At 40.6% G+C, this 61854-nt stretch overlaps 1 protein-coding gene across 1 annotated transcript; it reads right to left on the reverse strand.

Moving 5' to 3' along the window:
* Positions 1–1214: 1214 nt before the first annotated feature.
* Positions 1215–27383, reverse strand: TGS1 (trimethylguanosine synthase 1). Its single transcript, XM_050892846.1, is given in 14 exon segments — positions 1215–1470; positions 10601–10679; positions 11785–11845; positions 11848–12000; positions 13320–13463; positions 14404–14577; positions 15490–15841; positions 17304–17475; positions 18572–18658; positions 19632–19749; positions 21172–22024; positions 24066–24238; positions 26111–26175; positions 27311–27383. Coding segments are annotated over 12 exon segments (2370 nt in total). The 5' UTR covers positions 24126–24238; positions 26111–26175; positions 27311–27383; the 3' UTR covers positions 1215–1353.
* Between the last annotated feature and the right edge of the window lie 34471 nt (positions 27384–61854).

Consider the following 61854-nt stretch of genomic DNA (forward strand, 5'->3'; position numbering starts at 1 on the left):
GTAAAGTTAGAAAAAAATGATGTCCCAAGTGCTATTTTACTGCACTGCAAACTTGCACTGAGTCAGGTTGCATACGTGTTTTTTAACATCCCATACACACACAAACACTTTGGTCTCCTAACTGATTTGAAGAGTTGGATTTTCATTCCTCACGGGGAAAAAAAAAAAAAAAAAAATCTTATTTGGTTATTCTACACAGTTATTCTATAGAATTTTGTTCGTCAGCACTAACGTATGGTTTAGTGCTTAGTCTCTGCTGCCTTCAGCGTTCTGCTGCAGTCCAAGCAGAGGAGAAGCAGCACTAGTTTATTGTCTTAGAAACTATAGTCCTACACTCTTACCTCAAAAACAGGCTCAAAATTGATCTTGGGTACTTACAGTGCATTTCAGTGAGAGCACCATATCCATGCCCTAGACACTTCTCACCTGCCTCCTTTTCTGCTCGGAGAAGTGCCCAAGCCACTCTTCCCCCGCAAGCCCCGCGTGGGAAGGGAGAGCCCTCACCAGGGAGAGCTGGGCTCCCTCTGCCCTCCCCGAAGCCTGTGCAAGGATCCAAAAGGCCTCAAAAAGAGGGGGGACACGTACCCCTCTGGTTACTGAGACAAACCTCCAGTCAGAAGGTCTCTTCAAAATATCTTTGTAACGAAGAGGGCCAGCAAGGAGGAAAAAAATAAGTAACAAAAACCAGAGGGTAGAGCCCTCCCGCCAGCCACAAACATGCCCCGTTCTCTCCCTGAGCTGCAACAAGCCGGAGTACTCACTGTAAGAAATGTGTGGACCTTCATCCTACAAAGAAAAGCTGAAATGGTTTCCCATTGAGCATGGAGCCAGAGAGGTGAACTGTGGTTAACCTCTGGTGGTGTACCTGACCTTCTAGTTCCACCTGATGTTCAGATGCTTTCGTTTCTCAAGCACAGACAGCAGTTCTTGACACACAGCAGCTTTGAGGCTATTCTTTGTGACCCACTGAATGCTCAAAACCAGAGCAAGTACAGAAGTAGCACATGTGAGAGTTGCAAAGAAATCCCGAACTCCCCTTCAACTGGTTGGACTTGAACCTTGCAAGAATGCATTTTATAAAGATCTTTTTTCTACATTCACAGCTCGACTTGAACCTTGCAAGAATGCATTTTATAAAGATCTTTTTTCCTACATTCACAGCTCCTCTACGTTTATAATTTTGTCAAAATTATTATAAAACATTTATTGACGGTAGCAATAAACAGAACAAATTTCTGTAAACAGAAATTAAAGTGGAAAATGGCTTTAAGTCATTTTTGACCAGCCAGCTGTACAAAAGCTTAAGCAAAGCAGCAGTCAGGGAGGCTGGGTTTGGAAGAATCCACACTGAGTTCAGGAGATGTCATGCCTTATTAGATCACCAAAATAAGCTGTTATTGTCTTCAGTTTGTTATTGAGAAAATTTTGTTCTATTTCAACTTTCCCTCCTGGCCCTGCTAAGGAAGCCACCTGAAAAACAAAGAACAAAAAGCAAATCAATCAGTGCACAGGAAAAGAGGCAAACCTCCAAACCTTTTATTCAGATGAAATATCACGTAAAACACATCTTCGGCTCTGTTAATACCGGTGACAATATTCCTTGTCACCTAATGCCTCTGGTCCTCTTTCAGTGTCTCCTTTTACTCACAGAAGTGGTTTGTGGCTTTCTTGTGACTGAAAAATCCCCCTCGCCCCAAGCCATGAAAATAAGAGGACTTCAGAACTAGAGATAAATAGTCATCACTTCATATGCTGTGCTGAGGCGAGAGATGCTAGACTCTGGTTTGCAGGGTACTTGGCCTTTGAGACACCCAGTTGCGGCAAAAAGCAAGCTGTAAACTGTGCTTTGAAGGTGTCAAAATCCCAAGTTTTGGAGGAAGAGTAAAACCAAATCCTGGAATTAGGAAGCGTAAAGGTTGCACTGAAGAGTGGGGACAGGGGTGGGGAACAACCCAAACAAAAACAATCCCAAAACCTCAAACAGGCAGAGAAGCTCACAAAAAACAGCTACAGTTTTTTGTTGTTGCTATTGCAACCAAAAGAAATGCTGTTGCGTGCATTGGAGTCTCAGGCAGTGTTGAGGGTAAGGCTGCGGGCAGCTGAGTAACTGCAGGCAGGGAGAGCCCGTCAGGCAGCGCTGGTCCCAGAGCTCTCGTGTTTACGATCACTGGAGTGAGAATTTCACCGTTCATGCTCTGTTGACTGAGCCCGGTGCACACCTTTAATGCTTAATGATTACAGACAGACAGTGTTTTGCAGCAGACTTTGCATTTTGGACTGGAGCACGCAATACTCTCTCTCTCCTCTCCTGTTCCTACTCATGATGCCTAGTACGACCCCTTTAAGGGACGACAGCCATACAGGCTACCGATTTCTCACCAGGACAGACTGCATAGACAGAAGGAAGAGAACAACACCAAAACTGAGCTTTGACTGCTTTTTTCCCCCGCACCGTGGGCCCCGAGGACCTGTGCTGCGGTGGGGGTCCCTGCTCCACAGCCAGTTCTGCTCCGTGCTGCTGTTTTCCCTGCTCGCTGCAGGAAAACTATTTCTATAGTTCCCTAGGCAGGGAAACTTCCCGGGAAGACATAAAAGTGATCAAGGCCTACAAGCCTGCAGTAGATTTTAACTGATCTTTAAACCAAGAAGTCCGTGATGTTAGCAGCTGAAACTTAAAGTTCAGGTTGCATTACTAACACTTCTAAACTCCTTTGAGACTTGACTCTGTAGCGCAGGTTTAAATATAAACATGCTGAACTTCCTCTATTTTACTGTAAGTAAAAAAACAGTCTATTATCAAGAGGAAATAACAGATTAATCTGAATTATACTTTGAACCTTTATTGACTTGCCCAGAAAGTTACCACACTTATCTAAATCAAGCATTTACTTTTCTGTTTTGGTTTTTTTTTCCTCCCTTTTCATTTTTTTGCTTCTGCAGACAAAAACAAAAGCGTAAGTGGTTTCTTCATCCTTCAATTGAATGGTAATAGGAAAAAAAATCTCCACGTTCTTGTCAAAGAGGAACCTGCCACTTAAGTAAAAAAGCAGAAGCTGGCTGACATAAATAGCACAAGAATCTGAAATTGGCAAGTGATCAGGAATGTTAATTTTACAACTTATCTTTTCTTACTTGAAATCCTAAAAGCAGTTAACATCGTGGAGTGATCCGTATTTTTTCCTAGGACGATGTTAAGTTTGTACTTTTAATTTATTATGAACAAAAGCTGGAATGTCCCTTCCAAAAAGCATTAGAGGCTTTGCACTTTATAGCTAATGTTGTGTAAGTATTCGAAAATATTAATGGGATTAGTCAACTTAATATAAGAATAATGAAATTACTGTCTCAGGGTTACATACTCCTGCTTTCAGGGCACAATTTATGTCACTAGCATATCTAAGTATGACTAATGCATTGATATTAAACACAAGTGTTTACTAAATATTTCTCTTAGAAGACCAAGCAAAGCAAAATACTTCATGGGTAACACAGGCAAATGCTGCTCCTCCACTGAGGGGTGGCGTCCACCGAAGGACACTCGAGAAGTTACATACACTGTGTCTAGTCTAAGTGTTAAATCCAGGATAACTAAGAGTAATTTCAAACGACTACTGAAAGCATTTGATAAACCCAAAGGTGACAAAAATCTAAATAAGCACATGGGTGTAAGCTCTGCAAGGACAGATCCAGCACCGCAAGCTCCTCAACCCTCCCTGATATTCAGGGGAGAGAAATGCAAATCCTCTACAACGACGCTTATTTGTAAATTGCTGGAGGTTGCAAATTTAATTACACAGGAGTTGCCAAGTTTTCCTCAGAAGGGCTCAGTCAACCCTGATGGCGTAACGAGAGAAAGCTGCCACACACCAAGCTTCAGAAAGGTGCCAGCTTGGCGGAGGGACCCCCTCTAAAAATAACAGCAGATTGAGGAACGATGCTTTGAGAAAAACAAAGGTGCTCACCTATTTTTAGAAGTACTGACACGCATCTCCTGTTTTTGCAGTGAACTACAACAGTGAGTACGGAAAGGCTTCTTCATTTCTTTTAAAAATTGGACTAGTCCAAAATTTGTTTATTTTGCATTTTCCTGTGCAAATACGATGATTCCCTGCTGGCAACTCTCCTCATCCTGGTTTGTTCTTTAGCCCAAACCCACGTACTCGGGCAGGTAGATATTGCCTCCTTTGCTGCGCTGGGTAATTCTGCACGTGCCACACGCCTCCTCGGGCAGAGGCAAAGGATGCAGCTTCAGATAACACCTCCCTGCATCCCTCTCCCCTGGATGCTTCATCCTTCAGTTCAGCGAGTGCTGATGGAAATAGTCCACAGCTACACACACAGCCACAGAGCATTAAAAAAAGTAGCCAGCAGGTTTGGTCTCAAGTTTAAAATAGGACACATCAGAAAAGAAATATGAAAAGGGAAATGAACATGGAAGATTACTTCAGGAGCACAAGCTGCTTAAGGTGCAAACTTGTTTTATATTGTTCAGGTGTATTTTTGAACTCAAAGGTTTTCCTGCTGGCCTTGCAGGGTTTTTTTTTAATCATACTGAAATTCTTTTAGTAAAGTAACTTCCTATCTGTTCCAGCCACCAACTAACGTTACTGTGGATCAAAGCTCTATCATCATTTTTTCCCCTCCTCCAAGAAACTTTTCTAGGGTATGAGAAATATCAGCTTTTTGGCTTAACAGGCAGTCACACAAGGATTCATTTCATTTTATAGAACACTAGTAAAAAGAGGAACCGCCCCCCCCCCCCCAACCTAAAGGCTAGGGGGAAAAAAAAAAATCCCAAACTACTCGGAAAAAAAAGGCAATGGTATTCTTTACACTGAATGTAATAAAAAAAAATGCTCTCAGGCAGCATTTTTCAAAAGGTACAGGTCTGCAGGTGAATTATGCCACTGCCACGGCAGTGCTGCCACCCTTTGACAGGCTAGAGATTTTTTTTAAATTTTTTTTTTAAAACTCAAGGTGGGCAAACTACAATTCAGTATTCAAGTGCTATGAGCTCTAGGAAGACTGAAGTCCAGAAGTGCCACTCTGGTTTGGTGTACGCTGGGGGTATCTCCTGGTGTTATCTTTTATCAAGGACAGAGAACAGATGCGAGTTTAAAGTAGGCTGCTTAAAAGCTGCCGTTATTAACGTGATAGTCACAGCTGAAGCGTACGCAATTACATTCACTCAGAAATGATCAGCCTGCAAAACACATCAACCCATAGCCTTTCATCTGCCAACTCCCCTAATACCCAAGCATCTTAAAAATACAATCAAATTAATCTGAGTTCATCTCCTGGCCTCTCACTCCCTGCTTTGCTCATTGTTATATTAACACTGGATTGTGAAGTACACTCAAATTTTGAAGAGGGGCTGCTTTTTCAGTCATTCCACTTTCGAAAAGTTCTTGACGCTTTTTTTTTTTAATGAAATCTTTTCTCATACCCCATACCACCAAGAAGCCTGCTAGTGCAAAAACTGTAGAGCAAGTTAATAAGGTCCATGATGTGACTTCACAACACGGTGGCTATAACCCTCTGAGCAGAGCCACAGTGCCGTATCCCTTCTAGGGATCTATATTTAAGCTTCAGCTCACCTACACAGACAGAAAGGCTTCTGGACACTGGCAAATCTTTATCAAATTGCATTGTTTTTTCTTTTGTCACAGGCTGGATCTTGGATAGACCAAAACTTTTCTAACTCAAAAAGATAGCTCTCAAGTTGAATAATAATCAGGCATTTTACCCTCAGAATCATCTTCAATTAGCAAAGTCACTCATATTCTGTCTTAAGAGTAGACCAATATTATTGTAATAGATTTGCTTACTCTGCTATAAGGGTCATAAAGATTGAAATGTTATCTGAAAATTTGCCTCAATTATCCTGCTGTTTTGATACACTAACACGTGACCCAAAATTAAAACTTGCACTACTGTGTGCTCGAGATGCTAAATATGCAACATTTCCAGCAGCTAAAAATCAGAAAGACTTAAAGATAATCCCATGGTAAACAGATATAAGATTGTCTTTTTGCTAAAAGAGAAAAATCTGTTTCTGAATTAAACCACCATCTGTAAATTTGTACAATATGACTGTCTTCAAAGAACGGTGAAGAAGTTTAGGTTAATCACTAAGGCACAATACAGTATCTGAGCAGTTAACCGTCCACGGTCAGGATAAGTAATAAACTCCCGATTCCTCAGCACCCTGTCCCAAACTTGGCTAGGCTGGTAAAGGTGCTGATGTGGTCATCTGCCTCACAACATACCAGGTCACCAACATTTTAGGCTCATCAGTTTATTGGGGGGAGCCATCATGCAGCCTGACTCCATTTTGACCACCACTGAGAGAACAATACCTCAATGGCAGCACTCACACAGCTTACAGGAAGAGTCAGGAGCATCGCTACGTTAGTATGGGAACACTTGGGAGGGTATGTTTTGGTATCTTACGTAGCTGAGTATGCCTTCTGCAACAAGGTGAAAAGAAGCTATCCCACCATTAGGAAGGTGGCCCTACAGCAACAAATCCCAGGTTCCTCCTCCTTTGCCGCAAATATTAAGATACAGAAGTATTATTTGGTACAGAAAACAGTCCCTGCAAGAGATGAGCTACTTGGGATGAGTCCTGGTCCCTGAGGTGAGTACACACTTCCCACTCTGCACAATGAGGCAGAGCACAGCTTGCTAAACACTTCATAAACAACATTTAATCATTCTGTCTCAACAAGCTTGCTTTTCAAGTCACTCATGGAGGTCTCTTACATTTTGCTGGACTATTAAGACCTAAATGTAGGATCTCCTGCAGATATCACCTTTCTTCCCCTTGATCTGGTGGAAATGAACCAGCCAAGAAGGGGAAGGATGCTGGGGAAGGTCGAGCGTTCCCTGACTGCAGCCTCCCTGATGCCAGTACAGTCAATCAACTGCAGAGCAAGGGGAGGTAATTTATTTTCATACAAATTTTGCCAAGGCATGCATATTCACTCTCTTTTTTTTATTTTAATAATATCAGCTTAAATTAGTACCATTAATTCTTCTCATAGAATGCAAGAACAGTTTTCAACTACCCAAGTATTTATCAAGTGTTTTCACTTCATTTTGCTGGGGTATAATTTTGATTTAAATATGCAAGCCTATTTGAAACAGTGATTTCTAATTCTTTCCTACTTTGTGGGAATTCTAAGTAGGTCAAACTTTTTGTTTTGCTTTTCAAAAACACCACTGGCAGCCAAATACAAGTTTAGCCCCCCAGAACTGAAGCAGTATTAATATACTTCTGACTGGTAGTTTCCACAACTCCCCCTCTTTCTTCTTTTTTTTTTTTTTTTAAGGGATGTGAAAAAAAACTTAAAGAAAGAAAACACTCGGATGTAAAGATGCTGCAAAGAGATGGTTAGCAACAAGAGTGTCACACATGAGCTACATAATAGGCACTATTAATAAAACAATATATTTTTATGTATGTACACACACACATATATAATAATTCCTGATTATTCCTTAACTAGAAAGAATATTTTGAAAAATTGATTCGACCTAAAAATGGAACTGTATACATTAGAAATTTTGTAATAAGTACATGCTTGTAAACAAGGAGATTTGATGCAATTAAGGGAAGTGTTTCACATTTCTTGTAAATGCACCAACCATATTCCACTGGTTCGCTGCTCCCTCTCGAGGCAGAAGTACAGAAGTTCGTTTCTCCTCTTCCACCTAAGCTCAATGAATTTTGTAAGGGAATTCAAAGAACCCCATCTCTCTCTACAAGACTAACTCTACACAGAAAAGGCCATGCCTGCAGACATAATAAGCACTGTTTTGCAATAAAATAATGTGGAACAAGGTTGGATGTCTTGTCTACCAATAAGGCAATGAACACCAAGTCCTCCGATACAGCTAGGTCAAGGTCAGCTACCACCTGCTTTCACACCAGCAGCAGAATCCCTATTCTATGTTAGCTATCTAACTGTAAAAAGAAGCACATATTTTCCACTAAATTTGCACCACCTTAACTAAAGGTTAAACAGTATTTTTATTCTAAAGTTGCTTCTAACTGCTGGGCATTTATTTCCATTTCTGCTTGAGATCCACTGACAGACAGGGAAACTTGCACTGATACACTGGCTTACAGTCAGTATAAACATCTTCATGGAGGTTTGCAATGGCAATTAAGTCAGCTTCTAAATCAACTTTAATTGACAAACCACACAAGCACACCTTGGTTGTAGATTCAAGCCAGTCAATGAGGGACAAGAGGCAGAGTAAAGTTTTAAAAACTGCCACCTTACATGTTAAGCATGTTAGACCACCTATTCTAGGAGCTAAGGGATCTCTGAAAGCCTTACATATGTGTATGAGCATACAGAGTTAATTTTTGAGGACACAGAAGAGGCAAATCTTACATGCCTGAGCAATGTTACCACAAATCAAACTCAGGTTTTTAAGCTTCCATTCAAATCTAAGGCATCAGATAATCTGTTCAGCAAATATTGCCTTATCCAAGTTATTCAGTTTTCAGGTATTCATCTCCTGCAAAAAATGTTTAAGATTTACTTCATCAAGCTTTTATAGGCCCCTAGAGTTTATGGACTACATTCACAAGCCAAGCTGCATCACTACACCCTAGCAGTGGTGTCCACAGGCCCTTGCCAAGGCAGTTGTTGCAGCAGAAGCCACCCTGTCTGGTCCATGAGAAAAGTAAGATGGATGAGAACTGTGGGCAAAACCACGAGCAAACTGAGAAGACAACTGTCTACACTAATCATTAAGGAACTTCAATGATAAATCTACTTTTTTTCTGGAGATTCACAGCCCTGGAAGTGTAGTGGCAGTAAATTATGAAACTTCATTCTTAAATACAGCCGGAGATGATGGCAGCCAAATCCATAACCAGTCTCCTATGCACCAGAGTATCCACTAAGGTCACGTTTGGGACGCTCATGTTTGACACACCTCTGTCCATACAGGATTAAGACTATATTTCCCTAAACAGTGGGCTAGATTCACGTTCTCTTTCCTCGCTCTCAGATCATCAATCTTTAGGTTTTTTTTCTTATACTGGCACAATCTCTAGAGAAAGGCACGAGGAGCTGATTTCTCTTCCTGAGAGTAGCCCATAGCCTGGATGACTGAACCGAACCCAGGCCTCCAGCCACATGCTTTTAACAACTAAGCTGTGACCACAAAGCCATGTTTTTGAGCAACAGCAGTTACTCTTCAGCCATTTGTGTAAAGGCAAACCCGTGAATGTACATCAAGGAACACTTAGAACATCAACAACATTCAGAGCCAATCAGACCAAGACATAGACGTGGCAAGACACCTAAACCCAACCACGTAGAGCTGCTGAGCTCTTCTGTAAGAATAGGTGCAGGCCTGCAGATAGTACTCTTAGATGCTTTTGTGGGAACACAAGTGAAATGTAGATGCCTTTGCCCATTTATAAATCCAGTAAAAAGCGCTCATGAGCAGAGCAGAAACCGGGTAAGGTCATTCTTCATCGTGGGAATGAAACATTTGATAAAATGCAGTGGTTAGAAGTTGAAACTAGAGAAACTCTGCCTAAAATTAAGGTTCAAAGATTCATAAGCCACTTGACATTTCACCAGTCTGAAATGCAAAACACAACCGAATCATCACCTGCCGTACAAGTGGTGCTGTGCATAGCACGGGCTCATAGCGTGCTAATACTCAGGCCATGTGAATTTCAGCCTGTTTCTCAAGCCAGCTGTTTGCCACCAATGATTCTGCAAGCCACCATGTGGCTTGAGACCTTGCCTGCTCTAAGTCAGACACAGCTTTTGGAAAGGTAGGAAATAATCCTGTTAAGTCCTGCAGCATGTTGCAGGTGGGGAGAACAAGTCACTGCTTCCTTCTTTGCAAAAAGCTACAAGACATAATTAACATAGAAAATACACAGAGGAAACTAAACCAGACACTCAGGGGAATTGTTACAGTCATCTAATTACTTTAAAAAAAAAATTCTAACAAAAATCTCTAATACAAAAAACCCCACACCAGTGAAACAAATTGTGTGTTTATCAAGTCAGTGATGCATCTAACTATCTAATCACTGCAATGCAAGCAGCCCATACGGAACCACACACTTGTGTGGACAGCATCAGTGCCACCTCCGGTGGCCTGACATTTGTCTCTGATCTACTAATCAGTGATAGCAGTGATTGCGGGCTGTACAGTGATTTCCTGCAATTCCTTCATAAACTGAAAGCCATGAAAGTTTAGGACTCAGCAACTTATCAGATAGTGAGAGCTGGTTAAAAACTTTTCCTTTTCTAATGATGTATCTGTCTAGCACTCAAGAAATCTACTGGCTTTGGATCTTCTATAAGAACCTCCAATCTGTTGCTTTATGAAGGAACAGCATCAAAATAATGGAAATAATCTACTACTCCCATTTCTAAATGTATCAGAAGTACTGCAAACACAGAAATCATTTAACATAAGGTTCAAACTTAAAAAAACCAAACCCCCACATTCAGCTGAACAGACTTAAAAGTCTTAAGTTTGTGCTTATAATACCTATGTTTTAAGCCAGCTGAGCTTTTTGTAATTACCAAGCCCTTATCCAGTAACACACCTGGTCAATGTCAGCATTTCGAGGTAGAAAATACACAATATTGTTGGTGATCTTCTTGGAGAGCCTGAAAATTTCAAATGTAGAAGCCAGTAAAGGAAAAAAAACAAGAATGGGGAACGAGAAGTTCCTTCATATTCATTAATTTTTAAAGTATGTCCCAAATTCAGTTATTATGCAATTAAATTATAGTTAGTCTTCGGGTGTGTGAGTTAACTCTTCTGAAATGCAGAAGTTAGTATTGTCTAAATGCAGAAACTCTATTTCACTGTTATTGCCCTAGAAAGTAGGGAAAAAAAACCCCAAACACCTCACTTTTAAAGAAAATTTAACTGAACTACAGAGAAGTATTTGAGAAATTTGAGTGTAGTTTATAGCTAGTATACTGGTTTGGTATTTGTTTTCTAATCCATTTCATGGAATCTCTCTCACACATGCATACAAAAATTTCCTTACTTTTACAAATGTGGCTACGTTTTAGCCAAAAAGGAAACAACTGAGATTATTCTGGGGGAAAAAAACCCACCACACTTCATATTTGATGAAACTATTATGCTAATACCTTCCCAGATGAATGAGTACTCAATACCACTGTTAATAAGTTAGTATGGAATTTTACACATTAATTAAAAGGGTTAATATCTTGCTTGTACTCTTCTGTGATTTCCCAAGTCATAGGCAGGTGCTATAATTGAGAATAGTTTGAGTAAGATATTTTAAATAAGATATTACCTTTTACAAATCAATTAAAAAGTGGAATTAATGACTAAGTCATAGCTCATGTAACTAATTATTACCTATATATACATACCATATGGTTATTTGATTACTTCAGGGTATTTTAATAAAATAATATAAAGGAGTTAAAACTGCTGAATTAATGCTTTAAATTAAGAAGCTACTACAATTCTCTAAAGGATTTTTTATTTTTAAGAATAACTCTTTATGACTTTTTTTTTTAAATAAAAAATTTTAATAAAAATATTTAATTTTAGGTGGTCAAAGTCATATAGCTGAGGTTGGGGGACTAAACAAATGCGGCACATCTGGGACTTCAGCTGCTGGTCATATCATCCCCAGTCAGCCAACTGGACATGCAAAGTGCATGTCAAGAGAGAGAGGAGAAGAAAGAGAGAAAACTGCTCGTAAACAACTGAAAATCACAACGCGTAACTTTGAAAGGATATCCGTCCGGGCAAATCATGGTTTGTATATCGAAGATTTCGGCAGTGGCGTAGTCAGGCCCCCCCAGGGCGGGCTGAGGAACACAACGTCTGCTTGCAGGTCGGCAGCCAGAACCATGAAGTCTCCGCACACGAATTCTATCTGATCCGCCACACCGTACACCTCAGCGTTGTTGCGTGCAAGACTGAGCTTCTCAGGATCAATATCAATAGCAATCACTGCAAATGAGAGAGAGAGCGTGAATTGTGAATGCCACCTGACCACCAAAAGGACGTTTCAGAAGGAAGGTATTCTTCTGCAGCCACCAGATACAAGTCCTATCTATAATCTACTGTTGTGCAGTGAGTGACTACTTCAGTTTTATAGGTCATGGTAGACATGAAGGTACAGTTCCTCAGAGGGGAAGGACCTGCCCTTGCGTGGCAGGAGCAGAGGTTCCACCAAGAGCAGAACCGCTGCATTTACAAACCAGCAAGGGAAGCCACGCAGCCAAGACCTGAAGGGCTCAGCTGCTGTTGCAAAGCTGGGAAGCTTTAGCTTTTGGCAGTCATACATCTACTACCATGACAATCCTCCATCTCAGCTCAAGTAGTGGACAGGTAAGGCTGTCTGCCTAAGAGAGGAAGTCCTCCTCGCTTCAATCTTGGCAGGAGCCTGAGATCTTAAACGGTGTCAATTAGAAACTTACTCTTCTCCTTTGTTAAACACTTATCTGTGGCTGATCACATTGTACTGAAAATTGAGTTTAAAAAAAAACACCCAACACAGCACAAGAGAGATGATACAAGGGCAGTACATAATCATAGAAATAAAAATTTAGCCAGGAAATACAAAAAGCTAAGTGAAATTTAGAAAGTATTTATAGAATGGATCATAGCCTACCAAACTTAATGCAGTAGAAACTACCATTTGTCTTGCTCAGAAATTACTCAGAAGCGTTAGATGAGCTGGTATTTTACTAGAGTGTTTGATGAGCAGAGGAATATCAAGTAGTCAATGTTTTTACAGAAAGCACTCTCAATGTTTCACTACAATTTCATTAGCTGGCAACAGGAACTTAGACTAATATTAAAATTATCATCGCTTTTCTGTATTTGGTTCTGCTGCACCTGCAGGTGATCCCATTCAAGTGGTTTAAGTACTATTTGCCCGTAACCTGCATTTGAGTACACAGACTTGGCGTAACCATTGGGAAAAGCAGCAGCTTTGTGGTGTCTCTGCAGGTCGGCACTGCAAAAAGAACTCAACCTTTATCAGCAATCTTCAGAGCATCCAACAGACTAGTTACTATGCCACGTAAAAATAACTTTGACTAGTACAACACAAATCCAACTCTGACTTAAAATAGAAAAGCAGTTTTATAGGTTCTTTTTAAAAACAGAAAGCTCATATTGTGAGTCTGATGAAGCAAAAAAGCTTCTGTTGCTACAGAAGCACTGAAAAAAAAAAAAAAATCAGTGAACAAAGTGCATACCCAAATTTTTAGGGAAAAAGACTGAAAAAACAAAATAATGCACTATATACAACACCCGCTTACCTCTTTTTGAGGTCAATGCAAACTGAATAGCGTTTCCTCCAACCCCACAGAATGCATCCACTATGATATCGCAGTTGAATGACTGACTAACGCGGACAGCAATATGCTCAGCTATTTTCTCAGGAGTAACAGAAAACCAACCCTCTGCAAAGGAAAGGGAAGAAGTGCATTTTTGCCTCTTATTTCAAGGTCACCTAAATTAAAACCAAACAACCCCCCCCACAACTGAAGGTTTAGCGTTAATCCCAGCAATTTTGGCTTAGCACATTCAACCAGGAAATACAGGCTTTGAAGATGATAAACTGGTCAGTCCAGCGATTTGCTAAGCAAACAAAGTCTCACTGAAGCAAACAGATATGGCCTGAATCTCGGTAAATGCTTTGTTGAACTTGGTGCTGAGGATTCTGGCTTACCAAGGACAAGTCCACTGAGACAGCTATGAAAAACTTTATACATCACAATTACACTGTAACAAATAAAACCAGAAATATATCCTCTCTTATCCGACATACTATTTTCTTTACAGCAATGTCTGGTCTGCCAAATAATCTACGTGTTTATGTGGGAGAGCATTAGAAGTGAAAGGCTTGCAAAACCAACAACCCCAAGATACAAAAAAGCAGTAATCCTAATTCCTCCTTTACCTATAAATTTATGATTTGGAAGTGGTTTCTATGTAAACGTGGAAAAAGTAACTTTGAAAGTGACTGCTGAAAGTCAGAACAAAACAGAACAAAACTAGATCCATCAGCATATTTGGAAGTTTCAAAAAATTATTTTATAAAATATAGAAATAGAAAAATGTCATCGAGTTTCTGAAAAAGTCCTGACCAAGCACAATTTGGGTACAGTATGATCTTCAGCAAACATCAGGATTAATGCAAACAGGGTCCCATGCTAGAAGCTCTACTGAAGTCCAAGACTTCTGTTCACCTGCCTGCTGGGGGATGGAATTTATCCAAAGGTGCAAACGCACACTCAGTAATGCTCCTCTTATAAGAAAATCAATCATAAACTGCAAGAAGGGCCACAGCTTTGGATACATCTTATACCACCAAGTCAGTGCACTTTGTACTCAACACACCTCTGTCTAGTTTAATTCCCTCGTCAAACCGAGAGAACAGCCGGTAGCGTTGTGCCCAGTACTTGGCCAGCTCCGGATCAGCAGCAATTTCAGCAGGTATCGCTCCCAGCGCAATTTTATTCCTTCTTCTCCTTTTTTTCTCCTTCTTCTTTGCAGTAATTTTTTCATCTACAGCTGGAAGACACTGCAAAAAGTTAACAATCACTGTTCTTGTAGGCTAGGAATGTAATCAGTAGCTAGATGAGAGTTAAGATATAAGATGCTCATGTTTAACAACACTGCTAAGTGTCCTTTATTACTGTTTGCCAGATTACGCAGATTAGTAGTTTAAGTTAAAAAAAGAGCATCCTGTATTTCAAGGGAATAGTGTTACCTGACAGGTATCAGTCAGTCCTAAAAATCATAACACTTCACCCGTTATTTAAGAGCCTTAACAGGCTAGCCATCATCTTCAACTGATGGCAATAAACTCTACAAAGTGAGCAAACAAGTGGATCAGAGACCAATTTAATGCCATTATATAAATAAGGAATAAGAACCAATTTTGACAAGAGTTTTACAGTAGAAATCTAACATAATTGAATTACTGTAGGAAGGATTAAACTATATGTAGAAACCTGAATAATCCTGTTTTCCTTTGTTTACAGTGTTAAACAGAAAAGTTCATAACATAGATTCCCCCCCCCCCCGAAAGTAATTTTAATGACACATGCTCCCCAAAGCTCAGCAATGTGCATCTGAGAACCCAAAACCTGACAGTCTGTGCATCTACCTGAAGTTAATCACCCTCGTCCTTACAGGGGAAAAAGGGTGTGAATTAGAGACTGTTAGATCACATCTAGGATCAACAATGACTGTTTATCTATAAAGAAATACTGCCAATATTAAAGACAAGACCTGGGATTCTGGCGCTCCAGGAATAAGCTACGTCCACTAGCACAGCTCTCAACCGGCCTCATTACCCCTTGGACCTAACGAGTCTCTTTGAATAAACAGAATAAATAAATACCACACAACGCTGTAATTTGGGAAGGCAGTATTAAGTCCGCTGCCAATTCATTTCCAGTTTGTAGGAAACTGATGTACCTTGGCTGACGTCCCCCGTCTCTGCTCGGAGATAATCGGGAATATCCAGAGAGACTAGCTGCCGCCCGCAGCCACGCTCCTGCCTCCCCGCACCCCGGCCATCGGAGCCGCTCGCTACCGCGTCCTGCGCTTCCTCCTCAAGGTTACTCCCTCCAGGCTCTGCGAGGGCCGCGCTGGAAGACGGTGGCTTTTGGTTTTCAGCGTTCAGTGTCGCAGTCTGCACGGCAGTAACGCTTTCCTGATCCTCCGAGTCGCTGCTCGCAGACAATGCCTCTGCTTTACCCTGAGGGGAGGCTGTCTGGGATGCGGCTTCCTCCCCAGGTTTATTAATCCGCTTTAGGAACTCTTCCACCTGCAATTGTCAAATATCACAGACGATTAGATGGTGCTGTTCACCAGCTACCAAGAGCACAGTTTAAAAGCCTTACAGTTCAAAAGCACCTGCCATGCATGCACTCTCTACCACATGTATATTGAAAAAAGTAAAATATCCAGAGTCAAAACATTCAGGAAATCTTTAACTGTGCTCCCTTTTTACAACATTTGGAAACAAGTTGTCTTTGGGAACTAGATACCAGCTACTCGCAAAAGAGAAACTCCACAAAATCAACTGATTAATACAGTAAATCATTCTCAAGTAATATCTGAAATATAAATAGTCAGGCTTGCCACAGCACAGGTGACCAAGACTACTACTTTTTAATTAACTATCTTTTCTCCAGTCTGCATTCAGAAAAGCTGTACTCTGCCTTTCAGGTTAGCATGAACAGGTAAAATTAACCTTCATCCATTAGTTGCCTCATCTCCAAGATGTATCAAACAGTGCATGTGCTAAAGGGTTCTGCTGCACAGTAGAGAGCTCAACATTACATCCTAACCAACGTGCAGGCACTAGTCCAAACTCTTCAAAGGCATAGGCAGATGCTCACTTTTACGTTACAGTTCCTCTGAGTGGCACTAGGCCTGGGGCAGTTCCTTACCAGAAAGTCTGAGGAAATCTATAGCTTTTTTTTTCTTCACATAATTAAAGTTGTCCTCGAACTATACTGGCTTCAGGTACAAGATGGCAATGGTCAAGCCTTTGATCAAAAATTACAGCAATGGGACTGGAGTTCAATACAATATGTGCTGTCACCGGCAGAAAACAGTGTTCTGCACTTGGGTGTTAGGGAAGGCCAAGCGCCCCAGAAGAAGGCAAAGCAACATTGAAAGTCTGAGGTAAGAGATTTTCAAGAGACTCAACTAAGAAAATCTCCAGTGAACAAGTTTTTCTACTCATTACTAATTTCTGAGTTAAAAAAACAATTAAGCATAAAGTTATAGGTGAAAATAAATGCAGGTAGAAGTGTAAGCAAAAATGTTGATACAAATTACTAAGAACATGGAGTTACATGAAATACACTAACCTATACAAACATTTTTCTCTCACTGCTGAAATGCCAGCACTAGCAAATGCCCTCACGTGCATTTTTAAGTCAGAGATACTGTTAGTAACTATAGAAACCTACACACACCTCTAAAGGAATGATGCACCCAGATGTTAGGAATGACTTTCACATAACTTTGCCATTAAGCTCGCATTCCTCTTGAGAGATTGCCAAGAGTCTACCAATGCCTTTCCATATCCACCCTAACCTAACTACTCTTCAACTAAGCGGGGGGTGGGGGGGAGACGGGGACGACAGCAGTGGAGTGACCCTTTAAAAATGCCACCTACTCTGGGCAATTAATTTTTAATTTTTTTCCCATTTTTCATAATTCAACAACAGCTAAGGGAGCAGATAAATCTATGAATTACAGCAACACTAACCTACCTTCTTCAAAGTTTTATTTTTTTTGCAAGACGTTTCAGATTCCTCTGTAAAGAAGATGTGTGTGTTTTTGCTCTTCCTTGGTTTACGCATATCCAAGAATTTGGACTTGAGTTTTACTTTTTTCTCCAAGTATTGCACACTTCGGTGGGTGAAATCTGGAATTCCACCATACCTGAAATTAAAAAAAAAAGGGGGGGGGGGGGGGGGAAGAGATAAAAATAAGGACTTAGTTGGTTAATTTCCAATCTGGAAGCTTTAGCATGAAAGTTGATGTCTACAGAAAATGATTTAGACTAAATTATTTCTTTATGAGACATTTCCTCCACTCTTAAAATATACGTCACTGGATGTAGCTGCAAAACAATGTACCCTCATGAAAACTTTTAAATATTTTTATTTGAAAATGTTTACCCGAATTGGTTTTAGATTTTTTAAATTTTTTTTTCTAATAGGTGTATAACTTTACGTGGAAACAATTTCCCAGACCAGCCTGAAGAACAGGAAATTAAAAAATATCTTGATCAGTAGAATAAAACATCTTTTTGGTGGCTGTAAAGAACCTCCAAAACAGCTACTTTTGTCTCCTGGCAAATGTAACTAAAAAAAAAAAAAAAAAAGGAATATGGGCAATTCACTTAAATAATTTTTATAAAGTAGAACAGAGATTGTCAACTACAAAACACACTCCTCTTTGAAACATATATATATGTACTGAGCAACTTGCATCTCGCAGAAGCACTAGACCTAAGCTACAGTCCACCTGTGTCCTACGATGTTACTTCTACAGCACCGACCACCATATCTTTAGGTCATACCACCAAAAATGAAATTTCGCTGGTCAACGCCCTGGCAACACTTTATTAGTATAGCAACATTTTACTGGTAGAAAGCAATCTCATTCCAATATGAAACAGCTATAAACTATGACCTAAGCTAACAGGACTCCAAACTGAGAGGACCATTCATTGTCAGAGCCTTTAAGCTCTAATTTAGGTAGCTGACGAGCCATTTAACATTTACACAACTGCAAGTACCTTACGAGTTAGACTTCTGTTTCAAAGCACTTTTCTTGTTCTTTAATTAGTCTCTGTAACTTTGCATCTCTCTCTCTAGCCAAAGGATGACAGTTTTATTAAGAGCAGAGACTAACTTTGGGAATCATCTTCAAAAGTTTAACAAAATGGGAATGGAGATGAATGGTCTATTTGAATAGTAACAAGAGAGCTGACTTGCTACGAAGAAACCCTGAGTTCCTCATAAGCAATTACTTTTGTCCTATGCCACACTTGAAACCCAAAACAGAGCAGGTTTCCTCAGGATCTTCCACTGGGTTCTCATCCACATCCAGTTCATGGCTAGGAAAAAACACACAGATGACAAATTTACTTATTGTAAAAAACACTCTTATTTTACAGATATACCACTAAGAAACTCAAGTATCGAAAACATTCAAATGTGGGCTTCAGTAAGTTCTTCCACACACTGCTGAAACCAAGCAAGGCAGATAACACCAGCCTATTCATATCCATGAGCACATACTTTTTTTTTTTGTTTTAACCCAATTCTAGGGATGTATGCACGTCCTTCTATTGGGGTTATAATATTCCAACTATTCCGAATGACCTCTTGAAATGTTTAATATCAAGCTTTACACGGAACTGATGAAGATAGTGTTTGTTCACCCTATTTCCAAATCACCTTCACCATCTATTATGTTATCTATATTATTATCTATTATTAATGGTATGGCAGCAGCAAAATACTAGAACAAAACCAAAGCTACAGGATTAGCAGATAATAATTCTATCCATCCCTTCACCTTTGAGTCTGTAAATTTATTAGAGAGGAAGAGCTATCTCATCATCTTTGAGGCTATAAATTTTTAGAGAAGAAAGAAAAAGACTGTGACAAGGCAGAGATTAGCTATTTTATGATTGCCATAGCACTGAGCACTTTACTGGCAGCACGCAATTCAGTTAAACAATACAAATCACTTACGATCGTTCTGGTATCATCTACACTAATTAGACCCAGATAAGCAAGTTGTCCTATCCAATTTAACAATCTTGTATACTTCAGTGGTGCAAGAATAGTACTGTCACCTTGCACAGTCATCGAGGCCATTCATTGTTTTCATAAAGCAACGGAAGAGAAGAAATATCCACCGCCTCTTGCCAGGTAAAGTGATAAGCAGTGATGGAAGACTATGTGGTTTTGTACTGAAGTTTTAACTCACAATCTCAAACAAACAAATCGTTACTATAAATCAGGAGGCTTCTGGACCCAGGCTTCTTGAGAAAAAAATCTCGTCTAAATTTCATGACTTGCCTTCTCTTGACTTTGGCATGTCTGTATTCAGGAGGCTCTTCATTCTCATCTTCATCTCGGTCACGAAGCAGCAACTGTTCTTTGTCATTTGAATTCGAGCTACATGATCCCTGTGAACCTAAAAAAGATAGATGATATCATATTTTCCTTCTGCATAAATTAATTCCTTATCTTCCTGTCCCTAAAGTACATCTGCAGCTACAGTTAGGTTGTTGTACATACCCGAATCTGACAAATAAGGCACAAGTGCCAAACACACATATCTTTACCTGTCTTTGTTTGAGGGACAACATACCAATACAAGCTGCCAGTATTAGTTACACTGTAGAGTTAATAATCTTAAGCAGGACCAACTTCAAATTATCTCAGCTCTCCCAGAAAAATAAAATGCCTACAAGGTACAAATTCAAAACAGTTTCTTCCTTGTGCATAAATTTTGTTTCTATTTCATTAGCTATGCAAAGATATTCACATACATTTAATGAGAGGATTCCAACACTCCTCTCATTTCTTGTTGGAAAGGAGATTTTCCTTTCACCTCTCCCATTCCAACTCTACTGTAGGATCAAGATGGGACCACACCTGCTTCTTCCTTCCTTAGAAAGTCACTAGCAGCGGACTCAGAGGTTTCCCACCAAACTGAAGTCCCGAGCTGCTGACACTTAACTCACGTACTTCATCCCTCCTCTTCAGCAGGAGAAACCATACAACAGTCAGGAAAGACGTTACACTGCTGCTTACAGCAAATGCTGGCAGGAAGAACTGGCAGGCAAACGAGACGGCGCTCTCCTTTCTCTACACACTGAACTGGCTGGCAAAAACGTCTCCAGCCCAGTCTTGTACCTCCCTTGCAGAAGCTCTTCCAGTAGTGTAAGGCACAGCCACTGGCTTTCACCATACTACTACATTACCTGGCCCTTCCACTTGTTAGCACTAGCTGGGGTTGTAAAGACATCTGCAGCTCACTGCCTAACTGGTAATGCTGGAAAGGACCTCTGGAAGACATCTGCCCCACAGTAACACAGTAAAACAAAACGAGTTTATTTTTCAGGTATGGCATTTTTAGACAGAAGGCAAAAAAAACGCTCAACCCCAGAACTGCAGATCTTTTTTTTTTTTTTTCGCAAAAAGCTGTTCTTAAAATTTGTCAGATTCATGAGAACATCAACCTGAGTTTGCATTCATTTTAGACTATCAGTGAGAAGACACATCAGCTGAATGACACAGCTGCAATACCAAGATAAATAAATACGCACTAACAGTGCTCTCTCACCACTTTCTGTAGTACATTTGAAGATTTATGAAGTACATGTTCTGTTAAAATCACTTCTGGCTGAAGAACACATTCAATGTACAGGTTAGAGAGGAGAGAGAGTGTGCAGAGAAGCAGAGGCAAGAAAAAGGAATCAAGTATGCAATCATTCCACAAAATACTTGATCGACTTTCTTAAAATGGCATAATACAGACATGCCGTTGCTTCTTATATATAACAACCTAGAGAAATTCTGGTAGAATCAGTTTCAGTTGATTTTGTATTACCTGACTGGTTAACGCTTTTATTTTCACAAGATGCACTCCTTTTCCTGGTTCCTCCATCGCAGGGCTCCTTCTGGCTTTCGCTGTCAGATGACCTACGCTCTTGAGGACCTTGGTGGGCTACTGTTAGAGCTGCACTGCTCTGCTCCACTTCCTCCAAATTCAGATTTAAATTACAGATCCCAGAGATTATTTCACTGTGGGGCTCAGCACCTGAAGGGAGTGTTTCCTCACTTCTGGTGTTAGAGGGAGACAACTCCAAGCTCAGCACTTCACTGTGTTCAGCCCCTGGGCTAACCAAGTCCATTTTTCCCGAAAGACCTGTCTCCTGGGCAACCCCATTAGCTTCCACATTGTCACTGTGGGAGCCCTCAGTAGTCCATCCTTGACTTGTCCAGTACTGAAACTGTTCCCAGTAATACCAGTACAGTTCGCTATAATGCTGCTCCCACTGCTCCCTGGTGTCCGGACTATTCCAAGGCTCAGAGGCTGTGGTGGCCTCAGACGATGAGACCTCTTGATGCTTCTCCAGCCAACTTTGCCAAAGAAGGCCCTCTCCGTACTTGCTCCAGTACTTCTCCCATTTTTCTTTAAGTTCGCTGAGTAAAGCCTCATTTGCAAGACTTTCTGAACTTTCACAGTTCCCTTCACTTACAACCTGAGGTTTACTGCTCTTCTCACATTGCTCTGTAGCTAGGGCCATCTCACCAGAAACCGACTGGATGTGACCACCACAAGCTTGATCCTGGCATTCCTGCCCCACTTTATCCTCATGTTTTTGCTGTAACTCTTTTTTCTTCTTCTTTTTCTTTTTCATAATCTTCATGTTACTTCTCTTTCTATAATTTTCTGTTGCCTAAAATATAATGGAAAACATACTTAGAAGTCCACAACGTATATGCAGTCTTTTTTTGTCCTCTCTGCAAGCACACTTCTGTTTCCATTGTAACCCTCGCTCTCATTGCAATCTTGCTGTTAGCTTTCTCCCCACAAAAGGCTGTAGCGTTTATGGGTCTGATAGGGCCCTGCTGCATAACCTTGGCTGACATTGCTGAGGAAGTTGTGAGAAAGAGCTGTGAGAAAGTCTATAGAAAGACACACACACAAAAAAAGGCAGAATTACAGACAGAAGCGGGGCTGCTGAGAGGGAAGTCATTAGTAGCTCAAGGATTCAGAAGGAAAGACATCAGCATGAAACACTATAAAATCCTAAAGAGAGGTTGGTCGGGAATTGAGGGGTCACTGGCTTGAGCTCAACAGTAAAACAGTATCTCAGTAACATCAAGGACCTGTTTCAGGGGGCGGTGGAGGCTGACCCTTACTGTCGCCTGGTATCTGCCTTGCCAGCAAACACTGGTTCAGGTGTCTTATTAGGGTAGTGAACATATAATGCTCAGCCTAACAGAATGTTAAATCCTTGCTGTCTTTGGGTGCTCTAAACAAAAAAGCATCGCTTTATACTCGTAAGCTGTGTAAATCCTGCAGCTGAACCTCTGTATGTCTGAAGACACTGACCCAAAAGAGGGGTGTAATATTCTTCCCATCCCATACTGATCTCCAGGTTGCCTAACAGAAACACAAGGAAACAGCCTCCTCTCCAAACAGGTGGCCCTTTCATTTGTGCAATACAACCATTTCACTTGTTACAACAAACTCAAGACTACTACAGCTGTCTAGTGGAACAGAAGACAGAAACCTGTTACTGAAAGGAAACACTAAGGTTAACTTGCTGGTTTCATCAAATACAACCCCACCTGTTTCAGTGGGGCTTCCTGTGCTTACAGATATAAACAAGATAAAAACATCCAAGAAAAGCAAGTTTTTCTATCAGTAAACCTGCCAATTATTTTCATAAACTGCCAAATTAAGTCTGGCAGGTAAAAAGGCGGTGGTGATGAGGGACTACAACTTACATGGGCAAAAGACTGCAGACACACAGATATTACCCCAAACGTCCCATCAGCTGCAATCCCTAGTTTTGTTGCATTGACAAATGCATAAGGTGGACTATAAAGAAGTTAGGTTCAGAGAACTGGCATTAATCTTTCATCCACATCCCTCATAATGTCATGTTAATACACGAAGTGCAAAGCACAACGCTTAGTAATAATGTAGTAAAAAATTACAATATATTCTCATTCAACTTATTTGCAGTATTACTACATAGAACAAAAACTGCACGTATACTTTGGGCTTGAACATGGATGCCTGTAAGGTCTATTTACATGCCATCAATTAAAATCACGTACAAGTTTCTCCTCTTTATTTACAAATTAATCAGGTCAGAACCATGGAGTGCTCTACACGAAAGTACTCTCTCGCTGCCAGGGAGGTCTGTAATCCATAAAGCGGACACAGTGTGGATATCCCACTGTCTTTTTCTCATCTGTGAGCAACTTTAGTCTTCCTCGAAAGCCCAAATGCTCCCTATGGGAAGCAGAGCACCCAAGCCTCACGCCTGCCCTTTGGAACAGCCTGGCTTTATCAGCTGCAAGGGGGATCTGAGAAACCAGCTTTTTATATTAGTATCTAAAGCTAAATGGTTAAAGCAGACAGTGTGAACACAGGTGCTCGGATCAGAGTGTACTAGTTGTCCTGATGCAGAGCACCAGTGTTACCACGGCTATTTTAAACTAGCTCTCTCTAGTAGCAAGAGGAATACAGATATGGAAGCATAAAGCACAGCCTGACCCTGTTTAGTCAAATTGGCAGGTGGATTTTACAAACTGCACAGACCACGGTGCTGCATGTTGTTACAAGTACGCGAGGCAGGCAGCTTAAAGCCAGCTTGGATACATTTCCATGAAGTGCAGTCTCAAAAATAACTGAGGAGCAGGCATGCCCCTACGTCTGGAAACACAAAGTAAACAGAACAAGTAAAGCAAATAAAGATTTACCACAAAGTCCCTGTGGGCTGACTGCCCACCGAACTGAAGCGGCAATCCCATACTCTTCATAAGCTCAGCCTCCGAGTCTAGTTCAACTTCTTCCAGGTCAAGAGCATGATTAGTATCCACCTTTAATGTCACATTGGGACAACGGTTCTCCTCCTCAGACGCTTGTTCCTCCCCTATTAACAAATTATATTAAGTGAATATAATCTGGTTCTGATGCCTCAATGCAACAGTATGGCCTACAAAAATTAGCAGAACTACCTCTTAAGCTTCCTTTCCCATTTAAAATTTTTGTCGTAAGCATCTTATTTCCCACATAACTATCAGTAGGAACTAAACTCTAACTTCGACAGCCAAAACATTGCAATGGGTCTGTTTGGGATGGAGTTAACTTTCCTCATATCAGCCCCTATGGTGCTGTGTTTTGGATCTGTGGCTAAAACAGTGCGGATAACACACTGATGTTTTTGCTATTGCTGAGCAGTGCTTGCACAGCATCATAACTTTCTCTTTTCCCCCACTCTGCCCTCCCCAGTGAGTAGGCTGGGGTGGGCAAAAGATCAGGAGGGGACACAGCTGGGACTGCTGACCCAAACTGAAGGGATAATCAACACCGTACAATGCGATGCTCAGCAATAAAAACTGGGGTAGACAGTATGGGTGCTTGGGGTCAACCCACCACAAACATTCACCTCAATAACTTGGAGAGCAAACTACAATAACGCCCAACAGACAACAGAAAAATTAGTATTAGGAAAAGAAAATTCTTTACAGGAGTTCTTTTGGCATGTATCAGAGCAAGCTTGAAATAAAAGAAACTGCTGGTTTTGTTACAAATCTTTCCAAAAGACTCTAACAAAGATAATACGATTTTACAAAAATGTAATGTGTGAACTACAGAACATAATTATCTCAGAAATAACTTATCAACTATCAAAACACTGCTTGCACATCTATCAAATTTTTAAGCAACATCGTATGTATATAAAATGACAAATACCACTGAGAAAGTAGGAACTGTATATTGGTGAAACTTATGAAATACAAAAGCCCTTGACACAGTTGATAAAACTGAAAAATTTAAGATTTTTTTTTTTTTGGTCAGGATATATTCATTGCCAAATTATCACACAGCACAAGACTCTCCTGTTTTTAACTGATTACTTTCACCACAATGCAGTCATATATGCACAAAAACATGGTTTACATTCCCCTTCTTCACTCCATTCACACTGCCTCCATCTAACCTGTGCTATTCATTCTCAGCTTCTATGGACATTCTTTTCTGTTCAGACTCCTTCCTTTCAAATCAAGCTATTATATGATGCTGGAGCTAGCAAGACAGCAATGAAAAATCAGATACCAAAGCAATTATGTTCAGATAGGCATATGTGGGGAATTCAGGAGGATAGAGCAAGGGACTGGTGTTGAATTTGCCAGAGCATGCACCATGATTATTCCTAAAATACAAGGAAGTAGGGAGAGGCTTACTCCTCTGGTCCTCCTCCTATGATTCTTCATGTACATGCAAATCATAATTTCCCTCACCAGGGCTACTGCTTCTTCTCTACTTCTGGCCCAGCAGATTAAGCAGCAACAGCTAATGTCCTAGTCTGGGGCAGAGGCAGCAGGACAGTATTACTCCCAGGCAAACACCTAGGATTTGCAGACCCTCCGTTATGTAATCAATTTTGAGCTACGGAAGTTGAAATTATGATTTGAGAGCAGGTCAGGCACTTGTGAGCTAATCTGCTCTGTGCACCAGGTAGAGATTATGTGAGCTGCTAAATCTGTGCAAACAGGAATAAGCATCGCACCTGGTTTGGCACAAACTTCCACATCAAGATTATAGTAACTTGAAAGTTATGCAAGTGCTAAGTTATTATTCACATCCATCCCCATAACAAAAGTACTGAAAAACAGGCCAGAAATAAGAACAAAACTATGGGTTAGCAGCTATACAGTCCTACTGTACCTTAAATAACCACACATAACTCACTTTAAGTATAACTGCCCACCATATTGCACAGTACATTTTACTACCTTACCTGTACTGTCATTGTCATCTTTGACATAAAATCCTTTTAATCCCAGTTTATATAATTTTCGATCTCTGTAAAAATGAAGAGAGACATTGACACAGAAGGTCATCGTTAAAATGAATTTTTTTTTACAGTAAAAACAATCATTCAGTGGAACAACCTCCCCAGGAACATGGTACAGTCCCCATCGCTGGAGGTTTCAAGATGCGACTGGACAGGGTGCTAGGTAACCTCATCTAGGCTCCCTTTCCCACGAAATGCTGGCCCAGATGATCTTTCGAGGTCCCTTCCCACCTGGGCTGCTCTGTGATTCTAAACACACAAAGCAAAGAAAAATAAGAAAAAGGCAGCACTTCAAAGCCTGATGTGAAAAGCCCACACAGGAGTTGTTCAGAAAATGTTGCTGCTACACAGAATACCCGGGAATTAAATTTTTCGCCCGCAAAACATTCTGCTTAAGTGGTTGGAATCTAGTGTCTTCAGTCCAAAAGTGCAAATATTTCAGGCACCACCCAACGCTGAAGGCACCTCATCTCTGCAAGCGCGTCTGCTAAACACTGAGTATGTTTAACATCAATAGCTCCGGTAACGGCCACAACCTCTTCTCCCAAATCACGCATCTGCGACAGACAGCCCGTGAGCAGCATCTCTCCCCCACCACCACCCCCGCCCCGCTGAGAAACCTGCTCCTCCTCCTCTCTGGCTCGGGGAGGCTCCAGGTCCCTCCGCGCCCGTTTGGGGAAGGGAAGGGAGAAGGGGACGGGGGGGGGGGGGGGGGGGGGCGCCGCGGAGCCCCGGCCGCGGAAGGGAGGGAGCGCTGCGGGCTGAGCCCCGCAAAGCCGCTGCCCCAGCCGGGGACAACGCAGCGCGGCCCGCGCTCCCCGGGAGGGAGCGGGCTCCGACCGGCGGGACCGCTGCTGCCCGCCGGGCCGTGCCCGCTCCGGCAAGGGCTCCCCCGCGCGAACCGGCGTTCGGGTGGGCTCCGTCCCCCCGCCTTTTCTGCCCCCCCTCCCCCCCATGGCTGGTATCGCTTGGTAAACACAACCTACAGGGACCCTTTTGCGCACCTCCCCCTGCTTGCAGCCGCCACGGCCGCAGCAGCACGGCCCTTCCCCGCACCTCCCCAGCAGAAACCTCCCCCGGCCACGCGGGACGCGAACACGCGGGGGCCGCCCGCCCGGTACCGGCGGCGAGGCCGCTACTCACTCGACGAAGGCGCGGGAGCAGAGGCAGAGGATGCTGCGGGCCGCCCCCGCCCGCAGCAGCAGCTCGGCCACCAGCCGCCCCCGCGGATCCTGCACCATCCCTGCGGGCAGACCCACGCCGCGGCACGGTCCCGCCGCTGCCTTCCGCCGGAACTGCCGTGAGCGCCGAGCCCGCCCCGAGCCCGCCCGGCTGCGGCCGAGGGGGCGGCCCGAGCCGAGCCGAGCCGAGCCGAGCCGAGCCGAGCCGAGCCGAGCCGAGCCGAGCCGCCTGGTGGGGGCGCCCGCCGCGACGGCGGCGGGGATCTCCGCTCAAGGTACAGCCGCGGCACCCGATTTGGGGGGGCGACTTTTAGCACCCTGCTTTGCCTACCGGCGTCCCAGGCTACCCAGCTGCAGAGTCGCTGGGCTTTTGAGAGCTGTAGTTGGGGGTGCCTGCGTAAGGGCAGCCGTAGTTACATGACTTCTTGTGCTTTCAGTGACTCCCTACGAGGAATATTTGCGTCTTGATGGTGTTCAGAGTGGGGAGAAAGGAGGGGAGGAAAGGACATCGCAACAAAAATCTGCAACAAAAGAGATTGCAGCAAAAATCCGGCAAAACCGGGAGCGGGAAACAGGAGTGGAAAGCCTGAGCAAAGCGCATTGGAGTAGTGACTGGAGCAGAAGTAATAGGAGAGCTTAAAATGAGGAGAGAATGGGGACAGGGCGGACAGAGGGAGCTGAAATGAAAACAAAGCCTGGTGAGCAAAGGGGCCTGGGAGAAGGCAGGGCGAGGCGGCAAGGTCGGAGTCAGGCGGTGGCGGCAGGGGTTGGGTGAGGAGGGAGGAAAGCATTGGGAAGCAGCAATGTGCGATATGGTACAGTGATAGAGGTAACTGCGTTTCGCTCACAGACTTCTTTCCTGTGGAGTCTTGCTTCAGGCACCGGATCAGATAGAACCTGGGAAACATCGTTGTGGAGTGGAAGAGACTGTTTTATTTGGGAGACCTGCTGACCTGTTGTGCGAGTTGGAGGGTGTTTAGAATAGGAGGTTGGTAGGAGAGAAGGGAAGGTGCAATGTTGAGCAGACCACAGGATGCTGCTCTGTAGAATTAGATTTTATCCTTGCCTCTACTGCAGAGACTTTATATGATGATGCACAAGGTTTGAGAGATTTCCTACATAAAACACTGAGTGATGGACTATTCAGCTCTACTTAGATTATTCAGAGTTTATCTGTAAAATGCATGAAATCCAGGTCTCTCTGAAGACCATTACAAAGCCTTCCTAGACATCACTGGGACAGGATTTCTCAGATAAAAATTATGGACTTTATGATCTCTTCTTGCCTGCTAGCCTGCCTACTGGACACTGGGAGACTATTAGAAAGAAGTGCATCATACATGCCTGCCCTGCTTTTAGGCCCTCTGCAAGGTGTTTTCTTTTGACAAGCTGGGATACTGGGCTTTACGTTAGCTACATTCAACGCATGATGTGCTGTGCGGTTTGTCTGCTGTGCTGTCTCATTCTGTTTGCATCAGTATGTTTTGGGTAATAAGGCTATACAGCCTGATGAGGATGCAAGATGTTCTCAGGATTTTTAAGACGTTTCATGTAGGAAATATGCAAAGGGGAGTTTGGAGGCAGAAGGACTGACTGTTCAGGTGACAGTAGCACAACTACCATCCAACAAAAAATTCCATCCACTTACAAAAAAACCCTTAAAATTAACTGTATCCTGAATCACGCACCAACTTACATCTGATATAACCAAAAATATTAAATGCTGTCATTAGTCAGGACTTGTATGTATCTATTGCTATGGCAATTAAATAATTTAGAAATACAGGGAAAAATTACACCAGTTCTAGCACTTGTATGGGTGTAACTGTGCCTGCAATTAGGATGCTACATCACTTTCATATTTCAAAACTGAAAATGCAGTAAAATAAAAATCTTTCAACACAAATTGGTTAGCAACAGCCAAATGCTGAGTGTATAAAAGTTGAATTGTGAATTGCAAAATATTTTGAGAATTCTTATACTCCTCTTCTTAAGGAAACAATACTACATTTCAAGTGAAATGTAGAGAATACTTTTGTGTAAGAACAAGATGGCTGTTCTTTTATAATTTCCAAGCCTGATATCCTGCAGCCCCCAGGAGCAGCCAGCAGCACGGAAGGCTAGATGTATGTGGGAATGCCTCCTAATACTCTCTCATTCCTCAGCCATCTGCAGCTGATGGCATATGGTTTCTGCCTGTTTAGTAAGACAGTGGATTTCTCCTCATGATACTTGTCCAGTTTTCCTCTGGACCCATCATCTGGCAGTGAATTGCACAGGTCTATCAGCTGTTGCATGAGAAGTCACCTTTTTCATTTTGAATGTGGCTTCTCCCAGCTTCAAGAGATGCTTCCCTTATTGGAAGAGTAACTGAGCAATTGATCCATACTCAGCTGCTGTGCTGCTGGATTTTATAGATGTCAGTCATATTCCTTACAATCTCTCTCTTTTCCAAGCTGATGAGCCCTGGCATATTCAATGTTCCTTCTCTGGGAGCCAGCCTGTATTTCTGGTTTTCCTTGTTACTCTTTTCTGACCTTTTTCCTAGTTGTACTATATCATAGTAGCAATATCCCCTTTGGACCAGGACTGCACTGATAGGTCTGACCTAGGCAGGGCAGTACACTTGGAGTGTGTTTTTAGCAGACATGATTTTAAAATGTTACACTTTAACTAGAAAAAAGATGCTTGTAACAATGCTTGTTTCAGTTTAGCTTGCACCAGCAAATCACATGCTTAAGCTAAAGTAAAATAAGCCGTCCTTAAAAAATATCAACTAATGAGATGCTACTGATTTAAAAAGTCATATGTAATGAAACTGGTTTTTGTGCTTGACAAGGAGTCTGTCTTATAGGAAGACAACGGACTGCTTCACATTGAGTCGGTACAGGGTTGATATGTCCTTCTACTGGAACCTGAAATGATTTACCTCATCCACACAAATGAAGCCAAAGCAACCAGCGGCTCTGTAGCCTGCTCCCCAGGCTGCCTGCCCTCCTCTGCCTGCCCTTGCTTTCCTCTAGCAGGTCCTGTTCTGAAATGCTACCTTCTCCACTTCCATCACCTGTTTTCTGCTCCTTGCTTTCACACACTGTCTTGGCCTCAGCTTCAAAACCCTTCTTGGACCTATCTGTTGCTGGGGTTTTTTTATATCTTAGGTGGTAGTGAAGACCTCTACCTCCCAGTGATCCTGGTGTTGCTCCTTTTATCTGTGCTTCTCAGAATGTGACCTTGCCTCCCAGCTGACTTGAAAGCTCTTCATTATTTCCTTCTTTTTAAATCCCTTTTCAAGGCTAATTTCCATGACAGATACAGACCAAATAATGGTAAGTTGAGGGATGCTAAGAATAGCATCCTTAGCTATTAAAAATAAAACAAAAGCAAATATATGCAATGTGTATGGATGTCCTGGTTTCAGCTAGGATAGAGTTAATTTTCTTCTTAGTAGCTGGTACAGTGTGTTTTGGATTTAGTGTGAGAATGATGTTGATAACACTCTGATGTGTTAGTTGTTGCTAAGTAGCGCTTATCCTAAATTAAGGATTTTTCAGTTTCCCATGCTCTGCCAGCAAGCAGGTGTGCAAGAAGCTGGGAGGGAGCATAGCCAGGACAGCTGACCCGAACTAGCCAGAGGGATATTCCATACCATAGAACATCATGCCCAGTATATAAACTGGGGGGAGTTGGCCAGGAGGTGCGGATCGCTGCTCAGGCATTGGTCAGTGGGTGGTGAGCAATTGCATTGTGCATCACTTGTCTTTTCTTGGGTGTTATTTCTCTCTTTTGTTTGTTATATTCCTTTTCATTACTGTTATTATTATATTTTATTATTATCATTATCATTATTATTATAATTTATTTTACTTTAGTTATTAAACCGTTCTTATGTCAATCCACGAGTTTTACTTTTTTTCCTGATTCTCCTCCCCATCCCACTGGGAAGGAGGAGGAGTGAGCGAGCAGCTGCGTGGTGCTTAGTTGCTGGCTGGGGTTAAACCACAACAATAAAATAGAAGATATTCTCACAGTAACTCTTACCTGCTTATATAATCCTGAGCTCCAGCCTTACATGCATGTCTCCCTTACCATGTATGAGAAGTGCTGGAGAAATAAGGCAAATATCTCTGAGTCAAGCTGGGTTTTATTATATATTTATGTAAGAACTTATAGAAAAGAACCTTCACTGTTTTCTTGGAGGAAATTATCAGATTATAAAGGTATCCGAATATAATACAAAACCAAGTCATTTATCAACGTCTTGGTTTATAAGCAGATGATAAGATTAAGAACAGTATTTAAACAGTAAAATTTTCTAAGTCACTTGTTACAAAAGACAAGTAATTCTATCATCTTTCTGTAGTGGATAAGCTGAGAGAAATACGTGAGAGTGATTAACTCAATGTACTGTATTCTCTCTTAGCAGGAAGGGATATGTAGACCTGAATGACATACATGAGAATCTCTACTGTCTGGAATTTATATATCGGAAGAATTGTTTCAGCTGAAGTACCTGGATGACTCTCTGCAATGTATGCCCTGGTTCTGGCTGATCCAAATACCAGTTATAATGCTCTTTGTAGCTGAGGTTTTTCTGCCTGGTATTCTGTATCCTTTCAGTCTTTTGCTTCACATTTACAAGAGAAAGGATGGCTTAAAGGGACATTATTCCAATGAACTGTGGGACAGAAGGCAGCAAATGGTGACATATCTGTGGAACTTGTATGGAAAATTATGGCATGATAAGTGAGGGTTTTTTCTTTTAGCGTGAAAACAATCTCTAATAAAGAGGAGAACTGGAGGAAATGTCACTTCTCCAGTTGCAAATATACACAGAAGGACGTACAATTGGCTTAAGCTTCACACACCCTCCAGGCCTCTAAAGAGGTATTTGCCAATGTATAAATGCCAGATACTCAAATATTATTCATGACTTGCAGAACTAGAGGTGTCTCAGTATTATCTCCTTTTCACTTTTTTTTGTAAACACTGGAGTCCACTAAGCAAATGCAAATCATAAGGTCAAGGTAGTCTGACATATGATTTTGTGACCATCTGTGAGAGAAGATTTTTTTTTTCTGTGTCAAGTCCCCTTTGACACTTAGATATGAGTGATCTGGCACATGAGAAAGTAATTTTATGTGGCAACATTGTCTCAGTGAGAATTAAGCTCTTATAGTCCCCAAAACCTTGCACTCCTAATTCTTGTTCAGCACATGACAATTTTTTACTTTTATTTTGAAATACATGAAGCCATCCCTGCTAGATTCAATATTTTCTTTAAATAGTTGATAAGCCAAACAAATGTTTAAAAGGACACAAAGAAAACATGGTATCCAGGCATGTTATTTAGGTCTGTTACTTACTGTATGGTGCATTTTTGATCCCCTAATTACCTTCTTAAAGACACCTTAAGTCTCAGCCTTCTAGTAATCGGCAGAATCCTCCAATTATGCTGTAGCTGTACTCAGATTGTGTCATTAGACAAATCTGTGGGAGATGCAGGTTCTTGTAATCATTGTGGTTGCCTTAGCTGTTATGGTTTGTTTGGCATTTGCAATTACAGTGAAATAATAACACTGTTAAACAGGAATTACTTGGCTTTCACAGAAGCAAAGCAAAAGTGTTTAAGAGAAGGTCTACTGGAAAACAAGAAATAAAGGGGTGCTTTGGTCACAGCTCCATGTCCTTCGATTCCAGGACAGAATATGAATTTTAATTGCTTTTATTTTTATACAGTGAAGGGCTCTGGGGTTTTATGTTGTTGTTTGTTTTCTTTTGGTTTAGTTTTGTGTGTGTGTGTGCTTGTGGATTTTTTTTTGGTGGTAGTGGTGTCTTTTCTGTTTTGTTTTCTGTATAAACCAGGCCAAATAAGCATATGTGACATTTCACCAGAGAGGAGAAGTTGCCAAGAATAGATAACTGGTTTGTTGCAGCACTGGGGAGTCCCATTGGTTACTGCTGGTACCTTTAATGCCTACATAAAGAATCTTCTAGCTCTCGCTTCGAGGCAAAAGCCAGAAAGACTAGAAAGATAACAGATAACTTCTATAATGCTTGTACCATGGATTTGATTGTCCCTGGTTCCATATGTCTTCACAGCCCAAACAAATACTGTCAGTGCCTGCTGTCTTCAAAGTACCTTTGAATCCCATGGGAACCATAATTAATTGGAATAGTACCTGTTTGGTCTTGCCAGTTATCAGACGCTGTTAACCTAATACTTCTGTTTCTGTCCATTGCAGTCTTTGGTTTAACTGTTTATATTCCTTTTTTTGTACGGTAGTACATGCAGTTAAATCGTATCCAGTTACGTAGTCCTAGATAATGGGCCAGACCATTTATTTTACAAGTGGCCACTATTCATTTGCAGCTTTGGAAGTGCTGCTGATGTAGCTTAAGCCAGAGGAGACCACATCCTAAGACTGTGAACACATTGGAGGCATCATAAAAAATTAGTTTGAATATGTGTAGCTTTAATTCTTCTTTACCATAAAGTGTATTTCTCTTTGAATTGGGTTAGTTTTTATAGATGCAGCCTCCTGTGACTATTCCTATAAGGAAGTTTTATAGTGCTTTATTACAGCTTTGTTTTCCGATGTAGCTCTGAAAATAATAACTTTATGTTTCTCTGTTGCTTATTAATTTTTACTTGCAAGTTTGTGGACTTTTTGGCATTGTATAAGAGCCCTAATCATATATACCCATTATACTAAATACTATGTACATACTGAGTGAAAAGATTGTTTCTAATCTAAAGAGTAGGTAGCAACTTTGCGTGAAGAATGCAAGACTTTTTATGCTTTCAGGCCAAAAAGTGATGTCAAAGAAAGACAAATCAAAGGACATGGCCATAGGCAAGAGCTTACAGAAGCAATTAATTTTTCACCTCAACAGCCACCACTGACCACAAAACAAGATCCTACTGGTTTAAGTAACTGCAGGGTAACAGAACTAATCTAACAGATCTAGCCTCCCAAGAAACAGGGTGGCAAATTAGGGACGTGCCCTTGCCTATCTGCAGTAAAGCAGTTTAATGTTAGTGCTTCCATAATAAAAAGGAGGTCTTCCATACAGGGGTTTTCCTCTGACGCTGAAGTTGTTCCTCCTGAGGTCCTGATCTGCAGATGCAAGGGTGCCCTTGCTTGCAACTTAACATCTGAAGTCGGGGCAAGCTCTAGCAGTAATAGGCTGGTCACTTGCTAGAGCTTCTTTTTACGTTAAAACTTTAAGTGACCAGTAGCTTTATTATTTTCTTTCTGTTAAATCCATAACAATTATATGTGTATTTCTTTCATGGTACATTTGTATTATATGTTTTAAATTTATTTGCTGTGTTTCATGATTAGTATTTTCAGTAAAATTCTAGGGGATACATTGTTTCTCTGGAACTAATCATTGAACCATCTTGCTTCCCAGTTCATATTTGAGGATCTAAAAGCTTTAGCTGTGTTTTTCTTTTTAATGTTTTTGCTGAATGGGAAACTTTTATTTCACTTTGCTCTTTCTGCACTGTCTTAGCCCATCAAGTATTTTTCATGTCCTTAGTTATAGCATATGACTATGAGAAACTATACATGGTTCGTTCATCTAGGAGGTATTTTTCCCCAAATTCACTGGTTCGGCTGCAAATAACACTGATGTATGTGAGGAGAGACTGCCTCCTGAAATATGATTTACAAATAAGAAATTTGCTTTCTCTATTACAAGCTCATATTAAAGGGTAACTACATATAGAGAGGAATGGCACAGGAATGCACCAAACCAGCAACTTTCTTTGAGATGAAGAGTGATATAATTAGAGGATCAAGAAGAAGCTTGTTAGTTTCTAACTACATTTATGCTAGGAAATGAAATAGTCAATCATCTGAGTTAAAGAGCTATTGTAACTTGAGTGTGATTCAGGGATACTTAAGCTAATTGCTTACTGTTTTTTTAATAGCATACGACTTCTTTAACACAAGGGAGTTTGGCAGGGAAGACTTGCTCGACTTACATGGTTTAACTCAAATCAGGATCAAAGTGGTTTACTGATTTATTAATGACACGTAATTAGCTGGCAGTCAGTGAACTTCACATTCTGGATCAATATCAGCAGGCCAACAGATAAACCAGACTACAAAACACTTGCAAGATGTTAAAAAGCACCTGCATGTTTTTAAACACCCTAATCCCCACCATTTCTAATCCCACAGGACCACGCTCACGTGTGCACACCCCTCTCTTACAGGACGGGGGGTGACAAGCACACCCCCCTCTTTTGGCCATGCATGTTCTCCCATGGGAGATGGGGTTGCTCTGTCTTTGTGTGCACTAGTGCAGCTCCCTGCTGCCTGCTAGTCCGTGTGCTGGCAAGAAGGCACCCCATGAGTTCCTGCATGCACCCCGAGCTATGGGTCCTTCTGCCGCTGCACCCCGTACTGTCAGCCCTGCTCTCTGCATGGGATGGGGGGGGTGCCGTGTCAAGCCGAGATGGGGGGGCGATGGCAGCGGGGTGACTCCTGGCAGCATCTGAGGCAGGGGTCTGACTGCTGCACTGAGCACCTTCCTGCTCCCACGTCTCACCCCACAGTCACAAGTTTCCTTCCATCTTTTATACTTCTCCTTAAGCTGACTCTTTTCTCAAAAGCCTCTTGGTAATCCCCTGGTTGCTGCTTAATCCAATGGATGCCTATTGTAAACAAACATTGTCATTATTCGTTTCCTCATTTCATTCTGTCTTGGGGTAACCTCCTCTCCGACCAGGAAGTTTTGGGTGTCCTGTCCGCATGGGCTGTGTCCACTCACACTCCTGCCATACCACCAGTTACTATCCAGGCCATGTTACCAGGACAGGTCCATCAGGAGGTTTTGTTACCGCGAAACTCGGCTGGTATAAAATTACTGTTATAAAATTGTATATTCTTGACAGGCAAGGAGCTTCGTGGGGTGGAAGAAATGCCAGATGGTCCATTACTCACCATGGAGCCATCCCTGCTAACTCCTTGTACTTCATTGCTGGCTTATCCAGCCAGAGGCACAGGCTCTGCCACTCCATAGCTGGTCATTTCACATTTAACATGCCAGGGAAATATTCTCATTGTATGAGAGAATGCTAAGTAAGAAATATTTTAAATTAAAACATTTTTATGAAACTCACAGATAAATATGTACCTACAGTAATTCTGGTAAGAAAAGAGTAACATAAAGAGACAAAACAAAGGGGCTGTTATCCCAGTCTCTTCAGCCGTGGCCAACCATAGCTAACCAAGGCTAAGGAAAAAAAATAAGAATAAGCCATGTATGCTATGGTAGTTCCCCAGATAAATTTGCATTATACATATTCTGTTCTGTTTTCTATTTATTTTCTTCTAACTGCCAGCGTTTGATTTGCTGTTGACCATAATCGAGCATGGGACTCAGGAATAACATTTTCACAGAAATATCTATTAAAAGTTTTGGATCTCTTTCCTGAGTAGCTCTCACAGCCTATCCCAAATTGAGCTTATTTGTCACTACAGAAATGGTGTAACTTCTAATGTCTTAAGAAATCCGTGGTGTCCTATTGCTCACAATTGCTAACGGAGCATAGCTTTCCAGAAGCCATTAATACAGCATTATTAACATAAAGCATAGCAGTGCCCTTTCTCCTGCTCTGTCTCTCTTTTATTAACATTACATATTATCTAAGGTATATCCAAGAAATTTCCTTTCCATCCTCTTTCCGTGCACCTTGATTTTTCAGTGCTTTTAAAATACTGGTTCCCTGATCCAGTTCTGAGCACAGTTTCTCTTAAGGACTGCCAAAAGCAGAGAGGCATGTGATAGGGACATGGGAGCAAGGGCTGGCGACTTACTAAACCCGGTTTACCACCAGAGAAAACATGATGTTGGATGACATCCTAGAAATGTTAAATAATGTCTTGTTAATTTGTTTTTATTCTTGACTCTCAGGCTCTAAAATAAAGCTCTTTTAGCCATGGCCAGATGTTGACTTAGCAAGGGGATGAGGCAGTGAAGGATGTTACTGTGCTCGCCAGTTTAGCGATGCTCTCCTGCTGGGAATTACCATCAGCTCACAAGAGCAGTGTGTTCACCAGAGACAAAATGAGCTGGATTAGTCTAATATGTGAATCAGTAGGGTGAACCAAACAGACTGATTTAGTTCGAAACGGGCCAGGAGCGTCCACACGAGCTGTTTCACCGGCTGGGCTGCGAGAGCAGCAGCTTCTGGCAGAAAGGCAGCAGCAGCTGCGGGGCAGAAGGTTTTCCTTTGGCCCTTGGGATGCAGGAAAGCCTTCAAAAAAAATCACTTGCGTTCAGCACGATAAAATACTTGCCATGTATGTATGAAAGTATAAACTATGAAGGATCTAGTTTCCTGTTCTGCAAGACCTCTTGCCTTCAGTACAAAGCCAGCAAAGAGGTAGAGGTGAAATATTTGATGAAAATCACATTTTTTTCATTTATACATTCAAAGGAAAAAATTCATTATCAATAAACATATTCTGTTACGGTCTGATGTGCATCAGACTGATCATGCTGTGAAACAGCCTCTAACTGCTTTTTGCTTGCAACTACCAACCATCCAGCAGCCTCCCAGACAGTTCCTGGGCACAGTCTGGGGGACAGCATTAGCCCCTGACTGTTCCCATCAGGCAGAATGGATGAGGCTACCTTGCTTTGGGGGAGCGAGGAGAAAGGAGTTCAGTCCCATGGACATAAGGATCCCTTGTCCTCAAGGCCAAGGAACAGCCCTTGTCCTGTTTGATTTGCTAATGTAGGTAACAAGCAGGGAGACTGAATTATGTGGCCCTTAAGGTGGATCCTACAGGTCAGTGTTAAAGTACCAGTATAGGGAAGCTTGTGCTGCCACTGTATTTGCTGAACATGTTGTGTAGCTTGAAAAGAAAAAAAAAAAAAGTTTCCATTTCCAATGTGCCAGTCTGTATCCTAATCCCACACATAACAGAGAACCCTTAGCTGTCTTACTGAAATCAATATGACAATTCCATATGTGTATGTGTATGTTTTATATATATTCATATATATATGTGTGTGTGTGAAGTTCATAGGTATTTGCCATGGGCTCACTAAAAACTATGAAAAAACTCCCACTGGTTTCAAAAGGAAAAAGTACAAGTTGTATGTATGAATTACTTTTTTCACCTACAAGGTGAAGCCCTTGTTTGTTAGAGCAATTATTTCTGTCATTGGAGTACCTGAGAACAAGGAATAAATAAGACCAATAAATAATAACTAGAGATAGCACAGTTACCACAGAGAAAAGAATTTGCAGTCAAATAAGAAGACTATTCCTGATAATAAAACATAAATGTAGAAAAATAAAGTGGTTTAATGCATGAAATAAAATCCTTATTTTATTAGATGATGTCTGGAGGTGACAGTCACAGATCAGAAAAGACACATATCTGAAACTTCTGCCTTGCTTCATGTTTGGGAAGAAATATCAGAAGAAAGCTCTGGAAGAAAACTCATTAAAGAAAGTAGAACATAAATCAATTTAGTGATGGTTTGCAATGTCAATGTAAACAAATCGGTTTTGTACCTCTGATGTGAAAAGGATACAGAAAGTAGCATAATGGTGAATCATATGTATTCAACCAGTCTCCGTTGTCATGCTGATACCTCTGTGGGTAGCAACCGTGGATAATACCAGTCCCCAAATAAACAAGATGTAAGCCTAACTACAGAGATTTTATCTTGTCTGTATTAAATGTCTCAATTACAGCTTGAAGTCCAGGGCTCCAAGATGATGTGCATCACTTCGATAGGGGCTCCCAGAAATACCACCCTGCAGCTGTGCACAGTGGGCCCTGGGCAGCTCCGCTCCTTTGGAAGGTCCTGGTGTCACCTCCGCTGTGGGACACCCTGCCTGCCGGGGTGGTGTAGGATGTAGAGGCCCATTCTCCTTTCCCCTGGGCTTCCTGTTCCATGGACAGGCACATTTCTCAGGATGTTTAGAAAAGAAAATACATAATGAATTAAGTTAAAGCAGAAAAACTCCAAACCCTGTAGTAAAGCAAAATACAAAATAAAAACAAACCTGACAAGCACACACAAACTCGGAAGAGAGGTCAGACCACATTCACAAGACAGAAAAAATATAAGTATAAAACAGAGTGATACACTGGATATAGATATCAAATATGGATGGAGATACAGATCTATAAAAGGGAGAAACAGACATTACAGGTTTTGTCAGATTAGAGAAAAGGGAAGTACTAGAAATAATATTATGGGGATTTTTTAGAAAAGGAAGAAACTGAGCTGTGGTATTTAATTATTCTGGAACCTCAAAAGTAGAACAAGGAATGATAAATTATGTTTAAATGATAGAATAACTTATTCCTGTAGAGATATATGATGTATAAACAGCTTTTAAAGGAACTAAGAAAGCATGACAGTAATTTTCAGAGTTGTTTCAAGCCATTCTTTGGGTGATCAGGAGAGTTTGAGAGTAAATGATACTAAATACAGAATTATGAAACTAAGCAAGAAACTACAGACCTCTTACTTTTAAATTAATTTTTCAACTACATCTTAAAGAAATCAGTTAAAAAATGCATGTCCCTTTCTTTTGCTTATTCTTTCTATATTTAGGCAAGGTGATTCTGGAAAATAAACGATGTGTGGATGGTACACTTTTGGACGATCAGAAGCACTCCCCATCAGGGCACTGGAAATGAAAGGAAATTAGTTGGCTGCACTGTGGTTTCGGTTTGTGGCCATGAAGGAAACAAAATAATGGTTGAAGAGTTGATTTAAGAACAGGAGGCAATATTTGTCCTAACATGAGAGGCTCTTTAACTGAATGAAGTGATGGTTCATTGAGTAACCAACATACCAAGTCAGTGCTGACCCCCCTGGCAGTTTGCTTGTCATAGCTCAGAACACCAGAGCTGATGCAAAAAGAAAACGTGTTTTTTGAGCAGAGTCTGTACGCCCTCTGAAAGCAAAAGGAAGCATATCATGAGCACTGCACTTCATCGTTCCACAATGAATTGCGTTAAAATTGGCTATTCGTTTCTCTTTATTCAATGCTAGACACAGCATAAAACTGATAATGTGACTATAAAACTACATGAGACATCAGAAATAGGTCATCTCACTTGGTTCAGCCACAGGCATTCTGGAAAGATAGGTCTTGCAGGAAGTCCAGCATGCTACCAGAGCCAGGCCTTTCAGCCCAGCCTGCCTTGTGGAAGATGCTGTGGCAATGGTTCAACCGCAGCCTGACTCCCCGCTGTCTGTTACAGCAGTCTGAGCTTTCCACCCCCCCTGATGTTTCCCCTGGGAGCAGTGAACAGTAAGAAAGCAACTACTGCCACATGAAGTGTTTGGAGTCTTCAAAGCAGGCATCGTGTTTGGGGAAGGAAGGCTGGCTGGGTTCAGAAGGTCATTCAGTTCACACTTTGAATATGAATCCAGTAGCATTAAGTGTTGGGGACTTTTGATGGCACCGTAGGTTCTGCAGAAGAACTGTGCAGGAATACATGCCGATGACCTGTACAGTGGCTTTTAGTCCAGTCTAATCTTCATTTCGAAAAAGGGTGGGTTTCTGCAGGACCATTAAAAGGACGGTCTACGTAGCTCAGTACCTCCCTTACCACTTCTTCAGCCCCCTGGCTGAGGCGCAGGAGCTGAAGGAACCGGATAGAAGTGCAATAGGGTAGTGTTGACAAGGAAGAGCAGTACAGAGAGAAGGAAGACGACGAACCAGAGCTGGATACAAAGATGGGCACAGCCAGCTGCCCAGACCTTGCTCCCTCCTGCCTCTCCTTTAGAGCTCCTTCTGACCACACTAAGCTGCTGATGGCACCCATTCAGCATGTCGCTCAGGTGGCATTAGATGTTAGTTTGCAGGTCTGCTCCTGGGAGAGGAAGGATGGCAGTGTGAAACCCGGGGCCAGGAGAGACGTGGCTGTGCTGGAGCCGAAACCAGGCCACCATCAGATAGACAGGCTGGGCAGGGAGGTCCCAGCAGGCTCCCCAGAGGTGCTTCACATGATGCTGCTCCCCTGAGCTTTGGGGCAGATGGTGGAAGAGGCCGGAGTGGAGGCTGGAAGGATCCAAGCAGAAACACCCTCAATGCAGGGTAATACCAGCCTTGAAGGGGGAGCAGCTTCTCCCGCCCGAGAGCTGGCCTCTTGGCCTCTCCCTCCCTTCTGAGGCTCGGTTTGAGGGTACGAGAGGGCTCTCATACAGTGACGAGCACGGGGCAATTTTTTGTCAGCTGAATAGAAAGGAAGTGGTCGGGGCAGAGGGTGGAAAAAAGAGGGGCCATGGCACTTGGGCACACAACAGATGGCTTCAAAGGCATAAATAAGGGACTTTAAAGGAGAGGAAAGGTCTGAGACAAAAGCAGGATCTTTCACACAATGTGCAAGTACCGTGGGATGCTCTGGGCAAGGTATCATTTGAATCTATGGTATCAGATAAAGCGGGTGACATCTTTATGAATCTGGGAAATGTCGACTGTGCAATAGCTGATATAAAAGCCTGCAAGTGACATCCTGCTAATCTTCAGGGATTCGTATGTAAGTGATGAGAGATTAGACTACCAAACTGATTTTTAAAATGAAAATAAATCAGCCATGAGCAGACTATTCTGGAAACACCATCCTTATGTCAATTCAATAGATTTTGCAAGAAGTCCTGTACTGTTCAGGCCAGAATAAGAGGAGATATAAAGCCAGACATCAGATGCACAGCGTAGCAGTTCGTGAATTTATTTTTCCTTTCAAAGCAGTTCTGTGCATACAGGTGCTTTACTTTCAGCACTTAAAGAAAAATCCTAGTAAGTGAATTTTCATGATGGAGTTCACTCAACTCCCTTGCTGTTGTCAGTGGGATTAGGGCTGTCCGTACCACAGCACGGGTAGCTCATGAGTCTCTGCAAGCAGGAGGTGTTTTGCCAATAGCTTTCAAAGATCTTTGCGGATAGTGGCATAATATCGGGTGTTACTACAGTGACTGCAGGGAAATGATTATAGTTTCTGCTGCTTACCTGTTCCCAGTAGGATTCATTTACCCCAGCTCCTTTTACCTGTCAAAGCCTTAGCCATGTACTTTTATTACCTCTTGCTTTCTTTTTTCCTCTATCACGTCTTCATCCCTGCTCCTTAGCACAGGTAGTAAATCCTACTATTTATTAATGACATTCTTGGTTGTAATCTCTATTAGCAGTCCTAGGCTCCTTCTGAGGCTACTTTCGGCCTCACTCATTTTGGAAAAGCACTTGCAGAACTGTGCAGCTTTGAACTTGGTGTTCAGAAGTTAAAAACAAACAAAGAGCTCACAGTGCACGGGCTGTAACCTGCTGCCATGAGAAACTGCTTCAGAACATCCCTTTGGTTTTGTTAGTAGAGTGCTTTTAAAGTAATTTTGACTTGAAATTTCCAAATGAATATTATTGCAGGTTTATAGTGACATGTATTTTGCTACTTATTTTAAACCACAGCTGGTCAGAAAATAGGCTTTCATTTCTACCATTTCTTTTTAATTTTATTTTCATTTTATATATACTTTTTCTCTCCTGATTTGGGGACAAACATTTAAAAAGTACAGTCTTTTGCTGAAAGGGAAGTCCATGGTATGTCGTTTCAAAAACTCAAATAGACCAAAATGTTTTCAAAGCCAAATATACTTCCGAACTCTCTAGCAGCCCACATTAATGAAAAACATGTCTAACAGCGTGTCCAAAACAAAACAAAAAAAAAGTAAAAAAAAAAAAGTTTGCTGGAATCTAGGAGGCAAGGAAGATTTCTTCTAAAATTCTCTCAAATTTCCAAGAGAATACTCTTGCCTTTTAGAACCTGCATTTTCTGAAGAACAACATTGGAAATGTTCTTTCAAATCACCTCTATTTAAAATGTGAAGCAATATGTAATGAGTGACTACAACTTCTTTTAAAATAGCTTTGTTTATTTAAAAATAAAAATATTTCCCGATCCTTACAGTTGGTTTTTATTAGGAACTAGATACGAAGAGATGTTCTCTGGCAACAGATTTTTGTGTATAGAAGGGACCGTCCAGTATCATCTAGTTATTATATCTCCTTCCAAGGGAAACATATATTAGGTATTCTTCTGGAAAAGGTTTTTCTTTGAGCTGGCAGAAGCATCTGCGTCTGCTGAATATTGCTAAAATGTCACCAAGTCCAAGAGAACGTAAAGCCTGTAACTGTTCAGACTTCTTTGTACACTTCAGAAGATGCTGCAGGAAGTCTGTGAGAATTCTTGATTTTTGAGCTGAAAATGGAAGTGCAATCTCACATGAGGCTTTCAGACTGCAGGAAATGAAAGTCCCAGTGCTACCTAGAAAACAAACAAAAGGACTGTCCATAGATAGATTGCCTTTCTTTATCAATTTTGCTTTTTTTAAAAAGAATTTTGAAATTGTGTGTGTGTGTGTTTTGCTTTTAGAATTGCCCTTTTTATTAGGAGTCTTCTTTTGCTTCTACATTTCTGAATGAAGTGTAAATTTCTTTGGTCACCTTCCTCTTTGGACATACATGTGCAATGCTTGCTTCTTTTTAATCACAATGACCAGAGAAGTAAAACATGAATTTTAATATCTCTAATAGGAAGTAGCTACCTGCTCTTGATTGTATTGTATGCACAAATACCATGTTGTGCATAGGCCAAGAGACAAATAAAATCTCAGGTGCAGATTTCTTAAGCATCTTCTTTGCAAAATGTAATGAAAAGTTTGATCACAAAAATGGGTGACTTTTTATCACTAGGAGAATATTTTGTGCTCAGCCATGTGATGATTTCATATTCATCTTGTCAATTTTCTAACTTCAGAATTATTCTTACTTCCTTCATGTACTCATTTATTTTGGTGTTATTTTTATGTGTGAATTTAAATTCCAAATGATAACATGGTACATATATTCATGTATTCATAAGTTATACAAACTGGTGCTAAAAAAGCTGTTATTGAATTGGCTTGTAATAACTATACAAGTGTCACAGAAGCAATATAATCAACAAATTTTAGACCTCTCTAATAAAATGAACACTACACAAGCAAAGCATGCCATATGCTATGCTCTTGGTCTGTCTTCACAGCATTTTGACCGTACTGGCATTCTGAAATGTTTGACTGCCAAGACTCAATGATAATTGCTGAAATATTTAATTCTCGACTGCCCACTGAATATTGACTAATGTGTGCTTTCATTTACTGTGTCCTCAGCATGTTGTAAGGGGTTACACTGTAGGATGCCTTGCCTGAAGCTATTATTGGAACTATTGCATTCTGAGCACCTGACCATTTATGAACAGCGTGATGCAGAAACCACACTGGAAGGACCTTTGCTTATTGCTTATTACCACAATGCTGTTCTTATAGATTGCAGTTGATTTCTGCATTAACACAGGCTGGCTCTGCCACTCAGCAACTAATCACTTTATCAGCAGGATACCAGGTAAATACTTCTGTGGTAAATAAGATGTTTAGAGCCTAAATTTTTAATCTAAATTCAGACACCAAGCTCCATACCACAATATACAGAATGGATTTTCCATTTTTCTGTTCAGTATTTCACTTATGCTTGGTTCAGACACAGCTACTGTCAGCTGGAAGAATTAATTACCTAATTATTTTTACAATCATTTGATGTCAGAGTTGCGAGCAAAAGTATGAACCATTTTAAATAACCTCTTACATCAACATAACAAATGGATTTCATATACAGTAATTAAATCATGCCACACTGCTGTGTACAAGTAGAAAAGGCAAATACAGGTTTTAAGGACTGTGCCAAAGAAAAAGGGGACAGTATAGCTTTGGCAGAAGCAAGAAGAGTCCAGAGCCAACTTACTCGAAGAATGACCCAGACAGGAGATGTAATTCAGCCCAAGGATTCAGATTCAGCTCTCTGTGACCTAGAGTCCAGTTTGGTGCATCACATCTGTGGCTTAAGCTTCGAGAAGATTGTTTTTCAGCTGTGAGACAGTACCTGAGCTATAGCCATGTAAGATACAAAAAATAAAAACGCAGGCAAAGTGTAACTATTGAGGTGGTAATGGCTAGTAACTGAAGGAGAGAAAATAGCAAGAAAAAAACAAAGAATTGGAAGACAATGGTGAGCATGTTAATGCTTAGCTTAGTCGCATGTTAATCCCAGCTATTTATCCTTTGAATTAGCCAATAAATAATTGCCGAGTACTCTTGAGCTGTGTATATACTGCTCATAAAATCTCTCTGTGAATGATGAAATACGACCAAACCTGCAGAGTGAGAGTTATTGAGTGTTTCTCTATAATCTGCTGTACGTATATGAGACAGTCTGTCGTCCACCCAAGTGGCTGGATCGGTTAGAAAACTGCGTGGGTTCTGCCTTCTGCCTTGTGGTTCCTCGAGAGAGCAAAACAGACTTCTCTTTTACAGCATGAGCATATGTCTGTATGACATACGCCTTTGCCCTTTGCAAACAGGTGCCAGCTTAGAAACATGCCCTGCTTACCCATGAAATAACCTGTGGGTTTAAGATCCTGTGATCCTACTTTTCTGTAGAATTACAGGGACTTTTTTATTTTTGCAGGTGACCCACGTTCACATTGCACGTTTGGCACTGTGCTACTAATCTGCATATATTTTGTATGTTTGATTCTTCTGTCAGTCTGCTTATCAGGTATGTGATTGTATTGCTATTTCAGGATGAGGCATAGATAATCTAGTGATAATTAATTTTGTATGCATCTTCATCTCAGGTTATTATAACTGTCAGGTCCATCATTTCTACAGCTCTGCCCTAGGACCTGTTTTTATTTGAGTCTTTATCCCTTCTTTATCCATCCTTCTGTGAATACATCTCAAGTGATTTAATACATATTATGCTTATAGCATATAGCCATTAAGATCGTATACTTATTATATTATAGATTCAGTCAGTTTCAGTCCATATTGGTAAAAAGTAGACCAATGAATTTATATTACCTTAAACACAAAGATGTTCTTTAATACCAGGAAGGGGAACTGTATTTATTAACATCAAGGAGGTGCATCTAGAACAGGGCACAAACAAAATGTTTTTTCTTAAGAATATAAGACATGCCGGAATACAACAGACCAGTGATTCCAGTTAGCCCAATGTGCTCCGAGAGAGGCAACAGGAGATGCTATTCAGGAAGACCACGTGAGCCTGGCCATTTTCTCCAGTCTTTTACCTGTGTATTTCTACAGCATGCAGAAATTTATTAGGAGTGTTAGAGGGTATGTTTCTGCCTGTCCTTTTTTGCACCTCTTTAAGGACCAGTTATTCATGACTTTGTCTAATCCCTTTTTGAACCTCTTGACACCCTCTGCCTTTATGAGCTTCTTTGGTAGCAAATTCCAGAAGTCCACTGTCTGCTGTGTAATCAAGTATTTCCTTTTATCTCTATTTAAACCACTCTCCTACTAGTTTCATTGAGCGTGCCTTAGTTCTAGCACTGTGGGAGCTGATGAACAGTTCTCTGTTCACCTTTCCTGCTGCCTTCATGACAGGATAAACCCCAACCACATTCCTCTCAGCCTTCTCCTCCGGAAACTGAGGACTCTCAGGTTTTTGTGTCTCCTCAAAAGACAGCTGTTTCATTCTCTTCATCATTTTAGTTGCCTTTCTCCATACCCTTTCTAACTTGACTATGCCCTTGTGAGATACGGCTACCCAAACTACACAAATTTCTCAAGATTTGGGTGCACCATATTTTTGTATGGTCACAAAATGACACCCTCTGTCTTGTTTTTTGATTGCCACTAAACATTCAGCTAATCATTTCAAACAACCGTCAATGATAATGCCAGGATCTCTTCTTTGAGTTGTGACTCAAACGTAACTTTCTTCAAAAAGCACTTTGCAACTAATCACAAACAAACAGCTTTCAATCATTGTAATTTATCAGTAAAACGAGCTGTGTGGTTACTCAAGTTCTGTGAATTATTCAAAGAACTGGCTCTAGAACTGATTTTTAACTACTTTTATTGAAAATATTGATCACTTAATACAGGGAATAAATTAAAACAGTAAAAATGTTACCAGAAAGAAAAGTTTCTCCCTAATAACATTTCAAAATTTAATTGATAGATAGGAATCTTAATACTGAAAATTTATGCATTCTAAGTTGTTAAGAAACACATACAGGAAGCTGGTCTCTTAGGGATAAACTGCCTAAACTTCAAGACAACAGGGTGCAAAGTGAAGGTCTCATTGCACCTCCAAGTGGGAGTACCAGGATAAACACAGGCTCAGGAGTATCAGGATAAACACCAGAGAGCTGTGCCTCGAAGACAAGCCCTTCCTTTATAACCTGAGTACTAAGATGAAACCGCATTAAAAGTAGAGGAGGTAGATATATGTAACTGGTCATATCCAATCTTGGCAATCAGACCTAATTTAACTTAATTTTATTACTCTGTGGTTATCTAAACCAGCCTAATGTTACACCCTGTAGTCAGTTCTGCCAGAGGTGAGAAGTCCACCATTTCTACAGTTCTTTCTTACAGCCACTTCCTTTGGTTTTCTCTACTTTAACATTGCCTTGTGGTCTAACTTGGATAGAAACTTAATATATAATGTGTAATTTAGCCTACTAAAAGGTCTATTACTGTTATTACTTCCCCTGTTGCTTTCTCTGAGAATGCCTTCCACTTGCTCTCTGGATCAGGTGCAGACCTGATAAATTTTGTGTTTATCTGGTACTTAGCATAACTGGGTTCTCAGTCCTGTGCTTTTAGATACTATTTTGGTTTTACACCAGGGGTAAAACAGACTCTGAAGAAGAGAGAAAAGAGAGACATAGTGTAGAACACACCACTGGCGAATAGCATCAGATATGAGTGGAGAAGTTGCTGGGAAGGGATCAGATAAGATTTCATCTTGCTTTCAAGAAAAATATTCTAACCAAATATAGACCAAGTTGCTGCAGTATCTGCCCCGAGATATACGGTCAGATTGATAACAAAAATCTACTAGTGACATACAGGTCGAAGTGAATGTTGCAGCCAGTTGCAATTCATTGGTTATCACCAGAGAGGCTGAGATAAAACAGAAGGAAGGGTGAGGAATTGAATTTCATCTGCTTAAAGTATATGACCTTTTGACCTAGATTAGATAAAGGAACCCCCCCACACACATATAGAGTCAAACATGAAGGAGATTTGTTTAAGTTAAGGAACAATATTGGCACAAGATAAAATGCTTATCTTGGTAACAAATACATGTAAACTGGAAACCATATCTGAAGAACAAGTTCTGGAATAATGTCCTAAATAGAGTCCTGAGTGTGAAAAACTAAAGGGTTTTAAAACTGAGTTTGAAACATTTTTGGAAAGTTTATATAGAAGATCCTTGGAGACAAAATTAAGTTGTTATATATTGCATGTGTTACTACCTCCAAAAGGGCAAGCAAAAGAGACTTTTATTCACATTTGTGTAACAGAATGCAAATATTATATCGATCTCGTGTCGGCTTCTGCTGGTTGTCTTTGGAGCAGGGCAGGAGACTCTTCCCCCATCTTTCCTGATCTGTTCCCCTTTTTCCTAACCCTGGGCTTGCAGGACAAAATCTCTTTGTGTTTCTATTGACATTAAAACTGCCGAAGTGTGTTTGTGGTGTATACTGCTTATGTGCTCAGCATTAATCTGTTTTGCCAGAACTGCAGTCAACAGAGAATTTTTCCCTAAGTCAGTTTTGCAGGGACAACAGAGTTTTCCCACCATCTGGGAGTTGTTTTTCAACAGATTCCTTCGTGTTGCAGATAACTCTGTCATTGACAGCTCCCTTAATCTGTCCTGTTCTCGTCCAGTGACACTTAATTGGATGGCTCCTGTCCTCTTATTAAAAGTCTTAAGCTCGGTAATGTGGAAGCATCACGTGTCATTGCAAGTGGAGTAGATGCTCTGTGGGCTTCTTCAGTAGCCATCTGCCTGTACCTGAGGTTTCTGGAGACTGGATTTGCCCCCATTATTCTTTTCAGTTCTGTGTTTTTATATCACAAATGGGAGTTGAGTAGCTTGTTGCTATTAGGGTTTTTCTTCACACTGAAGGCTTGTGTATTTTCCTGGAAAGTATAAATTTCATCTCTGCTGAACACAGCGGAAATAAAACACAAAGACAACAATATTAATCCCACCTAATTTTACATGTTTAGATTTGTTTGATCTAGCTCTGCTTGATAAAACAGATTGAGGAAACTTAATCATTGGGAAGGTTTGAGAAAAAGATATTGCAACAAAGCAAGTTTGATTTGGACATACAGACTACCTTTTGGACATCTTGCTTTTCTCAAGAAGGATGTCACCCAGTGAACCAACCATGCTTGGTTACTGACTCATCTCCTGCTCGAATTAGCTACCAGAATCCAAAAGGCTGTGAACTACTATTCTGAATCCTTCAAAAGACTTAGACAATCAAAAGGGAGATATCTGAAAACAGAATTAGGAGAAGAGTAGTTAATTCAGTGGGTAGCCAGAAACAGATACATTTTAAAAGGAGGTTGAATGAAATGGCATATTTTAAGGAGTAAGAGAAGGAGAGATGAAGTTACGGTGTGTTACTGTTGTACATATTTGATCCCTGTGGTCTTTAAACTCTTCAATACAGATAAAATTCTGGTGGCTTTTCAATAAGCTTCATGTGGTTTGGCTAAAATTCAGAGTTTGAATAGAGAATGTTACAGTGCTAAATTTTGGGGCTGTCAAAGAGATATCTGCTCTGGACTAGCTGCAATTTTTTCTCTCTTCAAAATAAGACTGGATGGGATAAAAGCATTCCATCAGAGACATTACTCCTCTTGCTTGGGTAAAGAAAATTACTAGCTGTACTTCAGGGTCTTTGTTCTCCCTGGCGAGGGTGACCGTAGGTCCCCCATGGACAGGAGACACTGGACTTTGAAGGAGTTCTGAGGAATCAGGCAGCCTCATGTCTCCTGCAGTTTCTCTACAGGCCAAGGAAAAATATAAAAAGAAAACCACTGAGGAGGCACAACTCAGCTTACATATATTCTTTGAGCAGAAAAAATCATCAACTAGATCAAACTTCTTGCCAAATGTTAAAAATCCCATTTTTTTTTAAAGAAAAATGTTGCTTTTTTCTGTTTGGGTTTATTTGTTCAAAACTCTGATGTGTTTTGTTCATATGGGAAATGAAGTGGCTTTTATCTGTACTCCTGAGTAAGTTGTCTGTGTTTGCTTTTACTGAGCAATTAATTTTTAATGCTATTTACTGAGAAGAAAAAAGACAATAAAAATACTTACCATTAAATTCATTATCATTAAATTACAAGGAAGAGAGAATTTACAAATCAAAACAGTGTTCTTCAAGCAGGAAAGCGAAAGAAAGTGGAGCTGTGTACAAAAACCTCATGTTGCACCAATATTGAAATTATGATTACAGAACTTAAAAGATATTTTCAATAGAAATTAATCTTATTCCTGATCATAACTGGTAGAGAAAAATAATAGTGTAAGAGTAAGGATGTGAATTTATAGAAGATTTAAAAAAAAAAAGTTCTGGAATTGCGTTTCATCAAAAACAGTTAACAATGCAATCTGGATTTAGCTTGTGAAAACTGAGGGAACTGTGTTCACACTTCTGATGATAACAAATTACATGTTGGAGAAGAAATATCCATGCAAAATGTGACCATTCACTTGGTTTCTCTTCTACTGATATATCAAGAGAGGTGTAAGATCAGTCCCTCAGTTGCTCTTTATCAAGAACCTTGCTTGAGAAACTGCCAGGATCTCAGGATGACCAAAAAAAACCAAACTCAAAAATCTTTTAAGCAATCATGAATGAAATGTAATATTATAGCCTTCCAGAAAATATATTTGGAGATCTATACTCTTTGAGAGTATATGTCGTCCCTTTCATAGAGGCTAATGCCACTGACCTTCTGGAGTAATTATTACTTTCTAGGAATGCAAGGACTGAGACCAGTGTCTTGTCACTTAGTGGAGCTGCATGAAGGTCCATGAAGGCAGCCATGAAGGCTGCATGAACACATATCTCAAGAACTGAATACTATCTATCTGAAATAACTTAGGAAAAACATACAGTTATAAAATGCAAACAAGACTTAAAAATAAGTCCCCCAAACCAGAAATCAGTAAGACACATTTTGGGGAAGAGAAGGAAGCAAAACAACTCTGTGTATTACAGCTACACAATTAATCAGGAAATTACAGATATATTTAAATTCACTTGTCAGAAAATCTGTGAACCCATCACGGAAGTGGTGGTCAGAGAGCAACTTTAAAAATGCACTTTTACTAATTCAAGCCTAGATATATTTAGACAGGGAAGATTTTGCCAGCCAAGGTGCCGAGATTGTCTGAAGAACTACACATGCTTTCTTGCAAGCAAGAAAATATGAAAAATAGGAAATACATTAATAGGGAAACACTCCCAGTTAATGGGTTCCAGTGGTAGACCCTAATTCCTACAGGGGGAAGTCATGGGATTGAATCCTGATCCCTCTGGACTGCAGAGCTGCCCACTTTCTCATTTAAAATGTGAAATTATCTCTGTCAGAGATAATCAGAGATGGCTGAACTTCCTTTAGAGCAGGGATGGACAAGATGACGTCTGCATTGTATTTTTATAGTTTTACACTATATCTCAGGGTTTTTTTCACAGGAACTACACTGAATTTTATGTGAACCTGCTTAGAATTTGGATATGGTGTGATAATTTGGGAGGATGATAATAGGGTGGATATTCTGAGATCAGGACGCTACGAGTCTCAGCAGCCAATGCTTTTGAACGTTTCAGACCACTGTTGTGATACCTGGCTATTTTTTTCAAAATCTTGATGATCCTTTTGTGGCCATATCACATACAACATCAGAGATGAAAAAGACATTTTACCCTCCAAACCTGAGATTTCTTTTCATAACAATTGGGAAAAGTGGCAGTTATCATCATATGCATAATTTTTAGAAATGCCTGAGGGACTTCTTTAAACTTTACACAGTAATAGTAACATGTCAATAGAACAGGAGTTTCTAACCTACCAGATGTCCAATTGTTGTACCCTGATGAATTTTGTCAGGAACTGCCTCTAACCTCCCTCAAAGTCTCCATTTATGCTGGGAGTAACCATCTTACTGGCTTTCTCCAGCTTTAAACGAAGGCAGACTACCTTTTCTGAATCTGGTGCCAGGCCTTTAACTCTAAGCAATTAATGTCCTCTTTAAATGATTAGGAATGATTTTGTGTAAGATGAGGAAAATAAAATCTTCATTAACAAATAGAAGGAGTGGAATATGAAGTGGTAACCTTGTATTAAAATACATCTAGTCCTGTGGAATTTCGACAGATTATTTCAACAGCCAGCACAACTGCCACTATTACGTGGAGGCAAATACATCTGTAATGCATGTAAAACACTTAGGACCTTTTAATCTGGTTTTGTATCATTTACAAGTAATTTATACAAACAAGCACTAAATAGAAAGGACATTAAGATTTGCTAATGTAAAGTCACAAATTGCCAATCTTAGGCTCACTACTGCAACATTAGCTGATCTCTCTTGTAGATGTACACGGCATAATTTTCCTCTCATAGGATGCACATATTGGTGCAAGTGGGTGCAGATGCATCAAGGCACTAAAGGTACTAAAAATCCTTTTGTTTTTAACATCACTGTTGTTATTCTAAAAACCTATTATTAAACAGGGTTTTGTATGAAACTCTTTTTAGAAAAAGAACAAAAACCAAAAGCTCAGTCTGTATCTAGAAATATATAAAATATATAAAGAAAAAGAAAAACATTGATGCAGAAAGGCTCTATATAATGTCAACTGTTATGCAACATTATTTACAGGCACTGCTCTACCCAGATGATTAATAAGATTATTTCCACATCTGGGCGGTGTTAATGGAAGAGTTAATTATTTGTTATAACTTTGATTAAACTGTTTATGAAGTATGACTTTAATATCAGCTCTACGACTTATAGTGTCTAGGTAAATGACACTCCTATTGGTTTCAAAGATGGTCTTGAGCCACAGATGTGAAATCAATTAATGCTTTGTTCTCTCACTTTTACTTTAATGATCCTGATAAGTTCTGACCAGGATACAAAAGGAGCTTGAATCTCTAAGAAGTCCCTGACTTTAAACAGCTTCTCATACTGGCCACATTTGTGATGGTCAGGAGATGCTTTTTCACTGAGGCATCATTGCATGGAGGCACACCACTGAGGCAAGAAAACTAAGCAAATAAAAATCTACTCAAATCTTTTTTTTTTTCCTTATTGGCTACTTTCAGCTGCACATTTAGCAGAACTGTCTTGTTGGGTGAATGATTCAGACAAAGACACTGTTCTGATAACCCTACAGGGTATAGGAGACAAGTGTTTTGTTAGGGGTCTTTGGACTACATTACTATAAAGCAGAACTTCTGAAACTCCTGTTAACTGAGTAGGCCATCTAGCAATCTACCTACAGCTTATGATGTTGTAGAAAACACCAGTGTAATGATGGCTGCACTTAACTGTAGACACTTCTCAGCAACTATCCTCTATTTTTAAGACTACCTTAAGAAATCTATTTTAAGAATATAAAGAAAATTAACAAGAATAAAAGAAAATGAAAAGAACATAAGAAAATGTATTTTTAGTGTATTTGTCCTGATTCAGGGAATTAAAAAGGACATCTTTTTTTCAGGTACTCTTTGATTCCTTAATTCAACTACGTGTTCTCAAATATAAATGGTAAAAATTTCAGTAGCTTCCTACTGAAGATGACAGGAGTAAGGACATCCTACCAGGAGCAATGGTATTTTGTTTGCAATTTCAGTTGTTAGGTTTGAAATTATGTGGACAACCAGTACCCTTGATGGCTGGAAACAAGAATGATCATAGCTGCGGGGCTGAGTCACAGAGCAGACGGGCAGTCACACAAGACCTAGGGCAGCAGCTGAAAGTGAACATTAATTCAAGATGAAATCTGTAATACCGTGACCAAATCATCAGGGAGAGCTCTCTTTAGGACTCGTCTTTTACCTAACAATTACAAGTAATAACAGAGCATTTAAAAACATGTAGATATTTTTATAATCTCCCACCAGAATTATTTCACTCCTTAGGGATTAACAAACTTTTTCTTGTCCGCCAAAGGTCGGTAAGCTAGGACTGTTTCTGACATGAGACAGTCCTGAGCCTGTATCCTGTATCAAAGCTGCTACTTCGTTAAAAACTAGCCAGATTATGCTAACTGTTAGGTATTCTCAGCAGCAAAGTAACTGCAGTCTTGAAGGTGTGCTATCCATGTGCAGGTTTGCACACTGGTGCGCCCGGTCTTCAGAGCTTGAAGAGTTTTCAGTCTTACAGTGAGTATGTAGGTCATGATCCCTCCTGCTCCCTTCACGCCCACTGCATGAGCACGTGGGACAGAAAATGTCTGGCGTCAGCCAGACTCTCTCCTCATGCCAAAATCCCAGAATCCGTGTTCTTAGCAGATTCTGGAAGAGAAAGGAAGAATGGCAAGAAGTAAATATCCATAAAGGCAATACATTTCAAAGGACTGCAGCTAGGGGAACTCACTTGCTTTTTTTACTTTCAAGTGGCTGTTTATATGCATGTTAACTTCATGGGAGACCTTCAGAAGCTGTTCACAGTTACTGAGCGATAGGTTTCATAATCCCTGAGGCAAGTAAGAAATGTGGAAGCCTTTATCACTAGTGGAAGTCCTTCTGGAGGGCTCAGTAGTGGCAGGGTGGTCGGAAGCAGTATGGATGCAGTTACAGATGGGACGTGGACAATGTGAGAATGGCAGTACACATCCTCACTACACTGGGGCCACAGATACAGCTTGAACTCTGGTGGTGTGGGCTGTGATGACAGGGGATACTTCCAACCACTTTAGCAGTGTCGTAACAAGCCTTGATGCAATCTGCTCTGTAGTTACGCTTTGCTCGGTGTGGAGGTGACTGTACCTCTGGATTTCTTGGCTGCTAATGTGATCAGCTTCTCAGGCCATCTGAAAAAAATAGTGTTGAGAAGGTAAAAAAAGATGGCCTCTTGATGTCTGCAGCATACACCTCAGCCTCAGAGTTGCAAGGTTTAGGAAAGAGCACAGGTAATTTAATTCTCTGATTAAATTTTAACATCTGGGAAAAATTTGTCTCAGAGGTACCCAACCAAAAAAGCATACTACATTTGAAGAAGCAGCTGCACTGGTCTTGATCTCTTCCAACCTCGTGGCAGCTGTTATCATTGGGAAAAACACCTTCCTGAATACATGTAATGATGAATACATTTCCAGGGGCTCAAAAGGTGGATCCAGGAAGGCTGCAAATACTGACATCAGGCCTTACTAAGTGACAGTCTTTTACAGATGGAAACAAGTTGGCCAATCCCTTAAAAAAGTTGTGTATAATTAGATACGAAAATACTGAAATATATATATTTGTGAAAATATTGAAATATAGAAATGCCATGCAGTGGCCTAAGTTAACTACCAGATGATACAGTTCTTGATTGACCTAAAAAAATGGTAGACTCCTTCAATTGTAACCAAGAGTTCAGGATGATTAAAAAAAAATTTGAGCAGATAGAAAGGTCCAAGAACACATTAGACTGATAAGCTGGTGTATTTTGTCAACTAAGTTTCATGGATCCATTTTTATAATTAGGGAGCACATCTTTCACAAGGAAAGAACAAGCATTCTATGAATGCAGATGAGCAGCCATTTGAGCCGTTATGGCAGGCATCCGTGGGTTGGGATGTAACAGCACGAGAGAGTTCTGTACTAGTAATTTGGGCAGAAAAAGGCAAACTCCTGGGATTTCTCACTGGAAAAGACAGTGAAATTTCATATGAAAACCACTTAATTATTTGTTCTGTTTCATCCAGAATAAAATCTCTGGGAATATGCATGCTAAATTATCAAGTACAATTTTAATCACAACATGCAAGAACATATCAGATTGACCAAGATTCCATAATTTTCTCTAAAGCAAAGCTGGCAATCAGTGATGAGAATATCTCTGGCCAGTACTTGTTACCTCCTATCTATCTGCCTGTAACCAGAGACAAAAGAAACAGAACTACATCAAAGTGCTTTGTCCAGATCAAGGCTAGCATGCTTAACTGGAAACGCCATCTTAGCTCTTGCTGGTTGATGACTTGAATAGACGTCTGTCAGACTCCTTATTCAGAAATATCCGCCAGGAAATCACTTCATGAACTCTGGAAAAAAACTCTAGTTATCCAGACAGGAAAAGGAAATGAGTTCAATCCTCAAACAGGTAGAAGCAGTACTTATTACAGAGTACTCTCAGAGGAAAATATGAGAAGAAGAAAACATGAGAGAAGGATGATTTTTGTGATTCAAGTTATTTGATCCCAGGTGGCTGAGCATAGGCACATTCACATGGTTGACATGGGAATGCGTATCTGTGAAAATACAATACATATTTAAAAAATGAACTGCACTTTAAATGAATTGCATTTTCATCAAATGAACTGCATTTTAAATATGAAGTGCACATTTTTAAAGAATCCCTATTTTAGACCCATCTCTAACACTATGAAGAAGCCCTAGAGATATATGAATAGTTAGCTGCTTTTCAGGTGTCCTCACACTGCTAGAGCAGTGTAAAATGAGCTCAAATGTGGATGAGAACCAAGGATCCTGCTCTGTTGAATCGGCAGTGTTATTAGAAAGATCTGTGGCACACATCTACTAAAATCAGATTCTATTCTGAAACTTGACTATGCAAAAGATTGTACTTTTTCCTTCATGGATGGCTCTATTTTAGAAACATGTTGAGTTAATTTAAAAAAAAAGAAGTTTTTATTGGTAGCCATTGCAGCTACAAATGTAACCTTAGATACCAGTAAATCTAAGATAGAATAAAGTCACTGTGTTGTAAATTAGCAATTTAATTCCTTACTAGTCAGCGAGGTCTTGAAAAATCCTAGTTTGATCAGGTTCAAAGTGTGGCTGCTCACTGAAAATCTAGAAATTGAAAATCTAGAAAAAAAGAACTAAGTTCAAGAAGCACTGTGGTACTTTTTCTGAAAGGAAAAGGGGATGGAAAGACATGCAGGGGAGAAAAATGGTTTAAAGCAGTCTAATTAATAAAGTATGATGGTTTGGATTCACCTACTTATTACTAAAACGTAAGCTTAATTTTTTTCCCCATTTTTCAGATTCCTTTCAGTTAATAGCATTGCTTTTGCGAAATTACTTGAAATCATGATTTATTATTGTTTTATTGCAAAGATTACTTCATTTTACATACTCCTGAAGAGCTCCTAAATTTTTTTCATGTGCCAGGAATTGAACATCTAAAATTGCAACAAAGAAAATGGATGTGTATCTGTGATTACTACTAATTTTAATGGAATCTTAAAGTGCTTTAATTCATCATCTTTCAATCCCTCCCAACAGACCAATCCTCTATCTTCTGAAACGTCTGTTTGCTTTACAGAAGACTGATAACAAAATAATAATAATCATCATCATCATCATCATCATCATCATCATCATCATCATCTTGTAGTGTTGTGGGGTAATCTCTATTGCTAGATTTTTTTTTAGACTGATATAGACAAACATCTATGAAGACATAGACATAAGAGGCACTGCCTTAAGCAAGAGGATGGACCTGATCACCTCTTGAGGTGACCTGATCCTTTCCAGTCCTCTCCTCGTGATTCTCTGCTCTGGTCATAGAGGGTTGCCCCTCTACTTCCTTGAACAGAGGGATTGGGCAACATTTTTGTCAGTGGAGTGACACCAGAGATCATTGTCGCTGCCCTTCTATGGTTAAATCTGTCAGGTAGGGTTGAATTCAGTTCTTCTGTCTTTTAGAGATAGAAAAGTCTGGCCTACCAGTGATAGTAAATCCTGGCCTCAAATATATGAAAACATAAAATAGTCCAAATGTTTTGCCATTATCTGTGTGAAAAGGTGGCTTACTGAGCAAATGGTCTTAGTGACACTGGACCAAGCATGTTATGCAGGCATTAATCTGTTGTACTTTACATCATACGAAAAACTGCCCGGGTAAGAAACTTGACTACAGCTTTTGACTCCTCATCAACCTACAAGGGAGGTTTGTCACATTTCTGGCTGGGTTTTCTGGTTTTATTTAAGAATGAAATACTCCTGCAATCTGAAATGAAGTTACAATATTTTCTCATTTGTCTTTAAATATATTCCCCTATGAAAAGAAGTGTGTTCTCTAACATTCAGATTCTCAAAAAACTCACACAGGCTTTAACGTTTTCTATCATCTGCTGTAGTTTAGTCAAGATTACAATTTGTATAGCCTTTTCTTAATGATGCAGAAGAAAATATTTATAAAATTTTCATTTTAGGCAGAGTATTTGAAGTTACAGTTTCATAAATGTCCAGGTGAAAATTACTTGATAGTACATCAGAAGATGTTAGGAAAAAAAACTCCACAAAACCAAAGAATGTCTTGTTAAGAACTTTTCTCTTCAATTCCTGAAGCATAAAGCATCCTAGACAGATCCATTCAGCAAAACCCATGCTCCTGTAAGGTTTTATGACCCTTCAGCCCTTCAGAAGGCTTCCTTGTTTGGTGTATACATCCTGCATGGGCAAGCTGAAAGGGTGTATAAAGGAGGCATGTCACCCACACTTGATACTACAGCTCATCTACTTCATTTTCATCTGTGTAAATTCTACCCGCTTAGGCAATAGCTACATATACACCCACTCAATTGCTTGCAGTAGAAAGAATGTTATTATTACAGTATTTAACTGAAGTAATAACTAGAGCAAGGCTGCCTAACCTCTTGACAATCAGGACCTGAATTATATTACAGTGTTTATTTTGGGATTCGATGGTGAATACGGTTTATAATGCTTGAAGTGGTGCAAAATCGTTCAGGAGCAATGGGACCATCAATTAGACTGCTCTAAAGTAGAGACCTCAGTCCTAACTGTAGTCCAGCCATGGTATGAGCTGTACAACCCTACGTAAAGCGTCTAATGAGATAAGGCCATATTTTACTGTGTTTATACATACATGAGTTTAGAAAATAACCATGTATTCAGGTGCACATAATGGTTAATAGCCATGTAATTTGCATACATGTCTGTCAGTAATATCACCACAGGGCAAGTACATTAAATACACTTCAGTCCTGCTAAAAGATGTACACTTATGGTCATCACTAGTATTTTGACGGCTCACACCAGCACTGGGCTTGGTTCATTCTGCCCAGAAGGGCGCTGAGTTATCAGAGAAACTATATATGTGTGTTTTTGCTGAGGTGCCACACGAGTGTTGCAACCCAGAAAACAGTGTGTAACTACTGCAAACTTTTCTGAAACCACACCTCTCTGTGTGTATTTGGGATGAATTGTTTTTTCCTCCCTCTTTTCTGAAATTTCTGACAGCAGGTTGTGACATGATTGTCACAGTCTAGAGGCAAAATTTAAGTATTTCTATCCTACGAGCTATACGCAGCTCTTGGTTGACTTTACCAACTGCTTATTGAGCTTTCAGCCATTGATACAAAGGCTAAACAGTCCACTGTGAAGCTGGCGTGAATGGAGGGAAATCACCAGATATATTTCTGACCTGCATCTAAGCTGACCTACTATGAGACATAAAAAATGCAGTGTGCTTATGTTCAAAAAGAGTGTTACCTTTTAATATCTAATATCTGCAAAGACTCTGTCCTCTCTACTGTATACTATACTGTAATTTCTCACAATATATAGCATTGATCAAACTACAACTAAGCAGAACAACTCATCCTATTTCCTCTACCTCTACGCGCACAAATAGCTCAAGGCTATCAGTGCAGGCAATGAAATTTTATGGCAACTGCTGAATTCCAGGAGACTGGAGGGAGAGAGAAGTGCAAGGGACCAGTGGATGTTGCGGGAAGGAAGGGTGGGGGTTGTGAAACATCAATAGGGTTTTACAGATATGAAGGTGGGTAAGAAGGCTGGGGAGCAGTCTTTTTTTAAAAGGAGCCATGGTGTGTAGAAGAGCTGGGAATGGACAGTGCAATTTCCAGATAACGAGGCTGGGGAGAGTCAATAGGGTCTTAGGTCAATGAAGGGATGCTGGGAAGGGTGCACCTAATCAGAGAGGGAAGCTTTCATTGGTGACATTGTGATAAACTGGGCAAAGAAACTAGGAACCAAGGTGATGGAGATAAGGTGGGCATTGTTCAAGTGAGATGGATTAATGGTGAGAACAGAAAGAGAGAGATGTGGAAAGGAGAGAGGGAATCTCAGCCTAAGAACTAGTGCTGGGAAAAAAGAATAGGGAGTAAGAATAATGCAGACTGAGATTAGATAAGAAAGATAGGGAGGGAAGGAAAATGATATGAACATCAGTAGAGTGGAGATATATTGGAAAAGAATGCAGAGGACACTTGCAAAATATTAAGGTATAGAGAAAAGACAGAGAACAATCCCTGCTAGAGACCACGTTTCTTTAGAAATTGGAAGAGGCCCAAAAATTCCTGATGACTTGTTGCGTCTCTGCTATCAGAAAATGATCTGCTGAAAACCATTAACAAAGTATGCATGACAAGAAGGCAGGATGAAAACCTATTGTATAGTGAAGGGTTACACTTCCGTCAAGTGGCAAACTCCAGCTGCAGTGGTTAGAAAGTCTCCAGCCTTGCGGGCTGAGGACCACTGTCCCTGCCAGTAGTTAGACACTGAATCTGGAGCCAGGTGGCCTACATTGACAGCTGCGAAAGAAAAGAGTAATGAGATTGAGGATATGAAAAAGAAATGGGGAGACTTGAGTAGCAAAGCAGCCTTGGCTTTCACGATCTTGCGTATGTAAGAAGGATGGCTTACACAGAGTATCGCATCTGGACCAAGGAGCTCTTCCTGGAGCTAGGAGTAAGTACTCTGTGTTGTTGCTCAGGTCTATACCTTCTGCTTCAGTGCAAATGAACTGAGTTAGTTTTTAGATCACAAAATCTTAATGTCAAGTGATTTTCTGTTTTCCTGCAGGTCAGCAATGATATTTGCAAGAACAGGCTAAGGCTGAGCCCTCAGACTTGGCAGCATTTGGCTTGTCTCTGCCCATTTTACGTAGGCAAAAAGAGAATAAGCTTTCACACGTAATGTCCATATTCCCCTGCCTGGGCAATATAGCTGCTCACACCATCTACAGCCAGCAAATTCAATCCATCTAACAGCTTTCCCAGAATGTTATTGGGGGATGTTTCCTTCAGGATCTAAAGAAAAAGCAGTATCCTTTTCTTTATCTGCCCCTTTTTCTTCATCTTCATCAGTGAAGCATCTCTCCTAGAAAATAAAAAATAATTATTCTTTGTCCCAGCTCCCACCTGTACTGCTTCCAAGCCTGCCCGCAAACAATCCCACAGCTGTGGTATTATCCTGATTCCCACATTTAATATCAGTGATTGATATCTCTAGAATATCAGTTCTGAAGGAAAAAAAAAAAGGGTTCAAGTTCAGCTCATTGAGACTTGAGACCTCCAAGACAGCCATCTCTTCCCATCACTCACAACATTACTGGCTGAA

This window comes from Gymnogyps californianus, chromosome 2 (assembly GCF_018139145.2).
Source record: "Gymnogyps californianus isolate 813 chromosome 2, ASM1813914v2, whole genome shotgun sequence".
NCBI lineage: Eukaryota > Metazoa > Chordata > Aves > Accipitriformes > Cathartidae > Gymnogyps > Gymnogyps californianus.